The 72,089-nt window shown below is 39.9% G+C and overlaps 3 protein-coding genes across 3 annotated transcripts; all 3 read left to right on the forward strand.

Annotated features, from left to right (window-relative positions):
• Positions 1–12,906: 12,906 nt before the first annotated feature.
• LOC124274690 (IgGFc-binding protein-like) lies at positions 12,907–20,894 on the forward strand. The gene is made up of 2 exons (XM_046710055.1): positions 12,907–12,949; positions 19,633–20,894. The coding sequence occupies exons 1-2, from the start codon at positions 12,907–12,909 to the stop codon at positions 20,892–20,894; spliced, it is 1,305 nt and encodes a 434-aa protein (XP_046566011.1).
• Positions 20,895–26,408: 5,514 nt separating this feature from the next.
• LOC124274676 (1-deoxyxylulose-5-phosphate synthase YajO-like) lies at positions 26,409–37,335 on the forward strand. Its single transcript, XM_046710039.1, has 8 exons — positions 26,409–26,604; positions 31,861–32,003; positions 32,230–32,383; positions 32,802–32,975; positions 33,414–33,511; positions 34,538–34,710; positions 35,259–35,398; positions 36,772–37,335. Exons 1-8 carry the CDS (start codon positions 26,497–26,499, stop codon positions 36,895–36,897), a joined length of 1,116 nt encoding a protein of 371 aa, XP_046565995.1. The 5' UTR covers positions 26,409–26,496; the 3' UTR covers positions 36,898–37,335.
• Positions 37,336–61,987: 24,652 nt separating this feature from the next.
• LOC124274677 (1-deoxyxylulose-5-phosphate synthase YajO-like) lies at positions 61,988–71,622 on the forward strand. The gene is made up of 8 exons (XM_046710040.1): positions 61,988–62,204; positions 64,642–64,784; positions 65,011–65,164; positions 66,373–66,546; positions 66,967–67,064; positions 69,458–69,630; positions 70,351–70,490; positions 71,349–71,622. The coding sequence occupies exons 1-8, from the start codon at positions 62,097–62,099 to the stop codon at positions 71,472–71,474; spliced, it is 1,116 nt and encodes a 371-aa protein (XP_046565996.1). The 5' UTR covers positions 61,988–62,096; the 3' UTR covers positions 71,475–71,622.
• Positions 71,623–72,089: the final 467 nt, after the last annotated feature.

Below are 72,089 nucleotides of genomic sequence, written 5' to 3' on the forward strand. Positions count from 1 at the left end.
ATTGAGTTATGGTGGCTCAATTGCCGATCTCTCTCGTGAATGAAGATCAGCTATTCCTCGGCTTGTCCTGTGAGGACAGTGTAACTTCCACGTCAGTAGGTCCAAAGGGGTTCTCTTGAGGAACCTCTGAATGTAAAGGGACCGAAAGTGTCTGTTTTCTGTTTAATATTTTTCCTTTCGTTTTTGATGAACTGACTGAGGCGGACTGTTTGTTAGCTGTTTCGACTGTATCTCGGGCTGATTCTCAGTCTGAGAAGCAGACATAGTCTGCGTGACTGTTGAAGTAGGTGTCGTAACTGAGCCTGAAGCAGTAGGTTTTCTAGACCGGACCCATGTCAAGTCTGTCTGAAAAGCAGCAGAGGACGTTGCCACAGAGTGAGTGACTGTTGCCGAATATGTAATGTTATTCGGATTTGGGACTTCGTTTGTAAATAACCTTTTGGCTTCAAGATAGGATATGTTTTTTTAACATTTCAACCGCATTGCTGCTGCATCTTTTTGTCACACGGGGCAGAATTTCAATGAAGCGCCGTGTGAGTCATGACAGTTTTAAACAGCTAAAACCACATATAAACTCCTTGCAACAGTCTGTGTTGTCATGCCACATCGATGGCATATCACAGAGCCACGATCACATTTGTGAAGGTATATCACATAATTCAGGTATATAAGATTAGTGAAGATAAAAATAACAGTATAAACCTGAGTTTTGCGTGTAATTTGTCAGGGTTCGAATCTCGTTTCGACCCAGTTTTATGTTTCCAGGTTTGTTGACCAACTCCGTGCTCGTGGATTTACTAAAGTGGCAAAGGTGTAGCGACTATTTTCATTTCGGCCTTGCACCACATGTTTAGTTGACATGCCGACGTACAACAGGAATACTGTTGAAACCACTCGAATGCACATTTGCCTTTGGTAGCTTCTGTAACATGGCCCTGGTCAGTGATGAGAATATTCCAAGTGTACATCTAGACTTCTTTTAAGTCTTAGAGAAACCAAGCGCCTGAACCTCTACTATACAGGGGGTTTGGAGGAATGCCACCCAGAACAGTTTTCAAACTGCATGCTCTTAAATGCTAATTCAAGGATTTGGGGACCATTTGTGTTCGACGCTTTGCTAATTATAAATTTCATTTGTTATTAGTGCTATTTACGATAATAGTTTTTACTTTAATTCAAGAAAAACACATGTGACAAATGAAGATGAATTCCTGGTTTTGATTCCCCACATGGGTACAATGTGTGAAGCCCATTTCTAGTGTCCCCCGCGATGAGGTTTTTGAAATTTTGGTAAAAGCGGCATACAACTAAAAGGAATTGCTTATCTGCTACAGTGGTAGTTTCGCAATTCCATTCAATCCCATCCCTACATTCTGTCAGAAAGAGTATGAAACAGTCATTTCAATGTACAAGACAGTAGGTAACCCTGTGGTTAAATCACAGTCACGTCGATCGCTGCTAAATCAATCTCATCTAGACCAATTCTTTTTATGAAAAAGAACCCTCAAACACATCGTCCCCGCCCCCCCCCCGTAAAAAAGGTACTAAAAACAACACACACCAAAAATCCAGACAAACAAACCACAGACATCAACAACAATACAAATAATCCAAACAATATAAATCAACACAAAAAAAACCCAAAAAGAAACCCCACAATTTAACCTCCGATATAACCACAATTCAACCACAAATAAAAACAACCAAAACCAACAAACCTAAAACAAACCACCAATGAAATCAACTAAAGCACAGTTCCTACTTTAATTTCTAATATACGGAAATAGATGGAAACGTCTTATTTCCAACACACAAAGCACAAGAAACAAAGTCTTAAAGACAGCTATAATTATCCCCGATGCTAAATTCTTTTTCTGAATGAGTGAAAATTGATGGTTAAAGATAAGATATTTGACGAATAAAATCCCCAAATATAACTACTGCAAATTGATAAAATCTTTTTGCAACATTGAACTGAAAGAAAGCCTATGTTTTAACGCACACTGAAGATCACCAGAAACGTGTTTGTAGTAATAGAGGGTGTGAGCGCTATAAAGGAAGTGGTAGTTCGTGGATTATCAGACAGAGGAGGGAATCGTTGTCATCCTCCGTCCACAGAACAACGCAACAATTGACACACTGAGCGCTGGAATTGTGAACATGTTTTACTACTGTCCCCAAAACATAACCCCTTTAGTTTAATACTTGGCATTTTATGTATGTTTTATTAAAATGTGTGTCCAACTAAGCAATGTACTCACATATGTGTTACTTTATGTACTCTTTATTAATGCATTTATGAAAGGAATACTGAAATATATGAATATGAAATGATAACAAATACAGACATATAATTTCAAATATCATATGGCAATTTTCTAAATGAAAGCACTTTGCAAATAGCATGAATTGAATTCAGTACAATCTCATACATGTATGTAGACTGTTAATAGTTTTTTATTACAAGTCACAATCATGAATATTATTGTATACAATAGGTGTGTTACAATTACCAAATAATTTACTTTATGATAGATTCTACAGTACTGAAAAAAAACACTTGCATGTGTTAACCATAAGCCGATATATATTTTGAAGTGCATCAGCGTTGTACAACATCCAAATTTGACATTAGACGTAACGTTGACCAACTTCTTCAAGTGCTGGAACAGTAGTAGACCACGTCATACTCATCGCAGTGTCCTGTACTAACCTCAGTACTAACATCCTTCGTCGTATTGTCCTGTGTTTTGTACTCTTAATACTGACAGTATCTCCCTAATGCCTCATACAGTATCAGACTTAATATTAGCATGTCTTAAGAAAGCAAGATTTATGGATGTCAACTTCTTTATAGTGAAAAACACGACGTTTCGGAGCGTATGCTTGCTCCATTATCAGGTGAATGGTGACGAGCATCAAGGGGGTATATATACATACATGAGGCACTACTAAGAAAACATGTTCAAGTCTATTACCATGTTGTTTTAGTGTATTACTGGCCTCATGTTTGTATTACATATTCATTCCTCAACATTGTTAAACAGTTATATAATGCACAATGCAAATTCGCGACCATCCAATACCTTACATAACATTCTGATAATGACTACCGTCATTCATCTGAATGTGAGGTAAGCCAATAATGGCCGTGCTTCTAGTCACTTGTACGATTCCGATATTACATTTAATCAAATCACTCACTGCAATCATGAACAAACAAGGAAAGTACTCACGGTTTGCTGAAATAATAGCGGAGAAGACGCTGACGATGATGACTGAGTATAACATGGATGCCGCTGACAAGTCTTTCATTGTCGATGAAGTCGTCCAGTTTCTTGTCACTGTTGCTGTTAAGAAGCTGCCTACCTGACAAGATGCTGTTGGCTACAGAGTAACAACCCCTTCGCCACACTGCCTTTATCAACACCCCACCGTCCCTCACTTCGCTGATTGGCTGGAGGGTATTTTCTGCCACGTTTGCATAGAGATTACAGTGATCACATAAATCGACACATGTTCCTCATTATTACGAGTAATTATAACTCTATTGCATCCATCCATTGTAATGTATATCTTAATATCATATGTTGGTGGAAACAAATGTACGTAGATTTGTCACTTGAAAGTGTCTTTATTGTAAATTTAGCGATCTTGCTATAAAATTGCCTCACTGGGATTTTGCCACCAGTGTGCAAAAGGTTATTTCATTAAATATTTCTTGTTAGAGGAAATATAGCATCAGTATATCATTAAAAACGTATTTTAAACTTCTATTATTATTATCTTTCCTTTATGTGCGAATCATTTGGTAATGTAATGTTTGACAGTTATAGCTTTACTTGAATAAGCTAGACAATAAAGAATCGTAAAATAACTCTGCTGTACATTTGTAGTATTCTTATAGAATTTTGTGTTCATTTGGAAAATTGTTATTGCCTTTGAATAATAGCATATATCTTTAAAAGTAGAAAACTATTTTTATCACTGCTGAGTATTTCCAAAGCCCTTCATTAAATCAGTATTTACATCGCTCAGTGTTCATCTTTACATTTAGAAACCTTTGAAAATAGGACCAACAAAGAATGCAACTTCTGATTCCAAAGTTACTTCTGATTTTGAGTCCCACTAAAAGATTGACTCACTTTTGTTCTGATCGGTCCAATTTTCAAACGCAGGTTCTAAATGGAAAGTTTGGCAATGCAATGAGATAATGTCTCAAATAACTGAGTATGCCAACCCGTTTGATGTAAATCATTTTGTGATGGCAACACCACTTTGTGAGTTTATGTGCCTCTTGATTGTCTGTTGCTCTTGTCCACTTCATCTGGAAAGTGACCTGACAGTTAAATGAAACTTAAAACCCCTAGAAATAATCCCCCCACAAACGGGGATATGGGTATATGGCTGAAACATTGCTGGATACCACTGGAAATAAGTTACCTCAACTCCTGAAACTATTTTGAACAAGGCTACATTGTCACTGCTCAGTATTTCCAAAGGCCTTCATTAAAGGAACCGGGTTTACATATGTGTGAATTAATCAATATATTATCTGTTGTTAACATGTCCAAGGATATTTATGTAATTTTGTATTATGATGTTCTTTTGGATTGTCTTCTGCTATGTTCGCATAGAGAACATTTTGAGGGTACTAAACACAATTCATTCTCTGTCATTTAATGAATAGATACAATATTTACTTGTATGCCAAACGAATTGATCTTGACACTTTATAGATGGACATGCTACACTATCATATGCAATCAACTAAAAATACTGAATTACATTTCTTCTCCTTAATAAGTATCGTAATGTCTATGTGGTTTCAAGTGTATTCACAGGGAGAGGTAATGAACCATATACGGAGAACCCTGTTCCTCACTCATCAAAGTGACATGTCTTGAAATAATGAAACTTTTGCTTAAAGAATCGTAAACCAAACTCGTTCACTCACTCATCTATCAGTTTTTATAGTTGTACATATCTTAAAATGACGTGTGCATATACTCACGAGAACACGTCAATATACACTTAAAACTTGGAATAGTACGGATAGTACCTCTTTGGCACTTCCCTCTGTGGCCTATGAGATTTTAATGATCTAGATGAAATTTCCCTCTGTGGTCTATGGTCGTTTTGTGTTTCCCTGAGTGGCACTTGTGTGCAGTAAGCCATGACTGATAAGGTGTTAGGTCATTAATATTAACACAGTATTTGATTGACCTTGATTGGCTGGTTGATAGCATTATATGAGAGGTTGTTACGAAAATACATAAGAAATACATAGAAGAGAAACAAAAGTAAACGTTTCATCAATTCATTTTCTCAGGTAAAGTCATGTCTTATATACAGGAATTGTACATGTACATATATACACACATGTATATGGGTTACAACCATATACACACATTGTTCATACATTGTTCACACATTGTTCACAAGGCGCTAGAACCAGGATGTCTACATCTCCACAGCACAGTTCCCCGCCGTGATGTTGCTGGAATATTGCTAAAAGCGGCGTAAAACCAAACTCAGTCAGTCAGTCAGTTGAGACCCTGTAATAGGATATCTTATCCCCCGTCTCTGCTGTCTACAATATCCCCTCTTATCTCCATGCTGAAAGTTTGATAAGTGACATGATTGCTGATAACTGATATTAAAAAAGTATAAAAGGCAGGCGAGCAGAAGAGATTATGACAATACCATCAGTAGCGATATGGTGCAAAATCGGCAGGCGAGCAGAAGAGATTACTACAATGCCATCAGTAGCGATTTAACAATTAATTACACCCCGTTAACAGCTAAATAGAGCAAGTATATATGGATGATAACTTCTTTAATTCTAGAGCACGACGTTTCGATACAGGGAGAGAACAGGTGATATATATACAACAGAGGACTAATTAACAAGTGATGATAACGAATAAAGGGATAACAAAGGATTACAAGGATAAACATAGAGGCCGGTAGAAGCTAGTGATACACAGAGCGTAGAACGTTAACACTTAGTTAATTAAGCCCTAATAAACTTGCGCTATTCACACCTCGTTAATTGAAACTGATCACGTGTACCTCTGTGGCACGTGGCCTCTATTCAATTTCCCTCTGTGGCCTATGAAATCAGTGATGTGTGACAGAGACAAGTGCCACAGAAGGAAGTTACTTCGACCAACATATTACCTACGTTACTGAAATGTTAGTAGTCAGAAAACACTGCATAGTCCAAAACAGAACTATCATATCCGTTCAAATCGTCAATATTCTTGCTTGTTTCGTTCTCTAGCCATCATCTAGCTACCCACATGATTTCTGTGATTCCCATACTCATTCAGAATTGCTCAAGATCTCTAGGAATCTTCATCTTGAACAGGGAATTTTGTACAGAGAAGTGTCAATTAACGGACAAACTAGACAGCAGTTAGTTTTACCAGCTGATTACATCAAAGATGCATTAGAAGGCCTTCATGACAATATGGGTCATCCAGGGCGAGACCGAACTTTGTCTCTCTTGAGGGACAGATTCTTCTGGCCAGGCATGTCTAAAGAGGTTGATGAATGGATTACAAATTGCAGGAGATGCATCTGCCGGAAGACTCCAACCAACCAGAGAGCTCCACTCATAGGAATTGAAACAACTCAGCCACTAGAGTTAGTATCCATGTATTTCTGGGACCTTGAACCATGCAAAGGAGGGCAACACTGTGTGTTAGTTGTCACGGATCACTTCACCAGATATGCACAGGCATATGTCACCAACAACATGACAGCCAAAGCCACAGCTAAAGCTTTCTTTGACAACTTCCTTGTATATTATGGGATTCCACAATGCATGCACTCTGATCAAGGTGCCAACTTTGATGGAAATCTTATAAAGGAATTGTGTTTATTAACCGCCATAAGAAATCCAGAACAAGACCATATCATCCCATGGGTAACGGCATGTGCGAGAGGTTTAATTGCACATTATGTGACATGTTAGGAACTTTGTCCCCTGACAAGAAAAGCGATTGGAAATCTCACATTGGGCCTCTCGTACATGCTTATAATTGCACACGGCATGATTGAACTGGACAGTCACCGTTCTTCTTAATGTTTGGTAGAAAACCACGTCTCCCTCTCGATCTTGCCTTTGGATTAGAACTTGGCATGACACAGACGTCACTCACTGACTATACCAGATCACTCAGAAAACGATTGAAGGACTCATATGAACTAGCTTTGGCTACAGCTAAAACATCTCGTGACAGGCAGAAGAAAGAATATAACATAAGGGTGAGGGGAGCCACTCTGCAGACTGGAGATCGCGTGCTAGTAAAGATATTGGCATTTGATGGTAAACATAAGCTTTTGGACAAATGGGAGGAGGATCCTTACATTATTCTGTCCCAGCCTAATCAAGATGTTCCCGTCTTTGTAGTGCAGAAAGAGAATAGTGAAGGTCCACAGAAGACTTTGCATAGGAATCTCCTTTTGCCGATCGGCACTCTTCATGTCTTTGATAACGCTGAGTCATCACCTGAAGCAGAGTCTCCATCATCCAGACCCAAACCCGTACCAAGGCCAAGACGATCTAGACCACAACCAAAGTCAGATAATGTACTACCAGTTGATAACACCAACCAGGAAGACATCATTGCAGGCATCCACAAATATAGAGGTGCTGCAGCTTCTGGTATTCCTACAGATACCAAACAGGATGTTTCTGCAGATACGGATACTGCTACTCAGGCGAGTGGTGACGATCATGAGGCTGAGGTAGCAGCGGAACATATCTCTGGTGACGACGGTCACATCCCAGGAGAGGGAGAAACAGAGGTGAATCCTTCTGATGATGAAGTGGATGAAGACGCTGGTGTTAATACTCCAGATCTACACAGAGATGATGTCATTCCTGAGAATGAAGAAGCAGGAGCAAATAATGATGTTCTGGACCGCGTGCCTTCACCTGAAGCAGTTGAAGAAATGGACACCGCAGATGACTCTGCTCCAGATACTAATGGATTCGATGTTGTTCCACGAAGGTCAACACGTGCTAGGCAGCCCCCTAGTTGGGTGCGTTCAGGACAGTATGCACTTAGCCATATCACAGCAGAACCAGATTGGATGGCTAGGGTTCGGTACCTAGAGCATTAACCAACGCTGGAACATTAGAAGAGTCTGCACCGGACATCACGAAAGCTTTTCTAAACATTCTCACTCGCCAGAACACAGAATGACAGAGACGTCATTTCACATGTATTGGCTCATGAAGTATTGTAGCGTATTTTGATGCAATGTATTTATTTTTTACATGGCCTTCTTCAGTTATTATTGCCATTAAACTGACATATACAGAAACTATTTGCCTTTGTGGTATATACCAAACCACTCTGGTTACATTTGGTTTTCGGAGTGGTTTAGTATACACCACAAAGGCAAATAGTTTCTGTAGATGTCAGTTTAATGGGAGTAATAACTGAAGAAGGCCATGTAAAAAAAAAATACATTGCATCAAAATACGCTACAATACTTCATGGGCCAATACATGTGAGGCTTAGCAATAAGTACTACGATCATATATAAGCAATACAATCATTACTGATTAGCAATAAGTACTACGATCATATATAAGCAATACAATCATTACTGATCAACCAGGTCACAGAGCAGACATGTGTGTATATATGTATATAATGTTTATATTTCAACATACACGTGTAGCATCATACAAGTACATAACATAATTATTTACAATATAATAAGAAAGAACCCTCACCGAGTGTATGGCACTGTGCCCCTTTGACGTCACAAACATCAGGAAATATGTTTGCCACACCTGAACATAAACATCCATAATCAATACTATGTAACGTACTACATCTGTATATTATCACTCTACTGTACATAACATATATGTTCCAACAACTCATCTCATCACACATACATTCATTCATTCATACATACAAATTTAGGTGCATTCGTTTATAGAAATAGATGTACACATTATGTATACCTACACAATAATTTATAAGTTAGGTAACATCCTCGTGGGAAATGTAATTTCGGATAACCAGCAATAAATACTTACATATGTAAAGTATTGCTAACACCTAGTTATGCTACATATTACAAATAGTTAAATTGGTTTATATTCACCACACATAACATGTTACATGCTTTAAAGGAAGCTAAGAAATAATACATACACACTAAACATGAAGACATAAAATATACAATCCAAATATAAACTAACCTGTTATAAGCTGTTGTGAGCTATGACCAGTGACCAGACAGACTGAAGTGAAAATGATAGCTCACCCACAAAATACCCTGCTATTGAAAATAAGGGGCCTGGGGCTAGGGCAAGATAATAGAGACAATAGACAACGTACGCGCAAGGATGACCGTACTATTGTGAAAGTGAAGCAGGTGAGATTGAGTGGTTAAGCTAGGGCTAGAATTAGTGAATAAAATACAAATTAAAATACACTTTCTTATATATACACAATTACATACTCCTACACAAGCACGCGGTTTTTTGCGCTTCCCACATCCGCCCCAACATCCGCCCGCACCCCCGCACATGCCCAAAGGTAAAAACCGCACCCAAATCGACCAAAAGGGTCCGAAATGACCTAACCCAAGATGTAACCCTAACACTCACCGTTACCTCAACTTGTATAGGCTAGGGATAGGCTAAAACGGGCCTAAATAGGTGCCAAGCACGCGTTTTTTTTGCGCTTCCACCATCCGCCTAGCATATCCGCACATGCCCAAACTCAAACCGCACCCCTCCCGAGACTCCCTTCTGCCGCCGTCATACCAAGCGCCGTGGACTTAGGCAAAAAATTCTAACCCTAGATCCCAAACGGGCCAAATTAAGAGCCAAGCATGCGGGTTTTTGCGCTTCCCATATCTGCACGCAACCTCCGCACACGCACAAACGCCAAACGCACCCCTCCACACACGCCTTCCCTCCACCGTCATACTAAGCGCCGTGGACTCTAACCCTAAGCCACCCCTGGCGGGTCGAAATACCCCAAAACGAGCCCAAATATTGCCAAGCATGCGGGTTTTTGCGCTCCCCACATCCGCACGCAACCTCCGCACACGCACAATCTCCAAACGCACCCTCCACACACGCCTTCCTTCCCCCGTCATACTTAGCGCCGTGGACTTGGCCAAAACAACGCTAACATCCGATGCCCGTCGCTGCACTCAAAATAGGCCCAAAACGAACCCAAATAAGTGCCAAATATGTGTTTTTTGCGCTTACCACCTCCGCACACAACCTCCCAACACGCCCAAACGAAAACCGCATCCAAATCAACCCAAAGGGTCGAAATAAACCTAACCCTAGCTCACCCACGTAACCCTAGCTCTAACAATAAGCCACCCTCTGGCGGGTCGAAATACCCCAAAACGAGCCCAAATAAGTGCCAAATATGCGGTGTTTTGCGCTTCCCACATCCGCACGCAACCTCCGCATACGCACAAACGTTAAACTGTGTAATATAGATGTGGAAAATGAAATCCATTTTTACTTGTATGTCCTTTGTATAAAGATTTGCGTACGAAATATATAGCTGAATATTATCTATCTAAGCCACCCACATTAGCATTTAAACTACTTCTTTCATCAACTGACTAGCATGTAATAATAAAGCTGTCGTACTATATCAATTATGCTCTTATTAAACGTAACAATCTGATAAAAAGATTTGTAGGTCCATCTTGATTTGTTGTTTGGATCGCTAATTACTACTTCTTGCACCATATGTATAATGTATATGTATAACTCCAATGTATATGGGCCGGAGGCCTTTTGTACAATAAACATCTTTGACTTGACTTTGACACTGAGTATATATTCAAACTGTTTATTCATTCAGCTCTAAACATATTTCGGCCTTTGCCCTAAGAACCCATTCATCCATGGCAAAATGTGTGCAAATCGCCTCGGGTTTGGAAAGCAATGCAACATTACACATGGAAAGTACTTGAAAACACCAACTCAGTTTAGAAATCAGAAGTAAATTAAAAAAAGACATCATCTTACTTGTAGTCGCAGTTATAAGAACACTAATAGAAAGCATTGAAAAACACTAAGTTTGGCTGCAAAATAAATTTGATCTGTTATAGATAATGGTCGTTCATTTTGAAAGATACTACGGAAACACGATGAATAAAAACAAACGATAAACTCCCAGGTATGGCAGATTTATACGAGTCCCTATTACAGCACTACCACTGACAATGACGTCAACGATGATATCCGGATCGCAATGCAATGAACGGATATGGGTAATGATTTGAACAGGCGATTTTAAAAAGAGGAAATATTTAAAATAACACGTAGGTTAAAAAATAACAAGGCCAGTGGAGATGACAGAGTTTTAATTAAATGCATACATAAAGCATTCCAAGGATTCAATGACAGATATTTATGAACTCCTTTTTAAACATATTTTGGAAACAGACATTTTCCCCGAAAGCTGGACGAAAGGAATGATACTCCCAGTTCGACTAAAACCAGAACAGTATCGGTGGGTAAGTTTACTAATTTGTGTTGGAAAATTATTTACATCATTTCTGAGTAGGAGACTGAAGTTTGTGAAAGATATAATATTTTATCAGAAGCCCAGGCTGGCTTGAGAAAGGACTATAGTGAGTGAGTATAGTTTTACGCCGCACTCCGCAATATCCCCGCTATATGGCGGCGGCCTGTAAATAATCGAGTCTGGACCAGACAATCCAGTGATCAACAGCATGAGCATCGATCTGCGCAATTGGGAACCGATGACATGTGTCAACCAAGTCAGCGAAACTGACCACCCGATCCCGTTAGTCGCCTCTTACGACAAGCATAGTCGCCTTTTATGGCAAGCACATGGGTTGCTGAAGACATATTCTACCCCGGATCTTCACGGGTCGAGAAAGGACTATAGAACTACCGACAATAGTGAGTGAGTGAGTTAAGATTTAAAGTCACATCGGCAATATTTCAGCCATATCGTGACTAAAACTAGTTCTAAATTCATAATACATACATATAATATGTAAAACCCTGTCAGCAAATGACAGTAAAACCACTAGATTATCAAAGATTGAGTTAAAACTAGCTAGCATATATCTCTAAAAGTACAAAACTATTTTTGGACAATACAATGTAAGAATGGGCTACAGATCGCCAACAACTGAAGGTAGATCACCATACTAGGAACACTACTGACAATATCTTTGCTCTTTACGCCATAGTTCACGTGTTAAAATGTGGATCGAAAAGGTTTTATAATACATTGATCGATTTTGAGAAAGCTTTCGACAATGTCTAGAGAATACGTTAATGGCGTAAATCGATACATTGTTAAAAGGGTTCTTATTGATCAGTTTTATCAATCTTGAAATTGAACAGTAAATACTTCTTCAAAAAGTAAATATTACAACCTTTAAAAAGACACACCTCATTTTGATTCTTATCATCTGGAACTACCTACAAATTATATAACATGGTATACCCGTTCTAGAACAACTAATCGTAGATTACCCATAGAAACTAGAAGGTGGAGTAGCCTTGTTAGATGTGGCAGACAATGTGAAATAATAAAATGAAGCAATGGGCGACGAATATCACTCCCTTTCACCATGCCCAAGTCAAACAACCCTTAGAAAAATATCCACTTAAGTATTTTTGTAATACTCCGTCAGTAGATAAGTTCACCTCTTATGTATGCAAAACATGTGCAAAACATTTGAAATTACACAATTCTCAAATATTTTCTCCATCTATTCAAAAAAAAAAGAAGATAATTGAAACTTTTTCTGCCAGACGTTGTGTTTCAGCTGAAAATTGACGGAATTGATTTTACTTCCATTAACGAACACACAAACAAACCTACTTTATGTATAGAGCGCAATGGTACAATGTGTCAGTCTGCTGATGGTATTGACAAGATGAACAAGACAAGTGAGCGCTGACTTAGTTGGTGTGAAGCAGCGAGACTGTCAACATGTTCCTGTTACTGATGTGTCTCTGTGTTGCAGGAAATAACGGTAAGATATCTCAGCTTCACGGCATAACAGTAAAACTTAACACTAGTGATTTCATGATAGTGTTATTTTTCTCTTGGCATCATGCATCGTCACTTTGCGGATTGTATATAACTAAAAAACAAGTAATTTCACAATGTTTTAATGTTGTGTCATCAATGATTTCCAGTGATTTGTTCATGTAGCTTTCACCACTATTTTGCCTTTAGTCTCAGATATGGTTTCACAAAAGACGGAAACGTACGTGTAGTGTGGGACTGTAATAACACTGAAGATGAGTAATTTGTATGAAGATTATAGAAAGACACATTTTTCTGCCTTCCGAAGTCAGCGCTTTCCCATCTTAATGATAAATTAAGATCCTAAACAGTAGTTTTATAACGATGGTTTTATTACAGGGTACCCTATGGTATTATTTTGGCTTAATTCCGAACATACATACATATAATATATAAAACCCTGCCAACGAAGGACAGTAAAACCACTAGATTATCACAGATTGAATTAAAACTAGCTAGCATATATCTTTAAAAGTAGAAAATTATTTCTGGACAATACAATGTAAAAATGGGCTATAGATCGCCAACAACTGAAGGTAGATCACCATACTAGGAACCATGGGGACTTACATTACTTTTGCTACCTGCATGGACCCTAGCTTGATTTACACCATCCCTTCAGCCGCTGGCGATTGTAGGAAAATGTAGTTAAAAGAACAAAGATACTAAAAGATATTGTTCTGGATCCAATTACAGTGGCACAAGCCACCGCGCCACCATCCTTGGATCCATCTCTAAATAAGGATTTATATGTATTATATTTATTTCTTAATTGACTAAATTCTTGTTTATACTGTAAATCATTAGTTTCGGATTTTTTAAATGTGGTTAATGTTAAGTCAACATCTGGCCTCACCAATTGCCAAGGAGGAGAAGAAAGAAGACGAGAAGGAGATATATTCTCAAGCTCAATTCCGGCAGCAGCAATGAATGGTTTAATTCTGTGCCCAAGAGGCAAAACAAGAAAAGACTTTTTGTTATACAAATCCTCATAAAGAGGATTGAAGACACAGTTAAATGCAGGGTTAGACTGGTTTGGTAAGATATTGTAAAGATAATTTAATACGGCGTTGGGAAAGAGAAGGCTCATCTGCCTCGACATGGAGACTATCAACTGGAGACGTTCTAAATGATCCAAGACAAAGTCTTAGACCTTGGTGGTGAACAGAATCAAGTAGTTTAAGGTTGCTTTTGCAGGCTCCGCCATATACGATCGAGCCATAATCAAGTTTAGATCGCACCAATGATCTGTATAAGTGAAGGAGGGTAGTATGATCCCCTCCCCACTTTGAATTGGAGACAACCTTTAACAAATCGAGTGCCTTCAGGCATTTAGCTTTAAAGGATTTAATATGTGGCAGGAAAGTTAAATGGGAATCGAAAATTAGGCCAAAGAATTTGGCCTCCTTTACAACTTTGATAGGAGTGCCATTTAAAGATAGTTCTGGGTCCTTATGAGGCTTATATTTTCTACAAAAATGTATACAATTAGTTTTTGATTTAGAAAATTTAAAGCCGTTTTCAAGACACCATTTATTTATTTTGTTTAAACATAACTGCAGTTGCCGTTCAATAGTATGCATATTTTTACCACGACAAGAAATATTGAAATCATCCACAAATATTGATACATCAATTGAATCATTTAAAACCCTTGATAAACTATTGATCTTGATGCTAAACAGTGTGACAGACAAAATACTGCCTTGTGGGACACCCTGATCCTGATTGTAATGATCAGACAGGGTAGATCCCACGCGGACTTGAAATTGTCTGTAATTTAAAAAGTTAGCTATAAATTGAGGCAAACGGCCTTGCAATCCGAAGCCATGTAAATCTTTTAAAATGCCATATTTCCACGTAGTGTCATATGCTTTTCCAAGATAAAAAAAGATAGACACAGCGTGTTTTGTATTAATTAAAGCATTTTTAACAAATGACTCCAAACGCACTAGGTGATCGACAGTACTTCTGTTTTTTACGGAAACCACATTGTATACCTGTTATAAGGTTATTTGTTTCCAAGTACCAAACAAGTCGATTATTTATCATGTGTTCCATGGTCTTGCAAACGCAGCTAGTTAGTGTAAATGGCCTATAATTGGAACGATCAGTATGATCACGTCCAGGTTTAGGGATGGGCACAATTATAGCATCGCGCCACGACGAAGGAAATTTTCCAGATGTCCAAATATCATCAAAAAGATAAGAGCGTCTCTAAACATGATTCTGGTAAGTGAGTCAGGAGTTGATAATGTATGTTATCAGCTCCGGAAGCAGTATCATGAGCCTGGTCAAGAGCAGTATGAAGCTCGTGGATTGAAAAGGTTTTGTTGTAATCTTATCTGAATTGAAATTAATAGCTTTCTTTTCTTGCTGTTTTTGATATGCTTGGAATTCAGGTACATAGTTAGATGAGGAGAAATGTTTGGCCAACGTCTCACCAAGTTTATTTGCAATATCGGATTTATCAGTCAATAGCAGATTCCCATCTTTGAGATGGTGAATGCTAGATTTAGAGCCCTTACCCTTGATTTTCTGGATCATATTCCACACCTTTGATATCGGTGTGTGCGAATTGATTTTTGAGACATAGTTTCGCCAAAAGTGGCTTTTAGTTTGCTTGAAAGTACGTCGTGCTTTAGCGTTTAAAATCTAAATTTGTCTAAATTGTGGACCATAGGATGGCGACGGAAATAATGCTCGGCTTTCTTCCGTGCCTTCCTTGCCTGTTTGCATTCGTCATTAAACCATGGTTTTTTGTACGTGTGGAATTGCAGAGGACTTTGGGATACACTCGTCAGCTATGTTATTTAGTTCATCTGAAAAACATTGTATGGCATCAGGAATATCATTAAAAAAGCTCAGGTTTTAGTTTGTCAGCACAGAGAATTTTATACAGAGGCCAGTTAGCCTTTTTAAAATTCCATCTTGATGATGGAGGAACATCAGATGGATTCACAGGTTTCAGTATTGTTGGGAAATGGTCACTTCCACAGAGGTCGCGGTGGACTGACCATTCGAATTCACTCAATAGGATGGAGTCAGTAATATACAAATCAAGAGCTAAATATGTTCCTGTGCCAGGACGTAAATACGTATTTGAGCCGTCATTATAAATGCATAAATCATTATTGGAAATAAATTCCTCGAGTAATTTACCTTTGGTGTTTGTATTAGTGCCACCCAAGAGCGGGTTGTGGCCATTTAATTCACCTATGATTATACAGGGTTAAGGTAGTTGATCATAGAGAGCTTGCAGATCGGTTAGTTGAACAGCCGATGAAGGCGGAATGGTTTTACAAAGAGCATAAAGTAAAAGCAACCTGTAATGTAAGTCGAACTGCAACGACTTGAAGATTTGTTTTAAGTGGAACTGAGCTATGGATGACAGTGTTCCTCACCAGGATGGATGATCCACCAGAAGCTCTATCACACGGAGGAGAAAAACAGTGATATGTATTGAACTGATGGAAGTCAAAGTTATCTGTCTGTTTCAGATAAGTTTCTTGGATGCAGAACGCTGAAGGTGTAAAATCTTGGTTTAATAGCTGTAAATCGTTTAAATTATTCCGGAGTCCTCTACAATTCCATTGAATTATAGGTGAAGACATTACTTCTTCGGCGGATGAACAGGAGATCTACCCCTAACCTTCCTTGAGGGTGACAGGCTATGAGTCCTACCATGGCTAGGGTCGGACACATCCATGTCCTCAAGGGATCCAAACTTATTATAAATTTGTACCTGGTTATTCGACCCCTTTGGGGGTCTGTTGCTTTGATTCTGTTTGTTTTCATAGTTAGGTTTGGATGGATTTTTCATAGTCACTTTCGCACTTGTGTCAGATGATTTAGATGGTTGGTTCTGAGATGAGGATTTGTCTTCCTCAGAAGATGCCTTGGACTGAATGATGGTTTGTGAAGGCATAATTTGTGCACTGGAAGTCACCTTTAGAGGTCTCGCTTGAATTTTCAGGAGTTATCAAGGTGGGGCAGAAATCCTAACCCACGTATAGTCGGTTTGGCAACCAACTGAAGTACATGAAGACATGTTTTGATGTAGAAGCCTGAACAGAAGCAGAAACAGTGGCAGCATAACCCGGACCTGATTGTTCTTGTGTAAGAACAATCTGTTTTGCTTCAAAGAATGACACGTTTCGCTCATGCTTTACTCGCGAAAATTCTTGATTGCAACTTCCAGGAAGGACATTCCTTGGATGAAGAAGGATGGCAACCCGCGCAGTTGACACAAACAGGTGTTTTGTCACAAAGGTTACTGTCTTCGCATGTTCCAGCACATCGATGACATGCAGCTGGATTGTTTCAAGACTTGGCTCCGTGACCATACTTCTGACAAGTGTAACACCTTAAGGGATTGGGGATAAAAGTCTCCACCCTCAAGTTGCAATACCCTGCTTTCAGAGATTGTGGGTGTACTGGTAGACAAAATGTGAATAGATACGTGTTAGTTTTGATAACTTCGTTATTCTTTTTAACTGTAAAGCGTTTGATCTGACTTACTCCTTGGGAGTGCAGTTCAGTCATGATATCAATTTCGCTCATGTCTGAAAGGCAACGTCCAGTATCCCGGACGATGCCCTTGCTGCTATTTAGCGTCCTGTGAGGGGACACCTCCACAGGAACATTTGCTAAAGACTTTGTTTTGAGCAGAATATTTGACTGTATTTGTTTCCTGCACTCGATTAGCAGGGAACCAGATCTCAACTTTTTGATTTCCTTCACGTCTCCGGCCAAACCTTCAATGCCCTTTGATACAGCAAAGGGATTCAATTTTAAAGAGCCACCGTCAGGAGCACACATAACTAGAAAACGAGGCCAATTATCAGGATTGTTAAAGATTACTTTATCTTCATCTTCTGAAGACAACGAATCATCAGGTTCGTGTGAGCGTTTTTTGAGTGGGGGTGCCATGATAGAAATATATATGATTCATTCTCCTAGCTCCCCACCCACCATGGAGTGTCAACAAGGACGGTGTCTTATGTCTGTGGATCTCCAACAAACGACACCAGGGATACCAGGAGGGTATACTCAAGCAGGAAAATATCTTGAAAAGATAGATCCTACCAGATTGGCCCATGAGCCACCGCCTTCTGGCATATAGGACTCTAGGCAAATTAACAAATCAATAATTTGTGTTAACGTCAAAACTTAATGGTCAAGACCACAGGATACATGTCAAAATTCCAAATATGTCCATAAATGTTCACCATGCACAGGGCTTGGCGTGACCAGCCGATTGATAGAACCGCGGCAGTTCTACCACCCGTCTAGGTGAAGTAAGGGGCGAAGTGGTGTGTTGGGCAAAGGAACGCTGTTCCTGGAACCAGTGCCCTCAACCACCAGACTCCGGTCCTCCACCGACACAGGGGCGCAACCCACGGCAAACAGGTTGGTGGACCAAATATGCCCCCGGGTCCACATCTGGGGGTTGAAGAGCGCTTAGCGTTACCCAGCACCCACCACGAGGAGGTGGCTCTTCACGGTGCCGCTGAGTATATGTATTGTAAATAGATAAATGGTATTTTAAACATGGTAGTATAAGTTAGCAACTTGCGATTGTTAGTGGCTGTACCCTCGATGGGGGTTAAAGTATCGTAAAAGTATTGTTCTCCTGAAAGGATACGTAAGCCCCAAAACTTTCAAAGCTAAATTTAAACTTACCAGATTTTTAAAACGTATTTTTTTTGTTCTTTTAAAATTAAGGTAAATATTTCCTACAATCGGAAGTGGCTGAAGGGATGGTGTAAATCCAACTAGGGTCCATGCAGGTAGCAAAGGCACTGTAAGTCCCCATGGTCTCTTGTCTTGTATGGTGATCTACTTAAAAATAATGGAGCTGAGGCCCATTATTTTTAAGGAATGGAGAGTTACGAGGATATTACTCTACTTAAATTACATTCAAAGTATTGGTAATATTTCTGTTATCAAAATTAAATGTCAAAATGACAAAATGAAGTCTTAAATTTGAAACTGGTACACATCGCTCCATTCCTGAAAGATAATGGAGCGAGCAGACAATGGAATGATGCCACAAATGTAATTTAACTGAAAGGAATGGAGAGTTAGTCGGACATTACCCTCTACTTGTTGGCGACCTATAGCCAATTTTTATATTGCATTGTCCTTATTTGAAATGCAATTTTAGAGGGAGATGCTAGTTCTATGTCTTGATACTGTGATATTCTAGTTGGTTTTACTGTCCTTCGATGACAGGTGTTTATAATTTATATATATTTATTGTGAATTCTAAACTTGTTTCAGTCACGACTTGGCTGCAATATTGCTGATGTGTCTGTAAATCTTAACTCACTCACTCACTCATGACCTTGTATTGGCTTTAAATTATTTTTGAGACCGATTCAGGCAAATGAAATAGACAAAACGTTGTGTCCATTTATGTTTTTTAAAAGCCTTTTGATGTTTCATATTTGATTAAATACATGAATGACTGTCAATATTTTAACCGTTTTCTATTACTGAAACTTGTTTCAACATAACATACCCTTATTTTACATAGCAAATGGCCAGAACAGCAGTGGAAAGGAGTTCCTGGTTACCTTTCCAGAGAACAAATTAGAGGCTAACAAGCCGGAACAACAATGTATCATTATTACGACCCTTCTGAATGCTGCGTCTGTGCAGGTCACCAGTCTGTCTCTGAGCATCAACTTCACACATACCGTGAACATCACCAGTGCTGAGGGCGATTACATTTGCCTAGAAGAAGGCATCCAGTTGTCAGGGAGTGGAATAACAGATAAAGTAGTACGCATCATATCCGATAACGATGTGAATGTTCTTGCTGTCGATTTTGGATTCAAGTCCATGGATATATATCTTGCACTACCCGTTGACCAGTTCGGGTTCAGTTTCTATGTAGTGACCTATCAGAGTACAAATGATAAGACACAGTTCTCAGTGACGTCTTCTTCCGCCGATACTTCAGTAACCATAGAGTTCCCACCTGGTCTGACTACATTACAGTATAATGGTATCACCATTCTAAATCCAGATATAATATATGTAACCCTACAAAAGCATGAAGTTATCCAGTTCCAAAATGACAGAGACCTGACAGGAACGTATGTCTCCTCAAACAATCCAACTGCTGTGATAGCGGGTGCACGAAAATCTTCTTTGGACACAAAATCGAAAAGAGATCACCTTGTTCAACAAATGCCCCCCGTTACTACATGGGGCAAACACTTTGTGTCCGTTCCCTCCCCAGAAAAGACTAACACATCAGAGGACCTGTATCGCATCCTTGCAAGCACCTCAAACACAACGGTACATGTAGGGGGTTCAATTTACCACCTGGAAAAAGAAGGGGACTGGTTGGAAACAAGGATCTCTGCCACAGATCCTGTTGAGATCACGTCAAATGAAGCAATATTGGTGGTAAAGTTTGTGACAGCTACAAGAACCTTTGATCCCTGTATGATGATTGTTCATCCCAACATCCAGTGGCAATATCAGTACAGCTTCCGGTTTCCTGACACAAATACATATGCTTATGCAATTGTCGTCATTGACTCGTTCTTCAAATCAAGTTTAATGCTAAACTCACAACCTCTCGATATACAGACATGGGTTGACGTTATGGACACGAACCTGACATCTGGATATATCCTTCTTCCCAAAGCCTCCTACGTCATACAAAGTGCTAGTGCTTTGTTTGGGGTATATATACACCAGAAGGATAGAAGAGAAGCCTTCTGCTCAGGAGTTGGACTTGATCTCACGCTGATTAATGAGGTAAGGGAAACCGAAATCACTTAATATCACCCTTTCTTGAGTAGGTACACCCATATTGCCACAAAACACTTTCTTATCTAAAAGTCGTTATTTTACCTTTGCAATCTGGGAAGTATGGAATAAAAAAATTCAGTTCCCACAATTAATTAAGTACTTATGCCAAATGATATTGAGTAAACTTTGATTTTGTCTTTAATAAATTAGTGCTATCCCATTGAAATCTCGAATACCACATTTCAGTTCCTTGTGGATCCAACGATGAATAAAGTACTTATGACAAACAGTATTGAGGAAACTTGAGTTTTATTTCTTTAAAGAATTGGATCCATTCAAAAGAAGAGACAATTTGTCAGCCAAGCACATTGTCAACACCCACAACAGATTCTTCTACCACAGCAGTGATCACAATTTCTGCGAGTACTTCCACCAATGCAACCACTACCACTGGAAACACAACATCGACAATTCCGCCAACAACTACCACAGTTATCCCAACTACTACTGCCACCACTTCTTTAAGTACCAAAGCAGAAACAACGATCACCATGGATACAACCCTACCCGCTTCAGGAGCTGACGAGTCAACGGTCGGTGGTAATGTGGACCTGGGACACAATTGTTCATGTCAATGGGAATCCAACGCTATACATCAAAATATGACCCTTGAGGAACTCCAGATAATCGTAAAGCATCTGCAAGCACACCTCCGGATCCTCCCAAACCAAACGTCTAAAGCGAGGAGGAGGAAGATAAGTGCCCCTGATGACAGGACCTCGTCAAAAACGTTTGGAGCAACAGGCTGTGCTTTTCTGTCTTTGTGTTACGTGGCTATGTTCCTTGCAGACATTCCACGAATATTGAAGCACCTGAGAAGTGCCATCTCGTCATGATGAATGTTTTGTGTGTGTGTTTTGTTTTTGGTTGTTGAAGTGTTTGTCCCTCACTTTGCACACCCATGCTTGGTTTCAGGCTTGTAGATGGTCTGATGGTAGTGAGCAAGGCAAACTGTTAATTAATTGCACATCACCACCGGAAGTTGTTCGCCTTCCATATAGTTAATCACGCCAGTTGAATTACCATTTTTCTTTCTCCACGACTGTACCTACTGCTGTAAAATGAGTGAGTGAGTAAGTTTGGTTTTATGTCGCTTTTAGCAACTATTCTAGCACTATCACGGCGAGACAGTTCAGATCCGACAGTTCAGAGTCTGACCACCCGATCCCGTTAGTCACCTCTTACGACAAGCATGGGTTACTGAAGATCAAATCTAACCCGGATATTCACGGGTAGAGACTTAAGTAAGGTCTGGCAGATGAAAATCTGACCATTGGACTCTAGAAAGAGTCCATGCAATATTGATAGTTTCAGTTTCTAAGGTATAACTAATAATTATGAAAAGAAGTAGTGCTTTGCAACTAGGATCGTCATTTTCTGCACTGTGTTTGCTACAATGTCAACAATGTTTGATTTAACAGCATGGCATGGAAATGCACAAATATTAAACATACTTCTATTACCGTCTTTATTTGTTTGAACGACAATATCATAGTTATGGGTTTTAAGCATCACATGCATGGTTTTGTTGCCAAGGCTGCCAACCGACCCAAGTACAGTTATTACTCTTCGCCGGAAGTGAGGCAAATAAGGCTTACGAGATCCGAACATACATACTTTCAATCTGACAAGTAGGCAAATGTTAAGCTGACTGCATAGACAGATAAAATCGAAGGTTCTGTCTGAAAATTTTGTAAATAATTTGTAACAACGAACAGAGTCAGTGTTAAGCTTTGACTGCCGTGACTGATATATCATTACGTGGAAAGAATGTCACAGATATATCAAGGTGTGGTAATGATCAACTGTCCGAATGGACAGCGCAAATGAGGCACAACACAGGAGGAGGTCACAAGCAAGTTCACACGATCGGTCAGCAGCAAACTGTTACTTTGAAAGTTCTGTTCATTTTCTACAGTTTAGGGGTTGGGGTTCTCCCATTTCTAAATATTTCAAATAGTATTCTCACAGTCAGCCTTGCATTATTATGTAAAAAACACGCTTCTGCTACTAACAACTCTGCCACTTGCAACTTATTACATCAAATACGTGATGTAAGCAATCCACAGATTCGAGCATGCACAAAAATGGGTACAATGTGTGGAGCCCATTTCTTGTGTCCCCGCTGTGATATTGCTGGAATATTGCTAAAAGCGGGGTAAAACTACACTCACTCACTCACTAAATCACTCACTAAATCACTCACTGAATATTCACTCACTCACTTGGATATGCTGACAAGGTATTGTCGGTATTACTTTCTCACGGTAGTGTCTATGGGATGTTGACAAAAACATCAAGACACAACGTAGGCGTGTATTTTGTCCATGCCTCAATTCACAGCTGTGGGAGAAAGTGCGCACAGTACACTTTTTATTCTTATGAAAACAGAAGGATCAATCATACTCGATATCATCCTTTGCAAGTGTGGTTCTTCCGGATGGATGCAGCGATCCGTGCAGTACATGCACATTTATTGAGTGTGTGGTGTGCACGTTGCTGCTTACTGGCGAAATTATACGTTTTTCTTCAAATATGATTCTTTTTCTCGACTGTTACAATGGACAATTTACTGACAACCAAATTCATATGGTATGCACCAAACCTGGATGAGTGGGTCCATAATAATAATAATAATAATAATTGTGTACTTTTGCACATATTTATTTATCGGATGATCCTCTGGTGATGCATGTGAAGACTCATGATGAAAGCAAGGAATTCCACAGTTATTTTAAGCGTGCCAAGGTTGTTGGACAGAATCTGAAATTTGAGGTTGACTTTGCTGATGGCGATGTACTGCTGGACGGTACAGCGACGATACAACCAGGTGAAGTCCTTCACCAAGTCTGCCCAGAGTCGGTATTTTGTGAAGCTTTCTGAGAAGCCATTGCATCGTGTGTACATGCAGTGTGTGGAACAGAATAGCAATCCCACCGACTCCTTCGCCTGGATGAAGTCGGCTGGTCTCAAATGTGAAACTGAGGGCTTCCTTTTTGCTGCTCAGGACCAGCCACTTCCCACTCGCAATCGCCTAAATGTGATTCTTAAAGAGAATATTAACATGAAATGTCGACTTTGCAATGAATTCACAGAGACTGTCCAACACCTTGTCAGTGGATGCCCTTCCTTGGCACAAACAGCATATCATAAACGACATGATGACATGGCTCGTTGCTTTTACTACCGTCTCCGACATGCCTGTGGCTTTGACTCCGAGGTCCATCCATGGTACCACCCTGAACATGTCCAGGGCGTCATGGAAAATGATGCTTTCAAACTTCTCTGGAATAGGCCTATATACAGCCTCAGAAGAATTCCAGCCAACAAACCTGATCTTGTCCTTTTTGATAAAACCAATGAATCTTAAAAATATCATTGAATTTTCTGTCCCTTTTGACACAAATGTGATTGGCAAGATTCAGGAAAAGCATACTAAGTATGCAGACCTCGCCTTTGAAATGTCTCGCTTGCATCCCAAGTACACTGTCGTCAGGCTCCCCATTGTTCTCGGTGCCCTAGGTTTGGTACCTCCTGATCTCTTGGCGCAGATCAGGAGAGTGCCTGGGTTCTACACCGGGAGTACAGCCCTTCTGACACCCTGGGTAATGCAGAAGGCTGCAGTGTTGGGGAGCCTTCATATTCTCCGGAACGTTCTTGGTGGGTTCGACTGGGCAGTGTTTTCTGGGAGAAGTCCCATTCGCTGTCCGGGCTGCGTGTAAGAGGGGACAAGGGCCCTGAGCTGACGATGAGCCTTACCAGCCTGAGTGTGCCAGGATCACCCGAACCCTCTCTGCTGCATACTATCTTTAATCTGTAAAACATAATAATAATAATGAGGGTACGTATACCGCGCAATACTCCACACCACAAAGGGGCACAAACAGCACAACATTATTACCCCAGATATCCCAAGCTAACTGTTAGGCTCTAGAAGGTTATAGTCATATGTCCCATTTTCTGCTTGGTGCACAGAGGCAATTTTTAACAAACTCACTTGACTAAGGTGAGACCACATGTATCACATGTGTTTCGTTATGGGCATGACTGAAGTCCCAGAAAGTCTGAGGAGTCAAGCTGCCAAACACGGTCACCCATCCAAGGACTCTCCGCGCTCATTGTTGCTTAACTTCAACTGATTTGTGACCACACGCTACCATTCGGACCTCTGTTTCATATCTTTTTTTTTGGCAGAGTATATATTCATTTGATTAGGCGTTGTCTCACTGATATTTGAAGTGTGAATGTATGCTCTAAGTACGTCTGAGATCGGCTTGTAGTGTTTTTTGTAGGAATGTTATGCCCATGAATGTGAACAAAATCTTTGTGATATAAGTCATGGTGATGTTTATGAGGAAGTACGTCAGGTGTTAATTAAAGAATTGTCTGCACTTTTATGTTAACAAACCCATCATATTTATTCTATTTATTCTTGAGTAACATTGTCAGGTGGTCTTTTTTCATAAGTAAAATAAAGTTAAATTCACCATTTTAACTGAAATATTATCAAGTGTTGAAGCAAAATAATATGTTTTTCGGAACATATTTATATCATGAAAGAGTGTCTGTAATTAAAAACAGAAATTTAGCAAACCAGATTCCGAATTGTATACCCTATGATATAATTTAATTTAGTAATTGGAAATAAGCGACACATGTGTGGTCAGCCTGCAGTATCCCACAGTTCATCCGCAATATCACACCCCAGTAGCGGACCGGACCTTTGTCTGGGCATGGTGATAACAGTCAAGCTGTTGCTATTTCATTTGGACAGACAGCAATGTCATTATGTAGATATTTGGGGGACGTGGTGGGCGTGGTGGGCGAGCTGTCTTAAGGCGCCAGGCTAGTGATTCAGCGAGCTTGAGGTACCGGGATCGAGCCCACTTGTTAACCTTGGAGTCAACTTTGTGTGCAGACTCTTTCAGTGTTGTCACAACCCCTAGTGTACAGTATACAACCCTGTGCACTTAAAAGAACCCACGAATCCGTTGGTAAATGTCCAGATGGTGGCTACATGAATACGTGCAAACACCTAGTTGCAGGCACAGCAACCTGCAGTAAACTTGGACAAAGTACTGTGACTATGTGTCCCAGTCCACCCAGCTGTAAATGGGTACCTCGTAAGGATGGGAAAGCCACATTAACTCAGTGCGCCATGTGGCTGCAAGAGTTGTATGATCCCCAGGAAGTTGATATCAATAATAAAATGTGCCGTTTGAGATTGACATCCAGTGATCGAGGGAAAAGCAAAGTGCCTTTGAGCAGCTGAGCTGGATATTGGCTCTATACAAATATTAGCATAATAATAATAATATATATTAATTTGCTTAACTTTAGGAATGTAAGTCGACGATACTACCTGCACCATGCCACATTGCCTACGCTACTAGTCCCGCCCCCAACTAAACATTTCAAAATGTTGGCTCCGCCTTCCACTTTTTTACCCATGCGTTTATCTCTTTTCGTTGTCATGAGTTATCTCCCTTCATACTACACTTTGCACCTCACTGCGTCAGCTGCGCCTGTTCTTCACGGAGATACTGAGACTTGTCTTCCAGCACAGTTCACGATGGCGGTGGTTCCAGACGAATCCAAAGTGGTTTACAACTTTCTCGGCAAATCTGGACTAAAAGTGTCAAATATCTGCCTTGGGACGATGACATTTGGGGAAAACCAAGTATGTATACCAACAGTTTATGACACATGTTAAAATTGAATAATTGCACCTGCATTTACAGACCATGTTCACATACCGTGCATTTTCAATTTGATACATTTTGATTAACAGAAATCTAAGTTAATTTATAAATAATGTGTAATTATATGTGTGTTTTCATAGACGGATCCAGAGAGGGGAGTGTGTGTGCAGGTGTACGCACTCCCTTCCCCAACCCCCCTGCTTTTGTCCTGAAAGTTTACTAAATGACCATTGCAACTGAATGAGTGTAAATGAACTGAGCACCCCACCCCTTTCTGAACTGTGCATCGCCCCTTTCTCAAAAGCTGTATCCGCCCCTGATTTTGATGTTTAAAGAGGACAGGTAGTGGGAGATATGGTTGCATCACACCTGATAACAGAAAGCTAAATAGCTAGGCAGCTCAAATAGCGACGTTCGGTGGTGATTGAGGTCAAGGCCATCAAGGCTCAGACACAAGTGCATGACATACACGACATCTTCACAACGGCGGTATACATGCACCACATGCAGACAAGGGCGTGACACTGATGTACTAAGAGGTCTACCCAATGCAGATAAGAAACGATGTAGCACGACTCAGTTAAATGTTAGAAATTGAAGGTTACTGTTTAGAATGTTGGTGTTGGATGGGAGTACATTGTCCGTGGGCAATTCTCGGAAGGGAGCAAGAGATTTGGTTGTGATTACGGAATAGAATATTATTTCAGTCGCAGTGTCATATCACACATTTTTTCTTTAAACTAATGTGTTCTATTTTAACTACACTTTCCTTTAAGAACAACCAGCATATAGAGCAAACATTTACTTATTTTTTGTTTTAAAAACCCAATCCAACAGCAGGGTTTATTCCAAAGAGAATAGTCGTCCCCTCAACGGGCCCACGTGACTGATCATTATTTAGTTGGTCAAGGTCAGTCAAGACAATAGTCACGATTATATCAACTGACCTATATTTTTTATCATGTCTGAGATAACAGGAGCAAGGGTGCAACATAAATTTGCATGTAAAATAAACAGTCCAAGGACTTCACAGTGACATTCGAAAACATATCGTGCCATAGATAGCAAAACTCGAGAAAAAATAAACAGCACTAACACGAATGACGCAGATTGCAGGTTTCTGGCACACCTGATACTGTACCCCATGGCAGCTATGTCAATGTTGGATGAATGGATGTTCACTCGAACTTAGTTCATTGTTGCATCCATATCTACTCTGGTGTTATATAGGATTGTTTCGAATTTCTCGAATCAGCTTCGAGGGGATTTCCTTATTCTTTGGTAAACATCGAAGCATTTGAGGCTAAATATTCGTGTCCCAGACCCATAATTCCATGTACAGAATTATGTCCCTTGGGTACACCAGAAATTATGACCGTGGTTCGAATCCCGCTTTACCTCGATTATGTTTCTAGGTTTGCCTGCACCCGTACTCGTTACACCGAGGTGGTTAACATCTAAGTCATGTTTGAATCCTACATTAACTCCGTTTGTTATTTTGTATTACCGTGTAAAGGTGAGGCAGTGAAGTATCACGCATAGTCCGTGAATATATAACCCTGCCCGTGACCCTTCTTAAAATAGTGTCATTATATTACTATTGTCAGAATTAATGTACTAATACACTTTGGCCATTTATCAAATCGAATTCACAAGGAATAATATAAATAAACTCTCACAGTGAGTGAGTGAGTGAGTGAGTGAGTTAATATTTAGCGTCACATCGGCAACATTTCAGCCATATCGTGACGAGAACAAGTTAATTTATATCAATGTTAAAATCAACAAATTTAGAACATAAAAACCTGTCATCGAAGGGCAGTAAAATTACTAGAACATCACAGATACAAATTTAAAACTAGTACGCCATCATAAAATTAAATCAGTATAGACAGTACAAAAATAAAAACGGGCCATAGATCACCAACAACCGAACAGATCACCACACTAGGGTCCATCACTCACAAAATGAATAAAGAAAAGTCTCTTATATTAGTATGTCAACTGACATGTTTCCAACAGAATTTGAATTGTAATTATGAGTTACTCATAATTACAATTCAAATTATAATGGAAACATGAGTAACTCATAATTACAATTCAAATTCTGTTGGAAACATGTCAAAACAGACAATCGTACAGAGCACACCTTGTGTTTCCTGGAAGATGCGAAGTAGTGTGATGGTCCGATAGCAAGGTTGTTAACTGTTGTGAGTGAGTTGAGTATTACGCCGTTTTTTAGCAATATTCCAGCAATATAACGGCTGGGGAAACCAGAAATTGGCTTCACACATTGTACCCATGTGGGGAATCGAACTCGGGCCTTCGTCGTGACGACCGAACGCTTTAACCGCTTGTCTACCCCACCATCCTCGTTGATGACGTTGAAAATGACATTCTACCACGACATTTAAGTATGTTCGTTTTTTGATTGGCTGTTACTAAAAAATTAGAAGTGAAAATTTTTCAATAACCACTTCTGAGAGCCGGTTCACTGCGCGTAGGAATATTTTGCACTCATTAACCCTTACAAAGGTAAACAAACATGTCGTCTGAAACTGTTACGTTTGACCTCGGAGATTTCTTTGATGTGTTTGGACCGGATATGGAGGAAAATATTGACCCAGCCTGGTTCCAACATGAAATGACTGAACAATCACCTAAAGTAACTCTAAGCACCGAAGGTATGAGTATGTAAACGTCATAATGTCCAGTTTCTAAGCGTCGTAGTCTAGGCCTCAATGTCACGCTAATATATCTTTCAATAAACATAAACGTTTGCTTTTCAATTTTAAATAGTAACTACGCAAACTTACTTGAACGTCAGTTGATAATTGAAGGTAAATTTATCACTTATTACTCATTTAATTTCGAGTCAGAGGTTGATAATGGACATGCCGAGTCGCTGTCTAAACGTTTCAAGGCTGTTGGTGATGCCAAATTGGAACAAATCGTTCTTGAATCCAGAAGTAAGAGCACTCTCAAAGTACAAACATGGGGCGTTAAAATATTCACACGTAAGGAATATTATCTGTAATATCACGATAAATCATAAGCGTTCAGATGTTTGGATCGTTATACTTTGACATCTAGAAGACCTATATACAATAGTTTCCCTCCCAATAAACATGAAAACTCTTTCAGTAAATAAACTGATGTAACTTACCTGGTTACTGCACAGAATTTTCAATTTTCCCCCAGAGTGGGTTTAACTTCACAATGAAAACATGCTCCCTCCGGACGTACTGAATGAACTCCTCAAACGCTTCCACGCATAAGTTCGCAACGCTGAGGGGCAGTACTATTCGAAATCATCCTTTGTCGGAATCAGGGCTTCAATTCACAAACACATCCAACAGCCCCCATTTCAAAGAAATATCAGTATCATCCAAGTCTAAGAATTCCACACTGCCAACAATATTTTCTCGGGAATGTTGAAACGCCTTAAGCAGTTAGGCTTAGACAACCCCACCCATCATGAGCCCATTTCCCAGGGTGATTTACAAAAAATCCGAAATCACCAGACCGCTGATGACCCTCCGAACTTCCAAAAAAGGTCTGATTTGACCTAACCTTATGTTTCGGTCGCCGCGGATGCGAGAACCAACGTGAGATGACGAGCATGTCCTTCGTTGTCGATACAGATGATGTCGGATGCGAATTTATAACAATGACGCACAGTGAGACCACTAAAAATCATCGTAGGGGTATAGGGGACCATGATCAAGGGAAACCGAGAAGTTATGCGACTGGCACTGCTTCCTGTCCGGTATTATCCTTTCGAAAATACATGTCAAAACTCAATCCAAGTAACACAGCTTTTTTTCCAGCAGCCCCGTAAAAACACATGCGAATCTGATCCCACGTGGTTCACTTCATAAGCACTTGGCCACAACACCTTGGAAAACATGATGAAGGTGATTTCCCATGATTGTGGTCTCAGTAAAATCTACACTGATCACTGTGTACGGGCGACAACAGTTACCCTTTTGTCACATGCCGGTGTCGAAGGTCGAGAAATCACCAAAATAACCGGCCATAAGAATGAGCAGAGCTTGTCATCGTATAACCGAGATTCGTTGTGCGCTCAAAAACGTCAGTATTCGGCAATTTTGCAAGGCGATCAGCTTCAAAACGTGGTAGATTCAACATGTAAGTCGAATCACACAATCACTGCTTCTTCGTCTTCGATGTCTGGTTTTCTGGTGTCCCACGCCGTGATATTGCTGGAATATTGCTAAAAGCGGCGTAAAAACTAAACTCACTCATTCACTCGAAGTCTGGTCTTTTCAACATTGACAACAGTCAGGTTGTCATAAATAACTACTTTCGGAACTAAGCAAAGCACTGACACGCATCCAGGACAGCCACGTTTCGAAAATGGCACGCGCCAATGACGTCAGAACGAAGGTCAAACCAGACGAATCTATTTTTGAAGTTAGAGGGTGTTCCTTATTACATAACTCATTCCATTAAAGTTGTCCATAACATAAGAAGTAGAATGCCAGTACAGATGTTGCAACTTGCAATGTATTTGAAGAAAACTTCGTTGTGGAAATAATTAAAACATTTGACACTATGTAAATTGTTTTTTCTCTCCTGTTCCACCCCGAGAATGGGCGAAACCATTTAGAAGGCTCTATCCGCAGTAGTGTCAAAACACTACGCAAGGGTAATGAGTGCATATTTCAAACGCGTTTTATTCATGGTGCATATGTCATGGTAGAATGGAGATAATCCTATTGTGTTTACATTTTGGAAGTGATTATAGTTGGTTGAACGCTGCTAAATGTCATTTAAAACCGAACGCGTTTTTAAATGACAATTAGCAGCGTTCAACCGACTATAATCACTTCCAACATGTAAACACAATAGGATTATCTCCTAAGTATCGTTAGGATCGGTTTGTAAAAGCACGTCCAGGATTTCCTGTATATCTTGCAAACCTACTTGACGACCAGACAATCGAGTGATGAACAGCATGAGCATCGATCTAGGCAATTGGTATACGATTACTGAAGACCAATTCTAACCCTGATCTTTATGGGTGTACAGTAAATATGGATGGGCGATGCAGTTGTGGTCCGTCATTATCAAAAGGTGCAAGCTAGAAACAGGCGTCAGTTTGAGCGTTCCTTCCGCTTAAAGCTGTCAGGCCAAGCTATAGCTGAAACTCTGTTCAAAGCGGGGTGAAACTAAATAATTGCCACTGTGTGACAACTCTTCTGCTTCAGATCGGCATGTGGGGCCAGGCAAGCGAGGACATGGCTCACCAGATTCTGGACAGATACGTGGAGTGGGGCGGCAACTTCATCGACACCGCAGACGCCTATTCCAGTGGCAAGTCGGAGTCGATATTGGGCAGCTGGTTGAAGAAGTTAGTAGTCTAAATTGGTAGAGCTTCTGTGATAGACCTTGGGCAGGTACTTCCTTTTGCAAATCATTATGATGCGGGTACGCCCCTACTTGTTATTACTGTGACCATTGCACTGCCTCTGGTAGTCGCACGACAGGTCAAAATAGGACTACCAGAAATTCCACCCAATTTAGGCGTACTGTTTCTCAGAATGTTTCATCACTCTCTCACTCACTCACTGTTTCAGACAAGACAGGGAAAAGTTTGTGATTGGGACTAAAGTGAGGTTCCCCATGTCTGCTGACAACCCGAACAGTGTTGGGCTGAGCAGACGCCACCTCGTGAAGAGCATTCAGAACAGCCTGGAGAGGCTCCAGACCGACTATGTGGATCTGTACCAGGTGAGACAGAGTCAGATATATGCCATCCCCAGCTTATAATAACAGCAGCTGGATTTCAATCAATGACATTCAATCAAGACAACCTACCCGCACCCACGACCTCAAGTTCGCTCTGCAGAGTTACGCTACTTGTTGACACCAGGATACTATGATTGTGGGTTCGAATCATGGTTCAAACCAGTTTGTGTCAAGGTTTTACAGCACCTAAGCATACCCTTAACTACTTTTCTGTATTTGTATTCATAAATTTATATGATATGTTTCTATTTGCTTATGTTATGATATAGGTAACGGTTTATGGAAATGCATAGTAAGCATTACATGACATGAACGTAAATGCCTGGGTACTGTGGTGACATTAAACATGAGAGTGTACCTTGTGGATCATAGTTATGTAATTACAGTTGTGACGTTGTAGATGCACCTGTGGGACAACGCTACCCCGGTGGAGGAGACCGTGCGGACGCTAGATGACCTTGTCCGGTGTGGCAAGGTCAGGTACATTGGGGCCAGCAACATGCTGGGTTGGCAGATGCAGCATCTGGTCGACCTCACCAAGATGATGGGGACGAATCCCTTCATCAGTTTACAGGTAGGGGGCGTGTCACGCTTAAATGTTTCTGTACTATGTATAACAGAGGGGATACTGATGGCTTAGTTGTTTGAGTTACACTTCACTGTCGTTGCAGGATCCGCTGACCATGTTTTCGTCCTTTCAATTCACTGAAAATTCCAAAGTGACGTTTACTACTTCGTTGAAAGTCACGAACAGTCCGTGTTGTGACAAACTGGAAAAAATCTGACAGCTGATAAACATACCTGCTTATTTAACGTGGCACGTTTGGGTACTGGACGGTAGCTATTTGCAGTCTTAACAGGTTTCATCAAGGCACTGTGTCGATCTGCTTTCGTTAAGTTTAGCTTTAACATATGGTCTGCATGGTAACCCTCATGGCACAGAGACAATGTCAAAGTTTCAAAACCTACACATCGATATCTAGATTGCAACAAGTCCCTCTTTGTTCTATAGCAACAATACAGTCTCGTGAGCCGGGACTCGGAGCTCGAGGCTTTCCAAGTGTGTAAGGCCAACGGTATGGGTGTCTTACCATGGAGTCCATTGAAGGCGTAAGTACCTCGATGGAGTATTAGTTAGGAGATATGACATCTTGATCTCTTTGCTGAAAGTGCCAAATACTGTGTCTTTGGAACAGACGAGCAACGTCACATTTCAAGGTACAAAACTGAAACGTACGAACAGCTCAATCTGTCATTTTTCACTAGGTGTAGCATGCCGATCTTGTTCCAGAACGATGAACAGAGGTGTTCTGTCGGACTTCTGCTTTTCGTAAGGCTGTATTGAATGGCAATAATGAGCGTCTGGCTGTCTGACGTTTCAAAGTGATCACAGCCAGACATTTTCTAGAATATAACCTGCTCTTTGCAAATTTCGCACAGAGCAAACAACAAATTGTTGGGTCGACCATTCTAACACACTCTTTCTCTCGTTCAAATTCAAAAAAGAATTCACAATTTTACCAATGAAACAATTTCATGTGGCAATAAAATTTGCCTCTTGAGTCAAGATGAACCCCCAGGTGAAAGTATTTTGTAGATGATATCGTTCATATAAAAGTGCCAAGGAGAATCTCCGACCTTCAGATACGTGTTAAGTCAACGATAAACGTCAAAATGCTTCATATATAAGTGCGTATAAGAAGAAAACCTACAGCTTAAGGCTACATAAAATGTTGTTTCTCGATATTGGTTTACAAATGAAATGGATCGATAGGTCTAAAACACGTTTTGCTCAAAAAATAAGAAACGTTTGATTATATAATACAACATCAATGGCAATCAACAGAGGGATCATCATATGTGTTCCGAAATCAAATTAAAAACAAACAAATTGCTGTAAAACAGGCCTCCATGTCTTATTAATCGTTTTTACACTAGTTCTGAATATCTTAAAGTGCAAGTGGTGCATTTGGGCCATTTCTAATTTTCAGGTTAAACATGTTGACTGCTACATCAGCCTTTCATCAGCTCTCACACATATTTCGTCTTTATGTTAGAAATGTGGGTGTATACAGGGCAACTCTGTGACGACACAGTTGAAATACTTGGTATTGGGATAATCTGAAATCTTTTCAGGGGTCTGCTGACAGGCAAGTACAAACGTGATTCGCGTCCCAAAGAGGGCAGGATTGGCTGGGCAGCGGAGAAAGGACTTGGGGCCCAGGCCTGGCCTGCATGGGACTCACTTCTCCAAGATGATCAAATATGGAATACCCTGGACACACTGGAGGACATTTCAAAGAAACATGGTGACCACAAGCGACCATTATACTATTTTAGCATAGATCTTTATCTTCAAACTGTAATTAATTTTCATACTTTCTCAATCTTTTTAACTTCGCAAACAACTTTATCTTTTGTATGCAAAGTAGAGCACTATGGGCAAGTCTTTTGTGTTTTCACTGGAGTTGTAAGTTTGACTATTTTGACTGTATGTAGCTCTCAGGTCTCCCGTGTAGTGATGTTGCTTCTCGCCAGGGACCCGTGAACATCCGGGTAACAACTGGTCTCAAGTGGCGACAGACGTGATCGGATGGTCAGGCTCGCTGTCTTGGTTGACACATGTCATCTTATCCGAATTGCGTAAATCGATGCACATAATGTTGATCACTGGATTGTCTGATCCAGACTCGAATATTTACATAGTTAAACTCTTATCCTAATCTTTCAAAGACATATAACAATATGTGCTGTTCTGTATTCTTACCTGCCTGTTTTTGTACTGTACCATCAACATCTAAACGATGTTCACCATATCAGTGACGATTATGGCATGTCGATACCTGTAACATTCCAGGAAAGTCTATGGCCCAAGTGGCCCTTCGTTGGGTTCTTCAGAAGGACATCGTGTCATCTGTCCTCATCGGGACAACCAAGATGACCCAGCTGGAAGACAACATGGGCGCTGCTAACGGATGGAAGTTGTCACCCGAAGACGTACGTACTTCATGAAGTCTATATCTAGAGACTCGGGTGGGGTAGCCTTCGATCACGCCGAAGACCCGGGTTCGATTGCTCACATGGCTACAATGTCAGAAGCCCAATTCTGGTGTTCCCCGCCGTGATACTGCTGGAATATTTCTAAAAGAGGCGTAAAACTAAACTCACTCACTCCAGAGACTCATTAGAAAGTATAATACTCCTGAAAACCTATAATTCATTTCTACACTATTTGTCTCAGTCTCAATTAACCAACACTTCCATTTCGTGTTTCACTTAATTTTGAAATTTTTCCTTTAAAGGTAGCTGTACCGATTTACATTATCAGTGCCGACGTTATGCGACAAAAGCAAAGTGTTCTTTACAAAGTTTGCTAAAATAATGTCTGTTTACCAGACTCACGAATTTCAATATGATGTATTCAGTCGATGTGTTTATTTTGGACTCTCAACCTTTTAGCATGGATCGATGACTATTTTTCAAATCTTGGGAGGATATTGGTATTAACAGTGTGCATTAACTGTAATAAATTCTCCTTTAGTTTGGAACAACAATTAATCCTCAATGCCCCTTTGAATTGTCTGAACAGGACTCGTCTTGAACAGATGTTATATTTGGCATTACACTTTCTTAGTAAAGTACAAATTCTAGTACTTCTTGGGTTGAGTCCCATCCGGGATTCGAACCCACACCCTCAGAGTCAGGCACCTAATCGCCAGCACACAAAGTCAGCCGCCTAACCCGCTCAGCCACCGCGACTTCCACAAAAATGGAAGTCGGACAAGTGGTAGTCTAGACTGCGGACTTTGTGTACCCCTCTGATAAGTGTAAATTGGCACGGCTCCCACGGTCGAAAGCTATGATTACACAATGGCATTTACACAAAGTCCGCAGTCTAGACTACAGTCGCGGTGGATGAGCGGGTTAGGCGGCTGACTTTGTGTGCTGGCGATTAGGTGCCTGACTCTGAGGGTGTGGGTTCGAATCCCGGATGGGACTCAACCCAAAAAGTACTAGAATTTGTACTTTACTAAGAAAGTGTAATCCCAAATATAACATCTGTTACATTTGACCACTTTCTAAATGGCATTGTGTAATCGTAATCAGGAATCGTCTTGATTATCGGATGTGAATGAAGTTAGTGAATGTGGGTTAATGACGCTTGGGGCAAAACATACAGCAGGGAACACCAAAAATGGCACTGATATGGAAAATCGAACCCGGACCTATAATGCGATGAGCAAACGCTTCAGTTAGTGTGCTAACTATATCTGGGATACAAGACTACCCGGGTTTAACTGTGAAAGTTGGCATGCACAAAGTCATGTTTCTCTCCTCTCTGATACCGTAAATTCTCGCGTTTTTTTCAGATGGCGGCCCTTGATGCAGTATCGGCGCCCAAACTTCCTTATCCTTACGAATTCAACACTCGCTTGAACAAGGGCCGGAGTAACGCTTTCATTCCTTCATACACTGTACAGAACAGCTCCTTCTAGTCGTACTGTTATCTGAGACATGCAATGACCAATATGCGGATCCTAAACACTCAGAAATGTGTTTTGATACAGAACGCATTAAGAACTTGTGCTAAACGATATTTGTTTGCCACTTCAATGAACATTTATGTAATACATGCTTTATTCGTCTTTACATGTCTGGTACGAATACATGTATACCTGTGTTGCCCAACTCGCTTAAAGGAATGAGTAGAAATTGAAGATATTTTTCTTGAATATATATTTGTGTTGAATGCATTGACGATGGCGATGGCAACAGCAACATGAAAACGGTTGGTTTCCTTGGAAACAAGGTCAGACAGCCAATTCAAAAAGATCTGTCCAAATATGATACATGATTGGAAATACGATTTGCCCGTCTTAAGGGATGTTGTAACAAGATTATTAAAGGCATGCCTTTTGGGGTATGGTAATACAGACATATCCGATTGTGATAATTTAGAGATTTGGCCATTTGAACGGCACTGTTTGGATCAGACAGTACATTCACCACACAAAATGACTATATTACCCAAATCTACTAACGTTAGGAAATATACGTTTCATCCGGCGTCCATATGAACAAACGTTTGAAATCTACGTATCATCTGCCTGTCAGATTTACACATGTTTAAAGGGGTGTTAAAATAAACGAACACTCAACTCTGTATTTACATGTATTTCACAGGTGTGTAAATCTGGCCATTGTTTTCATGTGTTTTCTAGCATGTGTAACATTTGTAAATGCTGTGATTGTAGGACATGCATTTTAATACCTTTGAAATCTCGTATGACCAGGGTTAGGTTTGTCATATATTTAGTACACGCGTAAATGGTTGGTAATTGGTAAATATATTGTTACAAAATTAACACTAATTTAACATGTATTTCAATGGTTCTGTAATGTAACTGTCACATCGGGTTCGTTAGCGCGTCGGACTACGCCATAATGCACGGAGATCATTAGAAACACATGGCGAAGTGGTACCCATGACCGAGCACCACTATTAACGTGCCTGCCTTTCTTGACACACCCATGATGTCTGTTTAAAAGGTTCAAATATTGGTCTACGGGCCAGAGCGATATGTATGTTAGGGAGTGTGTGCACGTGTGTGTGTGTGAGGGAGAGGGTGTGGGATAGGGTAGGCATAGGGTGGGGTGGTGGCGGTGGGGTACTGATAAGTCTTTCTGATCAGTAGGTAATACCGTTTATACTTTTTGCAATGGAAATTACATTATAGTTTAAATAACTGACTTTAGGTACACTTCTTATATATGACATACAAGGAAAGACTGCTTATTGCAATAAAACACAGACGGGTGTGTTCACACAGACATGAACCGGTAGGTCCCTAATTTTAGTGCACACTTGTATGAGTTATCATACTCATGATCATAGCTATCTATACTTTCAAAAAGGATGATTACAATGTAGTACTTATTTCCGATGTAATATCTGTAACAGTTGTAAATGTGTTAATATGCACATACTTGGTATTAGAGCTATGTTTCGTAGTCTAAGTGAGGAGACGATATATACTGATACCAGTTTAATGAGGCGAGACGATATACCATGAGTGAGTGAGTGAGTAAAAGTTTATAGTCATAGTGGAAATATTTCAGCCATATCGTGACTTGAAATAGTTATAAATTCATTAAAACCTATGTTACATTCACACCACAGACACACACTTAAAACGCTGTTGAGCTAATGAAATTTCAGCATTTCATGTTGAAGAAGGTTCAGTCAAACATGTTCAACACGCCTGAAAATGAATTTGAAACTGAAATTTCCTTTGGGAAGTTGTGTTTCTACACCAATTCTTTCACAAACAATTCAATGTAATTTATATCAGAATCACTGAAAAAATTCTTAAGTCTGCTGTCTAAATTGTATCTTATCTTTGTTCTCTTTCTTAACAAAGCTAAGACATCATTCATAGTTGTGAATAAATGGTGTTATGTGTCAAACAACTAAAACATATTTCAATTACTTGAAGACAAGTATTGTACAGTTCACAAGAGTTTGAAACATGTTCACACTCTTTCATTTCTACACCAACTCCTTTGTTCATGAAACAGATACAAACAAACTGTACACCTATTTTGAATCCATCTCGGGGGTAGATTATAGAAAACTCTAGTGACTGCAATTAGTTCATAATGTAAGATAACTAAGCAGTTTCTGTAATTATTGAAAGCTTACTACCTGACATCATTTATATTGCTCATGCGTTTTTAATTTTTGCTTTTTGTTGTCTGATTTGTTATACATTATATAATAATGTTAATCATTTTGGCATCCCAATATCATGGAATATAATGTGAAGTTATTAACCTATCAAACCACCGAAACGTATTATCTGTATGTTTTACTGTTATTGGGTGAAACTGTTAAATGCAACTCCGTACAAAATTTCCAGAAAATAATGGAAACTGAAAATTGCTAAATAAATGGAAAACTAAACTGGGTAAAGATTGCAAACAGTAATATACATGTTTTTAATTAACCGTGTGCAGATCATGTCACAAACATAAAAACTGAAGGATGGGTGTGGAAAGAGTGTGTGAAAACACGTGCAAAGTCTCTGAGTCAAATGAGATTATCCTTCAAAAACATCATATGTACATTTAACAATCACTTATCATTAAGTGCAAAAACGCTATATTTCCAGACAGCATAACATCACCTTGGGCCGGAGTTCCAAATATTTGATACCGAAAGCCTGTCAATTAACTCAAAGGAAATAACCCTTGTGTTTAACAATGATCTTAATCATAGTCACAATGAAGTGTAGGTTGCCATGTGTTTTCCAATATGATTAAGTCAGTGAAATGCTAATATTTACCAAATAAAATTCTAAAGGAGCCTTTCTTCAAGCAGTGACTTAAAGCCATACATAGATAGACTTGCTTAGATTATAGACTTCATATAAGGCATCATAGATATTTCACAAACATGGTACAGGACCCTTAGCCTCATTTGCGTATTGCCTCACCACTTGCGAATTAAGTGTTGGCAGATGTAAATGTTACTGAAGATGTTAGTCCCCGCCAACCATGGGTGTTTCGTTTGTTTACTCTGTAACACGAACCCTGCAGTGAGTTTTCCTGCAGATTATAACAAACGCTGAACCTGGGAATATCTAGATCTACTTCATTTAGGGCGAAAGCATTACAGTAAGGGCTGGGCGGAAGGGGAAATAATATCGTTCTGTGACTATGATACATCAGAGACCATATAATAGACTATTATATGGTCTCTGGGTACAGATTGGGACAAGATAAGGAAAACAAAATATTTTGACAACAGACCATTGTTTGGGTCTTTTAATTGTAAATATGATTCAAATAACTTAACCTAGATTAAGATATCCTTCGAATGTACATTTGTACTGGAAAGTATACATTTATAAGAACGAATGTTTACTTATAATTCAAAAGTATAACAGCACGAGTATATATCCATTTTGTCTTTTGTCTTCTACCCGTCCCTACATACGCTCAATCACATGTGTCTCGAGGGCACGGAGCATCCGTGGTTTAGGGGCCCGTATTTCAATTCGCGTGCGTTTGCATGTGATGTTGACGCGGCATGGACGCCTTGTAACATCACTATTCCATTATGATTCACAAACACATGCTCATGATATGGTTGGAATCGTGCCACGGATTAGCAGATATTTATCAAGAAGGTTTTTTATGTAGGTGGCTTGAAACTCACTTTTACAAAGCCCTATAGGTTCGATCACATTAATATTAGTTTTACAGCTTTTTTCTCTTAACATGCTCACGTCAAAACTGATTTAAATTCTGATCGCAGATAAAAGAATAAGACAATAAATGGTATGCCAAATTATCGTTACCATGACAACCCTGTGATATTTCACCTTATGTAAGAGAGTAATAAATACGATGCTAGGTATGACAGTACTACTGCAGGTGATAGTGTATGTCGTAAATGAAGTTGCTGCAGTGCTATCCCTAATCACTGGGTATCTAACAATATTTGTTTACATAGTTTGTTTGTATTGATAATAAGTATGATATGATACATGTACTAAAGAGATATCTAGAATAATAAGAACCCTATCTATCAAATAATACTATTTCAATACTTTCTCAGAGTGATATAAGTGGGTGATATTTTCTAAATTTTCTTTTGTAAGTTATGTATAATTAAAAAAATATCATAAACACGCACGTCAGGGCACTGATTCATGACTTCGAGCCAGGCATCTTGGACCTCGAGAAGGGGCAGCAATGTCAGACCTGCAGCTCGTCGTATCCACTTTCGAACCTCTGCATCTGTGTACGCAACTGCAAGTCCTAGTTCTTGAGTTCTGCGCCATACTGTCTGACAGAAATGGAACAGACACCCTTTTACTTCAGCTTGTGGAAACGCATTCTCAGCAGCTTGAATGGCAGCAAGTTCAAAGTCTGTCTGGATAACAGATGGACTTAAGGTGTCTGTTGAACTTGGTCTTGAGGAGGTTGAAGAGTCTGGTGTAGGTTGCTCTGGGCGATCTGGAAGAGAGTGTAGACCAGTGGGTACATGGTGGAACCTGACATTGCGTGAATGATATATACACACAGAGGAGGACAGGAAGAGAATGTTCCGTCCATAAAGATCTTCTCTGCAGACTGCAATGCTTCGAGGGCCTCGTCGGAGCAGAAAGCCAGTATCGTCTTCTCCGTCAGCAAACAGCAGGAATCTTCTTCCATCTTGTGTTGCTGTCCACTGATCTGTAAAGTCCACCTCAGCTCTTGAGCTTGCAATTGGCAATGGAGGGATGTTCTGTCGTCTGTGACGATACATGGCGCTGCTCACACTCGGGATGGGTGGCAGATGCGGCACTAAGTCGTCCTCCTGTTGGTAAATGACATCGTTGTATGTTTGCAATTTGTATCTGCGTTATGGGAGTAAACGACAGTTACAGACAAGCCAATTTCTTGCACCTTTCTCCAAATTGCTTGGGTCAGATGAAATAGACATCCGCGTAGTCTCACATCAGGGAGTACAGTGCGGAGAGCAGTCTAGGTTGCTGTCCTGAAGGCAAGGGTGATAGACTAGACATTGCAGCGCCTCGGCAGGATTTCAAGTAGCTTCTTGAAGCAGGCGACATTGTCCACTTTCTTGCGTCGAGACATGAGACCATTCTCATTACCGGAACGAGCAAAGTCTAGACGGAATATACAAAAGCTGATAGAATGGCCGTTTCACAGCTTTGAACGTGCCATCGTGGAACCATTGTTTAGTCCGGCAAAGTTCGGTTAATTGTCGGTCGGTTGCGAAAAGTAGTTGCCGTGCATATGCCACTATCATATCTGCCAAGAAGCCAACTGGTACATGTTGATATCTGCAATAAAAGAAAGAAAGAAAAGTGAGTGAGTGAGTTTAGTTTTACGCCGCACTAAGCAATATTCCAGCTATATGGCGGCAGTCTGTAAATAAGTCTGGACCAGACAATCCAGTGATCAACAGCATGAGCATCGATCTGCGCAATTGGGAACCGATGACATGTGTCAACCAAGTCAGGGAGCCTGACCACCCGATCGGGTTAGTCGCATCTTACGACAAGCATGGGTTACTGAAGACTAATTACCCGGACCTTCACGGTAATGGAATAATGAATAAGTAATGAAAGCGTACATAAATGTACTAATATCTTGCATTAACGATATATATCAATATATCAATAATCAATATATACAGGCCTCAAAATTGAGATCATTTTAATTTTTTGGTCTACTCTTCTCTCGATTCCAATTAGCCATTCTGACGAGATTTTACTTGTTAGATCAGGAGCCGGCTGGCTGATCAGTATCAAGCGTCTGTCATCACCTCCTCAACAATAGCGGCAGCCGACCGGAAAGGATGCAGACTGTTGACACTCGATAGCGGGTGGGGAATAAAATTGTATCATCATGTCTCTCAGCCAACACTCTGCTTCGTCAAAAACAAACGTCGTCATGTCGATTCCATATCGTCTGATGAAGAAATTGCTCCTGAACTGAAAGATTACTGGCTACGATTTATAGTCATTTCATCTTCTGATTTTAACCCACTCAAACTGAACCCGTTTGCCATATCTATGGGTATCAAAGGTGCCTGTGGAGAAGTGGAAAACGTTACTCGACTTTGTTCTGGCCCACTCCTTGTTAAATGTGTACGGAGACAACAATCCGTCAATCTACTTACAGTCCGTTTGACTTCATTTGAGGCCGATGAATTGCTCACTAACACAAAATCTAATAAATGCAACAAAACCAGATTTTGCACAGTCGCATGAAATCGAGAGAACAACTCTGATGATTTGTCTCATAATTTTGGACACCCGAATACAAACGTTGCTTAACTCATTAAGCCCGAGAGCCCCATCACTACTCAACACCTGGAAGCCCTCGCTGATTGCCCACTCTCTGTGCCGAGACTAATTAGTGCTGGTCACACCTGATTTCCCTGGCAGGTTTCGGGGATCACAGGAATCTGTCTAGTCGTACAAACAAGTCCTGATTGTTTAATTGTGTCGTAAAGATATATGTTGAAAGAAATCAGGTGTGAATACATGTCGTGTATTGCAAGCTTTATGTAATTTTATTGCAAGTTTCTCTTGTAGACCTTTTGTCGGCTTGTACATTTATATTTTATCACAATATGCATACACATGTATTCTTTGTATGTAACAGATGAGACACATGTTAACAAATTCTCTGTCTTATATCATTGTGTGAGGTTTAAATTTACAAAACATCTATGACAATGACATACTGTAAAGAAGAATTTACTTTCATACTTTATAATCTTCGACGAAAATAGCGGTTTTGCCGATACATTTCTAGTGTTTACGAATTATTTTAATGAAAGTACTATAACGCTAGTCTGTGACTAGCACAAAGCACATTCATAGCATTGCACTTTATTTCATACAGATTTAATGCAGAAAACATACGTGACCATACAAACATACATATACAAAATGCATACTACATATTCCTTGCATAGACATAAAACAAAGAGTCACGTGATAGTGCGTCATCAAATGTCCCGAATAGAACGTTCGGTATCTCAACTGTTCAATGTATTGGCTGGTCATATGTTATCTGCGACCAATCGTATCATGAGATACCTGTCACAGAGGAAGGGACAGGTGACGGGGCGTGGGCGAAATTTCTGAAGAGCACGTTTGGTCACTCAGCAGCTTGGATAGAGGTTGGTTAATGGCTATATCCTTGACCAGTCGATATGCTGGGTTTCGGCTTTATCAACTCAAGCTATCATGTAACAGTTTGTGTATTGTAAACATACACACTGGTAACGATGTATGAAATATACACATAAGACAAATAGGAGTAGATAGTCACTTTGGCGAGTTTATTTGCCCTCATTTTAGTGTTTTTCGATAAGTAAAACAAAGCGATTGAAATCCAACGATTGAGTAGAGGTAGTATTTATTTTCATATACATTTTATGCACACAACTTGTACATAAAACATAATGGTTTACTGTACATGTAAATATAATCTTCACCTTGATACGAATGACTATCCAAACTAGAGTACACGCATTACAGAATTCACAAGGTGACACTATACTGCATTATTATAGTGTATAAACTTGCAGTTGACACCCCCAACCCCAATATTTATGAAGGTGGGCGTGCCTATATCTTTAACTGAATGCAAACGAGGTTCATAAGATTACAGATGTGCATGCATGTATAAACATCACAGAGAGGGGCGTGACTCCATAAAGCAAGATGTCCAATGATATAACAGCGCATCTGTTTATTTTACACTTCAACAAGGACGTAACTACATATGCATTCTACCGGAGGCTGTTATTTCAAGGTCGAAAGAGGCGTTCAATTATCTCATTACTGTAATCTGCTTGAATGATTATACGCATGTGTATCGATATCGTAACTGATATACTATCCAGCTTTTATTGACGATGGATCAATAGAGACTGAGTTGATTGATACACGTGATAATTGCACCGGATTTGATAATTACACAGATCAAATACAAACGTTTTACAGAATGCTCATGTAAATTGCATAGAAAACTGACAATTCAAATCAACATGAAACTTTCAACAGCTTGAACAAAAATGCTTGAAATACTTTTGTATGGCTTACAAGTAATAACTTATGATATTACTTCTGTCCATGTGTGACAATGTTTTGAATTACCAACTAGCTGTCTTTTGTAACAAACGTAGTAAAACATTTCATTGTTGTAATAACACTGACATGTATATATGTATTCGATGCAAAGGCGCGACTTATCACTTTATATTCGCTTAGGTAACATTACGAACTTTAGATTATGGAAAACAACTAGTTACAATTCAGTAAACTTCTAATTAGTAAGTTCAATTATGTTTAATCTATTCGAGCGTGGATGTAAAATTACTTGTGTTTATACATTATGTTTCAGTATATGAAACATGACAACGTAATGATGCCTAAAAAGTAAATTCAAACTATTCTATTGTGTTTGAATTCTTTGTATGTCCTTGAAATTTCGTATATTGTTTCCTATTTATTAGATAGTTGAAGGAAATATAATTTTTAGTAACCTCTAAACCATTACATCTAATTCAATCAAGGTGCATACGAAGTTTTTTAGTATCCATTCCCAAGGAAGAGTACCAGGCACTTACATCTGTAAAAACATCATAATCCCCTTTCTCGCGGACATGCGTTCATTTGCTAAACGCTGTACAAGCCTTTGATAATGATTAGCAATTGTTATCAAAACACTTTAAATACTTCTTCTGATTGATACTAAAGGTGGGATCTCTCGTAAGAAAAGCTAACATTTGCTCAGGACTGCTAACTTCGTTGAAATAATAGGAACAGTGCGATTTTTAAAAGTACAACACACATTAGCGTCTCTCGCTGAATAAGAGGTGCTTTCTGTTGACGACTGTATGTGGCTCTCGCTGTGAGAAACTGCTAATTACCTGCCCCATAAACACGTCACTCGCTGTGAGGAGCTGATTAATTTGCCCCATATATGCTTCTCTCGGCCTTAATGAGTTAACAAACGATAGTCACTTTTCGCTTCTTCTTTTTTTTTGGGGGCACTTGCATTTCACAACACACGCTTGTTGATTATCTAGCTGTTCTACCAGCGAGTATATCCCCTTTTTGGAAGCAAAACAATTGATTCCTGATCCTTTTGCAACTCCTACGACCTTAAACCTTTCTGCTTCAATGTCTTCCCATGCTCAAAATTGTCCCTACAAAAATGTCCCATGGTAAAAAATGTCACTACAGTGTCTAAATTGTGCCAGACAGAGATTTCATGGGTTCATGACAAACAAGTATTTTTGAGATAAGATATTCAGACAACTCCTACATCAGTCGTAGCCTCTCAGACAGATTATCAAAAACTTTCGGAAAAAGAAAAAGGTCTTGTTCATCAAATAGAAAAAAAAGAAAAAAGGACGAAGGCACTTCAGCATTTGGAGGTGCCACCTTCATCGCCACCCCCATGGAGGTTACCACTCCATATCAAACCAAAAGTATCCGAGCTCCTTCACGTTCATGATCACACGTTGAACCACCATGAGTGACAGTTACGTCGTACAGTGTAACTATAGAGGACTTTGGAATAATTTCAATGCACTTCAGTTATGAATTCAAGATTACAAACCGTCAGCGTTTCGTTTACAAGAAACGTTCCTCAAAACAACAGATAAAGTTGAATTACCACATTACTGCTCATATAATCACGTTTCTCCTCCGGGAGATAAAGCTACTGGAGGATCGTCAGCACTGGTGTCTGCAGGTCCTCATGGTCGACAGCTTTTTATCCGATATAACTATGAGTATTATGTTTCAGAAAATATCATTCAGTAATTTTATTGTAGCTAAAATGTAGGGCTTACACATTCTAATCAGGACCCATGACTTTCTATGGTTCCTTCTGGGTCCTTAGGGCCTGCAGCTTTTCATGGTTAAGGGCAAACACTACATGTGATACCTGTGGTCTCACCTTAGGGAAGTGAGTTTATTCAAAGTTGCCTCTGTTCACCAAGCATAAAATGGGCACCAGGTGGGATAAGTCATGTGACTATAACGTTCTAGCGCTTCACGGGCAGCTTGGGTTATCCAGAGTAATAATATGTTGTGCTTGATTGTTAGCGCTATGAACATACTTTGTGTGGAGTTTGGCGCTACATAAATGGACACATAATGTTTTACAGATTAAGATGAAAAATGTAGCAGAGAGGGTTCGGGTGATCCTGGCACAGTCAAGCTTGTAAGGCTCATCATCAGCTCAGGGCCTTCTTACACGCAGCCCAGACAGCGAATGGGACTTCTCCCAGAATACACTGCCCAGTCGAACCCACCAAGAACTTTCCGGAGAATATGTAGACTCGCCAACACTGCAGCCTTCTGCATTACCCAGAGTGTCAGAAGGGCTGTCCAACACCTTGTCAGTGGATGCCCTTCCTTGACACAAACAGCATATCTTAAACGACATGATGGCATGGCTCGCTGCTTCTACTACCGTCTCCCAGTAGAGAACCCGCGCACTCTCCTGATCTGCGCCAAGAGATCAGGAGGTACCAAACCAAGGGCACCGAGAACAATGGGGAACCTGACGACAGTGTACTTGGGATGCAAGCGAGACATTTCAAAGGCGAGGTCCGCATATTTATCATGCTTTTCCTGAATCTTACCAATCACGTTGCTGTCAAAAGGGACAGAAAATTCAATGATATAAATAAACTCACTGGTTTTATCAAAAAGGACAAGATCAGGTTTGTTAGCTGCAATTCTTCTGAGGCTGTATATAGGCCTATTCCAAAGAAGTTTAAAGAATCATTTTCCATGACGCCCTGGACATGTTCAGGGTCAGGCTGACTGGGCTGCGGAAGTGAATTAAGCTTTCCAGTGAAAAACCAGCTTCGGGGGATCAGCCCTAACTGGGTGATGCACGTTTGGTTCAGGGAATAAAATTCCCGTATCTAGGCCCACCACGGAGAGGAGTACATCATCAGGCCCTTATTATTATTATGTTTCGCAGATTAAAGATGAAAATGCAACAGAGAGGGTTCGGGTGATCCTGGCACACTCAGGCTGGTAAGGCTCATCATCAGCTCAGTCCTTAGCCCCCTCTACACGCAGCCCAGACAGCGAATGGGACTTCTCCTAGGAACCGCTGCCTATTCGAACCCACCAAGAACTTTCCGGAGAATATGTAGACTCCCCAACACTGCAGCCTTCTGCATTACCAGGAGTGTCAGAAGGGCTGTGCTTCCGGTAGAGAACCCGGGTACTCTCCTGATCTGCGCCAAGAGATCAAGAGGTACCAAACCAAGGGCACCGAGAACAATGGGGAGTCTGACGACAGTGTACTTGGGATGCAAGCGAGACATTTCAAGGGCGAGGTCCGCATATTTAACTTGCTTTTCCTGAATCTTGCCAATCACGTTGCTGTCAAAAGGGAAAAAAAACTTCAATGATATAAATAAATTTATTGGCTTTATCAAAGAGGACAAGATCATGTTTGATGGCAGGAATTCTTCTGAGCTGTATATAGGCCTATTCCACAGAAATTTGAAAGCATCATTTTCCATGACGCCCTGGACATGTTCAGGTTGGTACCATGGATGGACCTCGGAGTCAAAGCCACAGGCTTGGCGAAGGAATCCTTCAGTCCTTTGCTTTTTTGTCTGTCTTTAAATCCTTTGATTTTTCTGCTCAATAGGGAGGAGGGTTACCATCCCGGACCTCCTCAGCACAGATCCCCAACACCGCTTACTCATCTTCTTCACATGGGTGACATCGAGCTTCTTGCCAAAGGAGATACCAATTTGAAAGAACAGGTTATTATTACTAATCTTGTCTATTCATGAGATCCACACTAATATTGAACAAGCTCATTTACCAGAATCATGTTTAGAAACTTTATTAAGTACAAAAATGTATATTTGATGAAATCTGGACCTCTGGTAAATTCCCTACATTCTGGCGTGATTATTTGTACCCGTACCCAAACCGGGAAGTGATCATACCGACATCTCAGAATATAGACATATTTCACTGACTAGCTGCGTTTTCAAAACCATGGCATGGTCAATAACAGATTAACTTCGAGTCCAATAATTCATTCACAAATATTTAATGTGGTTTCCGTAAAAACGCAGTACCATTGACCATTTAGTTCGACTGAAATCATTCCTTACGAATGCCATTGCAAACAAACAACATGCCGTGTCAATTGTTTCCGATTTAGAAAAAGCATATGACACTGCATGGAAACATTGCATCTTAAAAGATTTACATGATTGTAGATTACGAGGCCGTTTGCCTGATATTATATTTGAGTTATTAACCGACAGGTACTTTCAAGTCTGCGTGGGTTCTACCCTATCTGATCCTTACAATCAGGATCAGGGTGTCCCACAATGCAGTATTTCGTCTGTTACATCATTTAGCACAACGATAAACACGTTATCAAATGTTTTAAATGATTCAGTTCATGAATCACTATTTGTGGATGAATATGAACATTATTGAAAGGCACCTACAGCTATGTGTAAATAGAATCAGTAAAGGCTGTTTAAAAAAGGGTTTCAATTTTCAAAAACTAAAACTAACTGTATCCACTTTTGTAGACAATACAAACCACACCAAGACCCAGAACTAAATTTGGATGGTGCACCTGTAACAGCTGTAGAAGAAGCCAAATTCCTAGGTAATGATATTTGACCTGTATCTCACCTTTCTACCCCACATCAAATATTTAAAGAATAAATGCCTGAAGGCACTAGACCTATTAAAAGTTGTTTCAAATTCGAAATGGGGAAGTGACCAGTCAACTCTGCTTCATTTCACAGGACCAAAAGCCGGATAGTACACCATTGAAATACACGTTAATACAGTAGGAAATACATGCCATGGCCGGATTTACGTATGTTTTCAGATATTTCCTAACTTCGGGCATATATTTCATACAAATCTATACCTCTGAAACATATGCTCATCGTACATTTTCGTATGCACAAGCACTTCGTTCATGTATGCCATGACCGGATTGTCAGGTATTTCCAAACATGAATTGCAAAACAGTTACCCCAGTAAATACATGATCATACAGTATTTCCTATGCATTCCTATGAATTTCAGTGGGTGCTGAAATTTTCGATTTCGTTCTAAGTTTACTCGGGTTGGAACCATGTAAATTTACTTAGGTGGGAAAACACATGTACATTTTCAAATTTGCAGATGTTTACACATCTTAGATATTTATGTATCATACCGGAATTCAGTGGTATGTATATGAACAGGTCATACATCTTCATGTTACCTGTGCGCAAGCAAGATGATCATATGTTTCCATCATGTGAATTACTTGGTTCATGTAATTTCATTTTAAAACATTTTAGTACTTTTGAAATCAACGTTCACGTGACCTCATTATTCTTATCACCAAATCAGCCTGGCAAAGAATGCAGTATTACGCAAGCTAACACGCCTTACAAAGCTGCTCTCGCTCTTGCTACCAGTATCAGTCTGCGGTGTAGGCAAATCTTGTGAGGTGCTTGTTTCGAGGGATTAAAATGTTCAGTGCATTCGTGACCAACTCGTGGTATTCCGGGACAAGCGGAATAGCGACTCGTGCCCTTCTGGAAGGATTTCATATTGGCGCATGAACATCAGAACTACTTTAAACAAGAACGATAACTCTATCCCTGTTTGATTCCAATGTTTCTTAATATCACCGAAGCACATGTACATTGTATTGCTAGGTTGCTGTTTTGGGGTTTTTTTTTAATTATTTATTTTAAAGAATTAAACCTCTTTGATACAACTAAAAGGAGAAAAACGTATTTGTTAAAGACATAATCTAATGTAATTATTACCAGCTATTCACCTTATATTTCCAATTATGTTAATTTTCTAAATAGGGTTTAATAATCACAAATGGGAATTGTTTTATTGAATATACAAATAAAATAATATTTTTTCAGCTACATTAAATCCCAAAGCAGATACTCAAAAATTACTTTAAAATATTTCTCAAACTGAACATTAAATTCGTGTAACCTTGCTGTCACACACCTGGTGGAATTTAAAATGAATTGACTGAAAAAAAATATGAATGACCAAAAAACTTTCAGACTAAAATATCACCAGAGCTGTGAAATATAAGCCCAGTGTTAAAGATTAAGGTTGATTAGTTACATACAAATGAAATTATTGTTTTGAAACTCGTAGCGATAATAATTACATTTCCTAAAATTGTTCGAAGCGCACGTACAATCTCCGTAACAAGCCCGCAGGATCGTCAGAAATACACTCAGTTGGACCCATGTGAGCCGTTATGTCAACAAACGCACGTGCGCGTATTTGAATCTCTCACCGTCAATCGCATGATTCTTATTACAAGCTTAATAACAGGCAGCAAACTCCTGTTAGCTACGTTCTTTGTACTTTCAATATGACGATATATATTTTTCATGATTTTTTAAACAATGGCATAATGCCATAAACGATTTAAGTACTCGGGATTATTTTTATCAAAGCACCGCTCTCATTTACGCGCGTTCTGATTGGTTTGTCGTATTTTCGCACATAACAAGCATCGATAGGGGGACTAGTCTTCTTGGAGGTTACGGAAAGGGGCGAGTGATGAGGTGCCCCTTTGTCCCCAGCTGTCCCAAGAGCATTATAAGTTATTACATCGTGTCGAGGGAAATACAGGGTTTTATCAGTCCCGAGTATGGTTGTATTCCCCTAGCCGGATGCGAGGGGAATACAACCTTACGGGGGACTGATAAAACCCTGTATTTCCCTCGACACGATGTGATAACACATTTATCAATTGAATCGTTTAAAACTTTTGATTAATTAATCTTTATACTGAATAGTGTGACGGACAAAATACTACCTTGTGGGACACCCTGATCCTGTTTGTAATGATAAGACAGGGTTGAACCCACGCGGACCTGAAATTGTCTGTCGTTTAAAAACTTAGATATAAAAAGAGGCAAACGGCCTCGCAATCCGAAATCGTGTAGATCTCATCCAGTACATGTAGATGTAATAAAATTATAGAGTAAGAAGGCATATTTACTTTTGGAAAAGAAGTAGATGGCCATCGATTGTTTTCTCTTAAGCATGTCGATCCATGGCTATGTATGTTAAATAATAAAGTATTCAAGAGTCTACGTATGCATCACATGCATGTGCTGCTGTCAGTTATTTGTTCAGTTAATCATTAATTTTCTTCAATTTCTAGATTCCAATATGTCTGCGAAGAAAATATGGACTCTGGCTGTTTGGGTGGAGGAGGAGGGAGTAATTCCCACTTGTTGGATCAGGGGAAACAAATTCATGTGGCCTAAAGGCATAAATGCAATGCGTGCCATGAAGAACCTTGTGTAACCAGGGGAAAATGGCTGTTGTTTCCTCTGGTTAATATATACACCAGTCAAGTAAGTGAATGTTCAAACAAAACATTCTGTTACTGATACATGAGCTAAGCAGTAACTTTTCATGAAGTGTTTTATTGGACACTAATAATCATCATTCAAGCAAAATTTACAAATAAAGACTACAGGCTTGAGGTATAGACTGTGTTTTACATTCAAGTGATGATTCATATCTATTTCAATCCCTTAAGTGGATTCATTAGATTGGTTTTCACTGAACTATATATTTCCGCAATCGTATTGAAGTAAATCTAAGGATAGAGAACACTATGCGAAGACGGATGGTATGACAGCTCCGCCTCACAGCAATGTTTAAGCCAGGAGATTTTCAACCAAAGTGAACCGATTCTGCACAATTCTATTATAAGCAATTCACGCAAAATCCATACGCTCCATGGTGGAATTAAAAGCACGGGACAAATATTACGACATTATACTTTACCACTTATGATGTTCTAGTCAACATTGTCCTGTCACTGTCCAGACGAACGATGAAACTTCGAATTGCAGCTTCAAACATTCAGAACATCTTTAGACACCACAGATACATTAACGTCCAATTCCGATTCATGAACAAAATTTTAAAAATTGTGTCCCGTCAAGTCCATTTTTGTGATTGTGATTTATCTGTGACCGTGAATGAATTTTCCGTTACATCAATTTCATAATCGCGAAATCTTGTCAAATTGGACCAATTCAGTGTTTTAGATGTGTCTTCTTTTCGCTTATAATACAGTACATGATTCTTTATAGTGGGAGATAAACCCACTCAGAATGCTGACTTTGCACGCTACAATAATTCATTCAATCATTTTTTATAAACATGTCAATCAATTATAAAACAAAGTATGAAAACGTTAACAATTTATGACTTTACATGATTATCACGGGTTTTCAGAGTAATGTAACTATATTCGTTCCTAAAGGAATTTAGTTCTGAGATAAACGTGAAATTAATTCCCTTATAAAATTGATTTTGGACGTCTACAGGACATTTATTGCACCTTACCCTCGCCTTGCAGTTGCTGAAATCACAAACACTCTGTCACAAATCATAAAGTGTAAAAAATCACAAAGACTCCGCTCTCACTCGGGAGGACAAGACATAGTATGAGCGGTTGACGGTGGCAGTGATCGAGATACAAGAGCGCCTCTCATCTTTTGATGTTGTGTGTTAGAAACTCCCTGTGCAGTCCTGACAACACACACGCCGAAGGTATTCAATGGCCTGATACTATTCACAACTCTTGTCCGTCCAACCAGTTGTCCGTCAATTTTGACCAAATCATTAACTTTTACGGGCGACGCCATATTTGTTTACACTCACGATAGACATAGTATGAACGTATTTGCTTACTTATTTAGATTGTTTTATTTTCAGTTTTTTGTACAGAAACTTGAGTTATTAAATGTTTGAAAATCTATGCTTGTAACCACACCATAAATAAATTGTATTTAATTTCATAGAAGTGTTTTCATTTCACATGCTCTCAGATGTTGTGAAAACTTCTGAATGAAACAAATGAATGGAATGAGTGATCAAAGTAGTGCCGGTAATGTCAAAGTTCACGTATTAGCAATCAAATCGCTCGAAGGTGTTATGGCACATATGTGTCATAACACTTTGTTATGAAACCACTTTACGAACTATCACGTGGGTATAATATGTTTTATGGAACATTCATATCATGTAAGAGTGTCTGTAATTAAAAACAGAAATTTAGCAAATCAGATTCTGAATTGTATACCGTATGATATTAATTCAGTAATTGGAAATAAGCTACACATGTTTGGTCAGCCTGAAGTATCCCACAGCTCATCCACATTATCATACCCCAATAGCCGACCGGACCTTGTCTGGGCATGGGGATAACAATCAAGCTTTTGCTATTTCTTTTGAACAGAGAGCAATGTCATTATTTAGATATACATGTATGTTAGTCTGCTTAACTTTGGGAATGCAAGTCGACGATTCTACCTGAATCATGCCAAATTACCTACGATACTAGTCCCGCCCCTACTTATTTTTTCAAAATCTTGGCTCTGCCTTTCACTCTTCAAATTACCCAGGTGTTTAGCCCTTTTCGTTGTCATGAGGTAACTCCCTTCATAATACACTTTACACCCTGCTCCGTCCCCAGCAGGCACACAACGTGGCAGCCACGTTGTATGAAGGTGGCACGGCAACGTTGCCGTTCGGTTGCATTCAGGTTGCACGTCCCTGCAACGTGGCGCAAATACGTGGCCAAACCACATGGCAATGATGTCGCAAATACGTTACAGCACGTCGCGTATTCAGGTTTCACTATTTTAGAGGTTTCAGGAGTTGAGTTAACTTATTTTCAGTGGTATCTAGCAATGTTGCAGCCCACATCCCTGTTTTTGGAGTGGGGATGGGGGACATTTTGAGGGGTTTAAAGTTTGATTTAACTGTTAGGTCATTTCACAGAGGAACAACAATAAGAAGCACATATACTCAAAACGTAGGTGTTGCCATCACCCAAGGAATTACATCAAACGGGCTGGCACACACATATTCAGTTACTTGAGAAATTATCTCAATGTATTGCCAAACTTGCCATTTAGAACATGCCTTTGAAAAATGGACCAATCAAAACAAAAGAGAGTCAATCTTTTAGTGGGACTAAAAAATCAGAAGGATGGTCATTGGAACTTTGGAACCAGAAGTTGCATTCTTTGTTGGTTCTATTTTCAAAGGGTTCTAACTGTAAAGATAAACACTGAGCAATGTCTGTAAACATATTGTCCAGGTAAGGAAGTTACAAAAGTATTGGTTGAAGAGGCTCTTCATGTTGAAATATTCCATACATACACACAGAATGAAACTGTTTCAAGGCATAATACAAAAGAAATAACACACACAATACACGGAAAGGGTTTTAGTATTATTTAATCAGACTATATTAACCACACAAATACACACACACTCCCCCATATAGTTTAATCCGATTTTTCAGCTGTTGTGGCTTGCCTCGCTGCTCGTTTCGCTCTCTCGTGCTCCCTAAAGAGCTTCCTTGGAGCATGTTTGTTTCAAATATTAACCTATGAAACTTGTTGTTTCTGTTTCAGTAGATGTTGGGCAGTTGGCCAAAGTAGCATCTCTGAAACAGAATGTTTGCTGCCAACACATGGCTTTAAAGCAATTGTAATGTTTGTATAAAAATGATTTTTTATAAATATTTTTATGATTATTTTAGTGCCCAAACGTTAGACACTAGTAGTGGAGCAGATAAGTGCAAAAAGCATTCACTTAATCACGCAAGCATGACATTGGCACAAATGTTCATTTGAGTCCAATCTTTCAAGGTCCATGATGGCTACCATTTTCAAGATGGTCGCCGTCTGCACTAAAAATTACTAATAATTACTTTGTAAGTTGTAACTACTTCAAGTAAAACAACTTATTTCAATTTTTATGACAAAATGAAGTTGTTTTTATTACAATACCAAAACAATACATAAATCAAATAGCAGTTTATGCAAAAACAGTCGAAAGTGTACCTGAACTAACCACTGCACCCAGAATAACAGAGACCAAACCGGTAGCAATTGCACCTGCCACGACAGCCAGACGTGCTCCCTTGTGTTGCTGCATATCTGGGAACAAAGATGCGGCTGTCTGCCTCCTCATGAGAACATTCGTCCAGTTCAGTCAGACTCACTTTGTGTGTGCCAAGTGCTTGGTGTCCCTTGGCCACAATAACAAAGTTTAGTGCAGACATCTGGACAATCCTGTCTGCCAGGAAATGAAACAGCTCCGACTTGTTGTCATTGTGCCTCAGAAAGCTGTGCCAGTTTGAAGGAATGCTATTATTTTCTTGTCACCCTGCGTCTCACTCCTTATCCTCTTTTGGACCTTATGTCTGCTTTCAGACTTAATGGACTGTACATATCAAAGACAACATGTGTTGTCTTGTATGTACTGGCATATGCACTAATAGTTGGCCGAAAGTCAAGGGCTGCATAGTCTGCAAATGTCTTAGACCTTTTCGGTGGCAGTGCATGGATCAAAGTTGAACAATCAATGATGATGTCACCTTCCTCTGGCTCTTTGTCTGGGGGGCGTGATGTGTTTCCTAAGTATGGAGGTCAGTTGGGACTTTTGACAGCTATAAATCTTTCCACCATCACTTAGAGATGCAGGGAATGATTGATTTTCGTGCTGAAAGAACTCCTGCAGGTTGCACTCTCTGATCTGACAGGGGATGAACAGCTTAGAAAACAGCTGACAGTCTTCTTTTAACTGTTTCTGTTTTTAAGGTTCTGTAACAGACTTATCTTGACAGAAAAAGTCAAGCATTTGCTTTCTGATGGGCTCATAGAATGATGTTGGATTATCTTCCAATCTTTCCGCAAAGTTGTGGTATTGTGTGCTACCTTTCTGCAAGTGAGTGTGAACAAGCTCCGCAGAGCTGGGATTAGCTACATCTTTGGTGTCTATTGAAATCAAATCTACACTGTCTTCCTCGAAAGGGATTCCCAAGTCTTGCAGGACCTGAGAGAGTTGCTGGACCCTTTCTAGGAATGTCTTCTGGGCATGTGGTGTCTGTTCATGGTGAAGACAGTGCTCGCTGGCCTCTTTTGTTTGTGCCTCCATTTCATAGAGGAACACCAGATGGCTCACCTCAGGGCCAAAGGCCATCCATCTCCTCAGGGCTTTTGGATTTTCAGTAAGCTCAATGGCTCGACCGTCAGCCTTAATGACAGCATCGGCCTGCTCATGGGCCTGATCAAGAGCAAGCGCTGAGAAGTCACGCTTGGTTTTGTGCACAACAAAGTTGCCCATCTTGAATTCCTGCGCCAATGCTGGGTGCTTACTTTCCAAAGTCAGCATGTCCCTCAGATGAATAGGCAACCATCGGGCATAATTGGTGTTGTTATTGGCAAACGAGTATGGGATCAACTCCCTCAATGCCTGACAGTATAGGCTGAAGTTGGCTTTACGGAATGATCTATCAGTACGAAGACTGTAAGTTCCATTGAGAATACCAAATGCCAGAATTGAAATTGCGGACTTTGTTGGCTTTTGTTCTGACACCATTCATCCAAGCCCAATACGTCTTCATTGACCTCTGCTTGTTCTGTGCAATAACTGTTGTAGGCACATTTTTCTTGTAAAGGCTGCATGCAGTGACCTCGTGCATTTGTCGTGTCTTAGTGACACTTGAAGCTGTCAGAAATGAATCTACAGTGCCAGAAGAAGCCATCCCTGCTTTTACTGGGGCGCCAGTCCAACCACTGTCCTTCAGCAGAGAACCCAAAGACCGAAAGGCAACCATTTCGATATGGAGACCCCCAAACATGACAAGGTATTTATCCTCTCCAAACCTGTCTGGCCACTGCCACTGCACCTGTTTTGCCAAGGCATAGATTGGCTGGTCTGCTGTAATGACAGGTACTTGGCCTGGGTTCAGGTGTGCAACTGTGTCACACACCTTTGCATAACGTTGCTACAGAGTGAGCCTCGTCCCTGAGAAGTGACAGCAAAGAAGTGATACTCCAGGGCCATTTGTGGTCTAAGCAGGTCTGTGGTTGGCATTAGCACTGTACCATTTGGTGGTGTTGGGTTCTTTGACTTCAATGAAGCAGGAGGGATATTTGTAGAGGTAGTTCAGGAGTTCAGGAACAGGTTTTACCCTCTCTGGCCCGAATCTTACTGGTTGACGCTCTTCCCCATGGCTGTCTGTTGCACGATGCTGGAAGACAGAGATACCGGTACCATGGAAAGAGGTAGTAGCAGTGGTTGCAGAAGTGCTGGGGTCAATGTTGTCCATGACCGCAGTGGTGAACAAACCCTTTCTGAGAACCGGTGGACAGACCACGCCCTCCTCCACATACTTGCTAACTGTGGCATCTCCAAGTTGGGCTGATATCTCCAGCACCCTGTCATACGAAATGCTCATACCATGAACATGAAGTATTTCTTCGAGGCTTTTCTTCCTGGGTATGGCATAGATTACCATACCCATGTACACTGGAAAGGGAGTTTCCCTATCCTTAGAATGTCGATGGGTAGTTGCTTGTTCTTTCTGTTTTGAGAAGCAGTTGTTTTCAAGGAGATGAGCAATAGCCTGGTCTGACGTGGATGAGCCAAACCCAAGCTGAGACTTAATGTCTGCCCCATGTTCCATCATGTCAACGAACTGCAGAAGACTTGCAGGTATGGCATCTTTGATGCATCCATCGCGAAATGGACCATCGAATTTGGACTGGTGGTCCAGAATGTGTTTTCTCAATATCTTTGCAGCTCTGGCCAAAACAAGAGTATCAGTATTCAGATGCCTGAGATAGGGCTAGAGCAACATCGTTTTGTAGTGCTAAAAGAACACTTTTCCCCTTTGTATGAGCTTCTAGCTCGGGTATTTCCATAACAACTTCTCTTTTAGCCCGGTTTTGTTCACACTATTTGAATCAATTCCTAGCTGCTCCAAACGTTGTGTGTACAGATGGGATATGTCTGCCAGTGGGAAGATGGCAGGGCCCTCTGAACTAAGACTGGTTTCTACCATGTAGTTCACTAGTTCTGATAGTACTAGTGGATAGACATCTGGTTCAGCTTCAATCTGACGGGAGGTTTTCTCTAGACTTCTAAGGTGAGTATTTTCCCTATTGTAAAAGGCAGTGAGACTTTAGCTCTTGTGCAATGGCATCTGCACCACTCAGTTTAGCTAAAAGTTTACCATCATTAAGTGTTGTGGCACACTTATGCAGTCTGTTGTTCAGATTCATATTCATAGTCATGATTTGTCGCAGATCTGATGTAGGAGCTATGCTATCACACAATACGCAAGCTTCACAATCATGACTTGCCCGACGGTGTTTATCTTGCCTTTTATCTGACTCGCTTTGGACATCACAATGCCGCTTCCTAGCACGTTCCAGCTTTGTGTTGTTAAACATGAGTCTACAACTTGTGTGGTATTTTGCCATATTCGTTCTCAACGTTGCCTCTATGCCACCACCCATATCCAGCCTTGACGGGTCAAAGGTAAGTGGCAATAATGTTTACATCCTTTGAGTAAGGTTTTAGATCAATTCGAAGCTCTGACCCCAAAAACTCTGTAGATGAAAAAAAGTCGTTTATAGTGACAGATGCTGAGATGAGATCAATACTAATTTTGGCCGCCATATTGGACGCCATCTTTGTTTAGTACTTGGAATTGAAAGCCCGACAAAATTAACTTCAATAAATGAATAAAGTGGTGATTGAATGGGATTATTAGCCGTGATAAATGCATCAGTAACATCCCTATTCTCGATGGTGATGCAATTGGCCAATGGATGGCAGCCATCTTGAAAAAAGAGGCAGCCATCTTGGACTTTTGCGTGGCTAACGCCCTTTTATGAAAGGGTGGTCCTTTAAAAATGTATGTGCCAAATTTTATGCTTGCATCATTGAGTGAACTATTTTGGGTCAGTTTTGCATTTATCTGCTTCACTATAGTATCAGATAACCAAAGCAGCATAATAAAACATCATCTGAATCTCAATCATACTGAGTAACAAAAACATGGTCCATAACGAAGCAGCAACAGGTTTACTTGATAAATGTGAGTGGGCTTAGAACAAATGCAGAAATGATTGTGATATCCAGTGGTCAAAAATAATAATCTGACCTTTGAATAAACCAGTTGTTTCACTTGGACATGTTTATTTGGTCCCAAGTGCTGTCATATAACAGTAGTGTTGTGTATTACTTTAGAAGGAAAACTTTTCACTTCTGATCAGTTTCTACAGTCTTGTTGTAGAAAAGCTTCTCTTATTTCCAGTTCCTTTTACATTGTACTGACCCATGGCCAAGGGCGACATCGTTCTAAAACAGAAATTCAAATAAATGTTTTGATATATACTAAAGCCATTTGTAACAACTAAGGCAGGCGAAGAAACAGAAATTAAAATGTTATTATAAAATATGAAAACACAAAATGATCCGACTTAAAACTCAACAGTTAAGGTCTCCAAATGTCACAAGGATAATACAACATTACCTGTTGGGCAGGTTCTGGATGGTCTGATGCATGTCTTTGCCGCCAACCCGTTTCAGTGCTTGAAGCTGTAAAATGATATCAAGATTCATATGATGTCACTTGGCAACATACATTAACAAATTTTATGCCAAGAGTACATGCCACCAGTATTTTTCGTAAACATAAACCATTTCTGGTGTCCCCCGCCGTGATGTTGCTGGAATATTGCTAAAAGCGGCGTAAAACCAAACTCAGTCAGTCAGGTCAATACAGGTCAATCAACCTATACCATTAATCAAATACAATAGGAATTATATTACCAACCAAATAAAATCAATTTGTCAAATTGTGCAACTGATTTCATCTGTTTTATTGCATGATACTCTCCCAAGATGCGGGCGTCATTTACAGAAGAAAATGTTTACTCACAATATATACTACTTACAAGACTGAAAAGTGTGTATTTCTTAGAGTTGACCCAAACTAGAAATGGTTAGTTGCCTTTTAATGGCTTTATGACACATCTTCATGTCTTGTTTAAAAGTTGCATACTATATTCACTTGTGAGGGGGCTGACATTTGGTGTGAGGAATCATGGTCTGGTTGTTGGGGAAGGGACGTATTGTTTACGTTATAAAATACATTTTTAACTGGAGTCACCGGCTCGAATGTAATATTATCCCCTGAGTTCCTGTACATCGCTCATAAGCAAGAGTGTCTCCGTGACCAGAGCTGTGTCGAGAGATTGGATACAGGGCAGAGGAAACAGGGAAAATTCCTATATTTGAAAACATCTCTACATTTTGGTCATTTAATAAATGGTATAATTATAGGAAAACTGATTTGTATGGATAGTCAACTTCTTTATTGCAATGAGTGCGACGTTTCGGTGTAGGTACTAACACCGTTATCAAGCAAGTGATACAACAACTGAAGCAAGGTAACGGTGTTAGTACCTACACCGAAACGTCGCACTCATTGCAATAAAGAAGTTGACTATCCATACAAATCAGTTGTCCTTCATCTTCACAACTTCTAAAATGCCTCTCAAAGAAGGTATAATTATAGTTAAGTAATAATCCATGTTTGTTTGCAATTTAATCGATATCACCATGCACTCTAAGTTGCAGTTTTTGCATACGCAGATATACTGTGAAATATTTTTGATATGAATGTGCATTTATTAATTTTCTACTCTCTAAAGCTATATAAACAGGTTTTCTCATTTTCCTTTCAACAATTGATTTTGGTCTTGATTGGTGCTCGTGTAGTAAACACCACACTCATTCTAACACTACGAGTAAATATATACTTGTAACTGTCACATAGACTTTATGACACAAGTAATATATGTCACATATATGTTGAGAAAACATCATAGGAATTCGTACTGTTGCAAACTAAGAATGAACGTTCAAAAGGCACGATACAGAATTTGACTGAAATTCTTAAGTGATGATTTATCAGGTTAACTGTGCAAATTGACGTTTTTAGAACAATAATGTGAAACTGTAGTCTTGACACAAGAGTAAAATGAACAGTCTTCTATATCCAGCAGTGTGGTGGAAATTTCCGCCTGCTATGTACATCCGATTTTGAATGAACGGGTTCCTGCTCTGACCTGATAAAGTATCTGGGAACATTCCCGAGAGCTGACACCAAAACAAGACATAGCAAGTTGTCCACACAGGGGAAGGCTGCGCCTGTTCTTCACGGAAATACTGAGACTTGTCTTCCAGCACAGTTCACGATGGCGGTGGTTCCAGACAAATCCAAAGTGGTTTACAACTTTCTCGGCAAAACTGGACTAAAAGTGTCAAATATTTGCCTTGGGACGATGACATTTGGGGAAAACCAAGTATGTATACCAACAGTTTTATGCCACATGTTAAAATTGAATAGTGAGTGAGTGAGTGAGTGAGTGAAGATTTTAAGTCACATCGGCATTATTTCACCCATATCGTTACTAAAACAACTTTAATCATAATCAACTTTAACAAAAGTAATTTCGTAAAATCTGTCAACATAGAGTAACACAACTAGGTTATCACAGATAGAAAGTTATAACGAGCATGTAAACATTAAAACATTTATTACAATACAGGACAATGCAATATAAAAACCGGGCTATAGGTCACCAACAACTGAAGGTACATCACCATACTAAGGACCATGGGTAAAATTGAATAGTTTCATCTGTATTTACAGAATATGTTAATACATGAATGTAATACCATGCATTTCAGTTTGGTACATTATGATACACTGAAATGGAAATTAAGTAAAAAAATGTGTAATTATATGTATCTTATGGTTTTTATGTTTAAAAAGGACCGGTTGTAGGAGTTATGATTGCATCACACCTGATTACAGAAAGCTAGATAGTGACGTTCGGTGGTGTCACAGGTCAAGGCCATCGAGGCCCAGGCACACGGCATACACGACATCTTCACAACAGCGGCATACATGCACCACGTGCATACAAGGGCGTGGTACAGGTGCACTAAAAGGTCTACCCAATGCAGATAAGAAGCGATGTAACACGATACAGTAAAATGTTTGACACTGTTGGTCTGTAGCTAATTGTTTAGAATGTGAGTGTTTTTGTTGGAGGTTTGGGCAATGCTCGGACGGCAGCAAGAGAGTTGGTAGTGATTATGGAACAGAATATTATTCAGTCGCAGTGCCAAATTACTCATTTTTCTCTTTAAAGTAATGTGTTCTATATTTAACCACACTGTCAGAACAACCAGATTATAGAGCAAACATTTACTTATTTCTTGTTTTAACAAAACCCCAATCAAACAGCAGGGCTTACCCCCAAAGAGAATAGTCGGCCCCTAAACGGAGCCATGTGTCTGATCATAACTTATTTGGTCTTGGTTAGTCAAGACAAGCGACAGTCTTAATGGTCACGAATATATAAACTGACCTATATTATTTATCGTGTCTGAGATAACAGGAGCATGGGAGATTTCGCGATTCTTTGATGTTAAACATATAAGTATTTAAGGCTAAAGATTCGTGTTCGAGACCCATAATACCATGTGCAGAATTGTGTCCCTTGGGTACACCAGAATCCTCTGATCGTGGTTCGAACCCAGGTTCGGCTCGATTATGTTTCTGGGTTTGCCTGCACCCGTACCCGTTATACACTAACTTCCCACAAGTCCACCTGCCATGAGCTAACTGAACTAATGTTCAGTGAGTGAGTGAGTTCATATCTAACGTCACATCGGCAATATCTCAGCCAATTCGTGACGAAAACAATTTATACGCTGAAGATGAAAACATTTTAAAGATGAGAACATTCTGTCGTAAGACCTGTCAACGAAGGACAGAAAAAACAACTAGACTATCATAGATGTATATATTTAAAACTAGTAATTAAATCTAAAACAGTTTAACTACAGAGGACGATACAATATAAAAACAGGCTATAGATCGCCAACAACTGAAGGTAGATCACCATACTAAGGACCATGGGGACTTACAGTACCTTTGCTACCTGCATGGACTAAATAATGTTTAAATCGGCGTTAAAAGCAATATGCTGACTCATTCAGATTCGTTTACGAAGGGAGATAATCCAATATTCAACGTTGATAAATTATATATGTGTAGCGTCTGTTACCCTTAGTTCATGAATGCAAATACCTAAATCATTTTTTATCATATAAATCATAAGTTTTATAAATTTGGTTGAGAATGCTGAGAAACGTTAAAAAAAGGCTCTTCGTGAGACTGGAGGCCACGTGATGAACTTTGATATCTGGTCGTGGTCTCTCGGTGAGGGAACGGAGATGCTTGGTAACAGGCTTTACACATTTTGGTATATATAGGTTTCTTTATATAGGTGTATACGTGCGAATGTTAAATGGTGATCTTATAACTTGATCCTATATTTCACTGACGGGCGGATAGAGAGTCGTTTACGTTAACGGGTCATGTTTGAAGCTCCGTTTGTGATTTTGGATTAACGTGTAAACGTAATTGAGATTGACATCCAATGATCGAGGGAAAAATACCAGCGCCTTGAGCATGCACCAGTTGCGTGGATATGTGCGCTATATAAATATACTATAACAATAATAATAAATATATATGATGGGTATTAGATTCCTAGAAACGGCGAAGCAGATGTGGTCCATTATCAACAAGTGGAAGCTAGAAACAGGAGTCATTTTGAGCGTTCCTGCTGCTTAGAGCAGTCAGGCCCAGCTATAACTGTAGCTCTGTTCAAAGCGGGGCGAAGTCAAATAATTGCCCACTGTGCGACAACTCTTCTGCTACAGTTCGGCATGTGGGGCCAGGCAAGCGAGGAGTTGGCTCACCAGATTCTTGACAGATACGTGGAGTGGGGCGGCAACTTCATCGACACCGCAGACGCCTATTCCAGCGGCAAATCGGAGTCGATATTGGGCAGCTGGTTGAAGAAGTTAGTAGTCTAAACTGGCAGAGTTTCTGTGATAGACCTTGAGCAGGAACTTCCTTTTTCAATTCATTATGATACGGGTACGCCCTACTTGTTATAACTGTGACCACTGCACTGCCTCTGGTAGGTCGCACGACAGGTCACAACAGGACTACCAGAAATTCCGACCAATTTAGGCGTACTGTTTCTCAGAATGTTTCATCACTCGCTCACTCACTCACTGTTCCAGACAAGAAAGGGAAAAGTTTGTGATTGCGACTAAAGTGAGGTTCCCCATGTCTGCTGACAACCCGAACAGTGTTGGGCTGAGCCGACGCCACCTCGTGAAGAGCATTCAGAACAGCCTGGAGAGGCTGCAGACCGACTATGTGGATCTGTACCAGGTGAGACAGGGTCACATATATGCCATCCCCAGCTTATAATAAGAGCAGCTGGATTTCAGTCAATGACATTCAATCAAGACAACCTTCCCGTTAAAATACCGTAAAATTATTGTCCTCCTGAGAGGTGAGGTGAGGTGAAATTGGGTTAACGTCGTGTTTGAGAATATTTCTCTTATATGACGACGTGCATGTGTATGTGCGGCTGCTTGTACTAGCCCAGACTTAAGCTGGTTTTATAGTGCTAGCCCCCTGAGATACCACGCCGCAGTGAAGCATGAATACCCCACTCAGACACATTATACTGACTCCGAGCCGACCAGTCCTTGTTGTACCCACTAATGCCGAGCGCCTGGCAGGGACAAACAATTACCATATTTTAACGTCTTTTGGTATGACAGAGGGTATGTAAGTCCCGAAACATTTTAAAGTCAATCTGAACTTACCAGATTCTTTAAACGTAGTATTTTTGTGTTTTTTTAATTTATGGCTAAATTCGACTACAATCGCCAGCGGCTGAAGGGATGATATAAATCTAGCTAGGGTCCATGCAGGTAGCAAAAGTACTGTAAGTCCCCATGGTTCTTAGTATGGTGATCTACCTTCAGTTGTTGGCGATCAATAGCCCATTTTGACATTGTATTGTCCAAAAATAGTTTTTACTTATAAAAATATATGCTAGCTAGTTTTACCTCATTTGTGATAATCTAGTAATTTTACTGTCCTTCGTTGACAGGGTTTTATATATTATATGTATGTATTATGAATTTAAAACTAGTTTTAGTCACGATATGGCTGAAATATTGCCGATGTGACTTCAAATCGTAACTCACTCACTCACTCAAGACAACCTTCCCGCCTCCACGATCTCAAGTTCGCTTTGCAGAGTTACGCTACTTGTTGACGCAAGGATACTGTGATCGTTGGTTCCAATCATGGTTCATTCCAATTTTATGTCTAGGTTTTTCAGTACCTAAGCATACTCTGGAGACCTGTACTTATATGTATATGTATTCCTAAATATGTATGATATGTTTCTATTTGCTGATGTTAAGATATTCGTAACGGTTTATGGCATTGCATAGTAAGCATTACATGACATAAACGTAAATTTCGGTGATCCGGGTCCTATGGTGATATTAAGCGCGACATTAAACATGTGAGTGTACCTTTTGGATCATATTTATGTAACTGAAGTTGTGACGTTGTAGATGCACCTGTGGGACAATGCTACCCCTGTGGAGGAGACCGTGCGGACACTAGATGACCTTGTCCGGTGCGGCAAGGTCAGGTACATTGGGGCCAGCAACATGCTTGGTTGGCAGATGCAGCGTCTGGTCGACCTTACCCAAATGATGGGGACGAATCCCTTCATCAGTTTACAGGTAGGGGGCGTACGCAAACGATTAAATGTTTGTCTTCTATGCATAACATAGGGGACACTGATGACTCATTTGTTTGTGGCTACTTACGGTTGTGTGCTGAGTTACTTCGCAGGCGTTACAGTATCCGCTGACCATGTTTGCGTCCATTTAATTCAATGAAAATCCCAAATTGACGTTAACTTCTTTGTTGACAAACTCGAAAAACTCCCGACAGCTGAGAAACATAACTGCTTAGTCCAAGGGGTGCGTTTGGGTACTGGCCGGTCGCTGTTTGCAGTCTTAACAGGTTTGATCAAGGCGCTGTGCTTAGCTTTAACATATGTTCTGCATGGTAACCCTCATGGCACAGAGACAATGTCAAAGTTTCAAAACCTACACATCGATAACTAGATTGCAGCAATTTCCCTCTTTGTTCCACAGCAACAATACAGTCTCGTAAGCCGGGACTCGGAGCTCGAGGCTTTCCAAGTATGTAAGGCCAACGGTATGGGTGTCTTAGCATGGAGTCCATTGAAGGCGTAAGTACCTCGATGGAGTATTAGCTAGGAGATGTGACAACTTGATCGCTTTGCTGAAAACGTCGCCAAAGAGCCAAATACTATATCTTTGGAACCGACGAGCAACGTCACATGGCAAAGTACAAAACTGAAATGTACGAACAGCACTCAATCTGTCATTTTCGACGAGGCGTAGCATGTCGAACTTGTTCCAGAATGATGAACAGAGGTGTTCTTTCTGACTTCTGCTCCTCTTAAGGCTGAATTGAATGGAAATAATAAGCGTCGACCTTTTAAGTGAACATAGTTTGCCATGAACGATGAACAGAGGTGTTCTAGCTGTGTTCAGAAAGCAAATGAACGATTGTCATTCAAGTCAGCAATTTATGCCTGATTGCATGCATGATGCACGTGCATCTCGATTTCTAAATCGATACATCTCTGACTATCAGCAGACAAATATTCAACTAGGTCATTAATAAAAAAAGGGGAACAAAAATGGAGATAGACATCCTTGGTTTGACCTTGGCGTACTCCATACTCAAAATAAGAGGTATAACCTGTTTTGAGTGAGACACATAACTTTACATTTTGGAACATATTTTTAAGTGACGAAAACGTAGTTGCTTTCACATTTCCAAGTCACAGCTTTTAAAATAACCTATTTCTGTCAATAGAATCGAACGCAGCCTTTAAATCGACAAAAGCACAGTATAGCCGTCCCTTATATAATGATACGTATTTAGTAAGGACTGTATGAAGAATAAAAATATAATCAGCTGTTTGTAAACCCTATCTAAAACATCAGCTGTTTGTAAACCATATCTAAAACCTGCTTGCTCTGGGGTGAATAACTTTTCTTGCTCAGCCCATGCATACAATCTGCTATTAAAGACTTTAGCAAATATCTTTCCTGAAACTTCCAAAAGTGTAATCAGTCCATAGTTAGAAGGTAGTATCAACAGACTTGTACAACATGTAACACTTCATATACACGCTTAGTTTGACCATTTTACATATCTGTGAACAGCATGATATTTGACAATGTGATAAAGGAACACTGTACTTGTGTAATATGATGCTACCTATACTGTAGTACTGAGGTAAAGTCTGTAAACATAATTCTGGGAATAAAAACATGGAAACAAATGTAAAATTTGGAAGCAACTGACTAGGGCATTTTTTAAGAACTTTATGCTTATAGCACTAAAACCCGGCGCTTTACCAGACTGCATACCCTCTACAGCGTCGTCATCTTCCTGCATTGATATTTACCTAACAAGGTATTCCTGATCTACAGTCGGGGTAATGAGATTAACATCGATAGAATCTACAAACGTTTGAACTAGTTCATAAAACTCAACATTCGAGGTGCAAACACCTCTAAACACCGTTTCAAAGTAGTCAACCCACTCAGAAGCTCTAATCTTGTTAAATATAAAATAACGTTTCTGGTTTACGATTGTCCAGAATGATTTATACACAAGGCTTTAAGTTTTTCAACATACTCTTGAAACTGACAAAACATTTTTGATGAACAAAGCTGCTTATAGGACTTCCACGCATCGATACACCGTTGTCTAGCACTGAAACTGTTATTGCATGAAATAACGAGCTTCAATGCATTCTCTGTCAAACAAGTTACCTCTCCTGGCATCACTACATTGAGTTTGTATAGTCTTTGGTGTTTACATTTCACATCTTTTGAGGTGCAATCGAACGTGCTCTTTTTATCAGGATTTCAAAAAGCGTCATGCCACTCTTGCTCAGCAGTTGTTTTATCAAGCTTACAACATTCAAGGCCTAAGTAAAGCTTTCCAGAAGTTTTATGGTAGACATGTGGAGAAAATTTCCAAATTTGATGCATCAGTGACAAAAATTATGTCCGATGCAATTCCCCATTTTGACTTATACCACGCGTTCCTGAATTTTTTCAAGTGAACAAATGACTAAACCTAACATATGTTTATGACGGGTGCCGCCGGTGGGGCAGTATCATCACTATTTCATAGTGATTCATAAACACATGCTCCGTCATCGTATCGTATGGTGACAATCACTGGATTGTCTGGTTCAGACCCGTTTTTTTACAAACAACATCATACAGCTGTAAAACTGCTGAAACAAATATCTGCTCATGATATAGACAGAATTGCACATTGTATGAATGTGGAAAGGGTTTTGTCGCTTTTATTTACACCAGGTCTGAATTTGTTCCAGTGCAAGTGGTGGATCTAATTAACTGGATAAACATTTTGACTGCTTGACAGCCTTTCACACATCTTTCGTCTTTATGTTAGAAAGGCGATGTATACAGGTGCCAGTGTCACTCACTCTATTGCTTCTTACAGTTGTAATACATGTACATAGTATCATGAACAGGGATAATCGTATTAATCTTAAAATCTTATCAGGGGTCTGCTGACGGGCAAGTACAAACGTAATTTCCGTCCCAAAGAGGGTAGGATTGGCTGGGCAGCGGCGAATGGAATGGAGGCCCCGGCCTGGCCTGCCTGGGACTCCCTTATCCAAATCGACCAAATATGGAATACCCTGGACACGCTGGAGGAAGTTTCAAAGAAATATGGTCATTGCATACTATCTTAGCATTGATCTTTATCATCATACTGCTTTTTTCATACTTTTCCCATATTTTAAACTTCGAATTGAAAACTATTTTCTTTTTCATTTGCAAACTATCAGAATGATTTGTTTAAACTTCATAGACAGAAGGGAAAATCATCTAAAATAATTGTGGCAAAGTCGTCACCAAAAGGATAACTAAATCTTGACACTTCCACGGTTTGGAATCACAACATTTACTGTGAAGAAAATGATAAAATATGTCAAAATTGTTCGTTTTGAAGTTGTTTTAGATGTTTGTTATGTTTGCACATGCGCGGGTCTTTTGTCCTTCATGTGAGTTGTAAGTTGTGAATATGTTGACCGTTGCAGCTCTCTGGTCCCCTGTGTAGTGATATTGTTTCTCGCTAGGGACCCGTGAAGAACTGGTCGTATCCCAATTGCGTAGATCGATGCTCATGATGTTGATCACTCTATTGTCTGGTCTTTTGTCTTGATTATTTACAGACAACCGCCATATAGCTTGAATATTGCAGAGTGCGGCATTAAACAACAACAAACACTAAGGCACAGTTGAAACTCTAATCCTAATCACTCAAAGGCATTTCAATACATATGTTGTTCTGTATTCTTACCTGCCTGTTTTGTACTATACCATCAACACCTGAATAATGTTCACCATATCAGTGATGCTAAAGGTAATTTGATACCTGAAACATTCCAGGAAAGTCTATGGCCCAAGTGTCCCTTCGTTGGGTTCTTCAGAAGGACATCGTTTCGTCTGTCCTTATCGGGACGACCAAGATGCGCCAGCTGGAAGAGAACATGGGCGCCGCTAACGGATGGAAATTGTCACCCGAGGACGTACGTACTTCACGATGTCTATATCTAGAGACTCGGATGGGGTAGCCTTCGATCACGCCGAAGACCCGGGTTTGGTTGCCCACATGGGTACAAAGTCAGAAGCCCAATTCTGATGTCTCCCACCACGATATTGCTGGAATATTGCTAAAAGCGGCGTAAAACAAAACTCACTCATCCGAGAGACTCATTAGAAAGTATAATACTCCTGAAAACCTATAATTCATTTCCACACTATTTGTCTCAGTCTCAATCGTCAGTTTCTTGGAAGTCTCGATTCTTCAATTTCGTGTTTCACTTAATTTTGAAATGTTTGTTGTCCATTAAAGGTAGCTACAGGTTTACTTTATCAGTTCCGACCTTGTGCGACAAAAAAAAGGTTCTTTACAAAGTGTGCTCAAATAATGTTTTTATCACAAATCTCACGAATTTCAATATGATATAGTCGATATGTGTATTGAGGACTCTCAACCTTTTATCATAAACCGATGACTATCTTTCAAATCTTGGGAGGATATTGGTTTAACCTTGTGCATTAACTGTAATCAATTGGACTTTAGTTTGGAACAACAGTAATCCTCTTTGAGTTGTCTGAACAAATATCGTCTTGATTATCGGATGTGAATGAAGTTAGTGGGTGTGGGTTAATGACGCTTGGGACAAAACATACAGCAGGCAACACCAAAAATGCTACCGATATGGAAAATCGAACCCGGAGATATAACGCGATGAGCAAGCGCTTCAGTTAGTGTGCTAACTATATCTGGGGTACAAGACTACCCGGATTTAACTGTGAAAGTTGGCATGCACAAAGTCATGTTCTCTCCTCTGTGATACCGTAAATTTTCCCGCTCTTTTCAGATGACGGCCCTCGATGCAGTATCGGCACCCAGACTTTCTTATCCTTACGAATTCAACATTCGCGTGAACAAGGGCCGGAGAAACCCTTTCAATCCTTCATACGCCGTACAGAACAGCTCCTTCTAGTCATGATTTTACCTGAGACATGCAATGACCAATATGCGGATGCTAAACACCCATGAATGTGTTTTGATACTGAACACATTAAGAACTTGTGCTAAACGATATGTGTTTGTCTCTTCAAAGAATATTTATGTAATACATGTTTTACTCGGCTTGCTCGTCTGTTACGAATTACCGTATACCTCTTTGCCCAACCCGCTTAAAGGAATGAGTTGAAATTGAAGACAGCAACATGAAAACGGTTGATTTCCTTGGAAACAAGATCAGACAGCTAATTCAACAAAGATACTGTCCAAATATGATCCATAATTGGAAGTACGATATGCCCGCCTTAAGGGAAGTTGTAACAAGATTGTTGAAGGCATGCAATACAGAAATGTCTAATTGTAATAGTGAAGAGGTTTGGCTGTTTGAACAGCACTGTTTGGATCAGACAGTACATTTTTCTAAAATTACAAAATTTATTAATTTTCAATGAATCATTTCGTTGGATCATGGAATGGTACTGACATACTAAGGCTTGTGATCACACCATGACTCTCAGAAACCCACAGTTTTATCTTAGCATTTGATCATAGGTCTAGCGTACATGTACCTCTAGTCAAGGTAATTTCGTGG

Source organism: Haliotis rubra, unplaced genomic scaffold (assembly GCF_003918875.1).
Source record: "Haliotis rubra isolate DU_JTF1 unplaced genomic scaffold, ASM391887v1 Scf193, whole genome shotgun sequence".
Lineage (NCBI taxonomy): Eukaryota > Metazoa > Mollusca > Gastropoda > Lepetellida > Haliotidae > Haliotis > Haliotis rubra.

Coding starts and splice junctions, on each gene's coding strand:
- LOC124274677 (XM_046710040.1), top strand. CDS start 62,097: ATGGCGGTGGTTCCAGACAAATCCAAAGTGGTTTACAACTTTCTCGGC. Junction 65,165..66,372: donor ACTATGTGGATCTGTACCAG/GTGAGACAGGGT, acceptor GTGACGTTGTAG/ATGCACCTGTGGGACAATGC. Junction 70,491..71,348: donor GGAAATTGTCACCCGAGGAC/GTACGTACTTCA, acceptor CGCTCTTTTCAG/ATGACGGCCCTCGATGCAGT.
- LOC124274690 (XM_046710055.1), top strand. CDS start 12,907: ATGTGTCAGTCTGCTGATGGTATTGACAAGATGAACAAGACAA. Junction 12,950..19,632: donor TGACAAGATGAACAAGACAA/GTGAGCGCTGAC, acceptor TATTTTACATAG/CAAATGGCCAGAACAGCAGT.
- LOC124274676 (XM_046710039.1), top strand. CDS start 26,497: ATGGCGGTGGTTCCAGACGAATCCAAAGTGGTTTACAACTTTCTCGGC. Junction 32,384..32,801: donor ACTATGTGGATCTGTACCAG/GTGAGACAGAGT, acceptor GTGACGTTGTAG/ATGCACCTGTGGGACAACGC. Junction 32,976..33,413: donor ATCCCTTCATCAGTTTACAG/GTAGGGGGCGTG, acceptor TTTGTTCTATAG/CAACAATACAGTCTCGTGAG.